The sequence below is a fragment of the Histomonas meleagridis genome (assembly GCF_020186115.1).
Source record: "Histomonas meleagridis strain 2922-C6/04-10x chromosome Unknown contig_56, whole genome shotgun sequence".
NCBI lineage: Eukaryota > Parabasalia > Tritrichomonadida > Dientamoebidae > Histomonas > Histomonas meleagridis.
In genome coordinates, this window is record NW_027150899.1 from 28,119 (window position 1) to 100,207 (window position 72,089).

Here is a 72,089-nt window from a genome sequence, read left to right on the forward strand (position 1 = left end):
TTTTAAATATTTACTTTTGTAAAGCAAGACACTCTGGTAGGTATATAATGCGGTCGGGACAAATCACAGGGATTCTAGGGGTCCCTGATCGCATTATATACCTACCCACTCTTTTTTACAAGCGTCACTTTTTTGCCAATTACTTTTGTGAAGCAAGAAAATTTTTTTGATAGAATAGACATTTTTTTGTAAGGCATTTGTGAACTTCTCAATTTTACATGATGCTCAATTTTATGACATATATATTTTTAAAACTAGCCAAACAAATAGCAAACAGCTGTAGTAATAGAATTATTAATTTATCATTTTTAATGGAAATATTTCAAACAGAAAATCACTTTTGTATTAAATATCGTACGTCAAATTTTTTTGAATGTGTCGTTTTTATTTACGGTTTTTTCACGTAAGAATTGAATACACATTCAATAATTCAATACAACTTAATTTTTTTGGAAAATATCACCATTTTTTCCCATGAATACAAGATATTTTAATCCAAAAAAACATTATAGATATATGTTTGTGAATGTGTAGATTCGATTAATGCTATTGGAATTTTAGGTAGGTATATAATGCGGTCGGGACTGATCCCGACCATTTCTTTTAACCGAGGGGGCTGAAAGCTCTTCAGCATCCGGGGGACTCGAAGGAAACCCCGGATGCTGATAAGCTTTCAGTCCCCTAGATTGGCTCGCTCCGCTCGCTACAAAAATCAAAATAATTTTTGTGAGCCATACAATTCATCTGGAAATTTGAATGAGCATGTAATTTTAAGTAAACGCGGAACTTTTTGAGAGAAAGGATAGCACTTTTATGACACTTTTCGCATAAACCTATCAAAAACCTTGTATAACCAGCACAAATTGTCCCGGTTATGTTTGGTCGGACATTCATTCTATTCAATTTATCTTTGGTCGGAGGTTAGTAGTCAAAAAAGCGACGGTTATTGTTTGGTCTAATGGCAAACTATATTTTTCATAAATGCTTAAACCTGTAACTAAAACGTATTTTTGTACTTCACAAGAAGAAAACCGTTTTCCGCCTGAATTTGTGGATTCTCAAAATCCTAGATATATAGTAGTACAACAATGTAAGTGTAAATTTAAGGAATATTTAGTATCTGATGTTTCAATGCATGCTGATTTCATTGAACGTGATCATTATGAAGATTATTTTTGTATTTATACGAATGAAAATAGAACTAAATATAAGAAATATGAATATAACAGTAGAAAACCAAATTTTAAAATATGGTTTATAGAAATGAATGGTAAAGAAATTGAACCAGAATATTTTATGTTAGAATTATTATCAATTTATTAAATAAAAATCATTTTTTATCAATGTTTAGTATTGAGAATGCTACGCAAGGAATAAAAACTAATGTTGTTGCTGCTCCTGAAATTATTGACCAAGATGACTTACAAAAAGTTTTAGCAAATTATCCAACAAATGACCAAATAACAGAAAAACTTAATACTATAACTTCGATTACATTACCTCAATTATACTATAATAAATCACAATCAGATGAAAAATATTCTACCAAAAGTCATACTCATAATACAATAAATAATGATTTAACAGTGAATGGGAATGTACAAGTTACTTCATTAAATGGTTTTCAATTGTCAACAGCAGAAGGTGGTAAATGGGATACAAAATTATATGTGCCATCTATTATTACATTAAAAGAAGATGGTGTTGTAGAAGTTGGTCAATATATTGATATGCATAATAATGCAGATTATGATAAAGATAATACATGGAGAATAACTGCTAATACTAATTCATTAGATTTTAAATCAAAAACTGGTTCATTATTAAGTTTTGGTAGTAATGGTAATATTCAATGTGCATCTATTAATAATTTAGATACATCTAAGATATCTTTAAATGATCATAATCATGATGAAATTTATGCTAAAAAAGATCATGAACATACAAATTATGCTTCATCGAAACATACACATAGTTATAATGATTCGAATGATAAACCTGCAACATTTCCACCTTCAGTTCATACTCATAGTTATAACGATTTAAATGATAAACCTGAAACATTTCCGCTTCAATAAATAATGTTATTAGAAGATCAAAATCGAAATTTTACAAGATACTTTTGATTTCGCTACACATGGTGAGTTTTATTTTATAGTAAATAATACTACAGATTATGAAATTGGTGATGTAGTATTATTTGATGGTAATAAATTATCAGATGATTTAGTAATAACTACTAAAATATTAAATTTAATAGTTGGTAAAGTAACAGGTAAAATAGATGAACATTTATTAAGTGTATTTCAAGAATAAACAGAAATATTTTATATCATTTATATTTTATTAGAATGGAAGAACGTGAACCAAAAAAAGAACCTATTAACAATAAATCTCCATTAGATGAAGTACGACGTTTAGCCTTACTTAATGATGAAGAACCTGAAAAACAGCCTTCTTTTTACGAATTTTTAATGCGAAATTTAAGAGTGATTTATCGTAATCTGAAATTTGATTTATCATTAAATAATTTTTTAAAACTAATGGATGGTGCAACAAAATCTGTTAGAAATGGGGTTCCAATATCACCAACATATAAAATTCAATTTAAGTCTATGATAGAATATTATCAAATCATTATTAATAGTTTTATTATAAATTTTTAAAAAAAAACTCAAATTAATACAAAATTAGATTTTGATGAATTCAAAAAATTAATTAATGATATTATTAAAAAATATAATATAGATTATATTGATGGACATATAGGTTTATATACATTAAATGAATATTATAACTATTATAAATCTATTCTTCTACAATATACACCTTTAAGAATATTACTTCATAAAATATTTGCAAAAGAAGTAGAAAATGATTTTAAAAATGGGAAACCTAAAACTATACAAGAATTTATTAATTTCTTAATTACAGAATTAAGTAACTCAAATATAACAGAAAATATTCCATTAGATTATGCTTATTCATTATATCTTTTATATTATTTTTATCATTTTAGATATGTAACTCCAAATGAATTTTACAATATTTATGAAGATAAACAAAATATTAATACAGGTTTTAAAACTTTAAATAAAAATAAATATTTATTTAAAAAATTAAATATACCTTATAGTATTAATTACACAAATATAGGTAAAATAAAACCGAATATAAATTATTTTCCTTTCAAATTAAATAAAAAATATCAATTAAAATATATTGGAGGTAATGGAGAATATCAAATGGATTTATTTTTTTCACATAGTGATGAATTTAATTATGATTATTGTTATTTATTAGCTGTAGAAGTACAAACTAGATATTTATTTGGTACTTTTACTAATATTAAAATAAACGATAAACATAGTAAAAAATCAATCGAAAGCTTTATTTGAACTTAATGGTACAGGTTTATTTAATCCTAAAATTATTCATTGTGATTCAGAAACAACATTTTTATCAAAACCTTTACAATATATTTCAAATCATTTAATTGGTACTAAAATAATTCCTGTTAAAAGAATAATAATTAAAAATAAATCTTATCCTATACATTCATCTTTAGCTATAATTAATAGAATTTGTAGAACTATTAGAGATATGGCTGATAATATGGGTTTAGAGTGTATTGAACCTCATGATATGAATAAAATTATACATAATTATAATTATACTTATCATAAAACATTATCTAAATTGAATCATAAAAAAATATCACCATATGAAGCTAAAATAAAACAAAAATCTTTTGGTTTACCTTTACATGAATTAAATTATAATATTATGAAACAAAAAGGATTTTATTTACCCCTGGTACAACAGTAACAGTTTATAACACAGATCAATTATAAAAGAGATCAAAAATGTTACCAGATATTTATATAGTAGATAATTTTGAAAAAGGTAAATTTAATATTCATAATGATAAAGGAATAAAAATGTCAGTACCAAGATATATATTAAATCCTGTTTCAAATGCAATTATTATACCTTCAAAAGAAATAGATCCAATGATGTTTTATTAATAAATAAATACTTTTTCTAATGAAATATTGAATTCATCCATTAATGTGTTATATTCTTTATTATATTGAGAACTAAAATCATAACCATTAATCTTAATTGAGTTAACTTTTTTAATTGGATTTACATGTTTTAAACATCCAGGTTCAGGATCTTCATAACTTAATCTAACTTGATTAAAATCAATTTCTAAAATTAAACTTATAGCTTGTATTAAATCATTAGCATTAATAATAATTTTACCACTATTATCAATTAAATTTGCTATTAATTTCATATTATTTGTTTTTAATATCGCACTAAATGTTAAAGCTATATGTTTATATAAAGCACTAGCATTATCAGTATTAAGTTCAGTTTCTCTTGTAATTATTTTTGGTGTTTCTTCATTAACTTCAGGATAATGTGCTGGTGTTTCACTATTGTTATTATTAATAATAACTTTACAATTAGCACTAGAACTATTATGTTCAGTATTATTCTTCCCTACATGGGGTGAGAAATCACTTATTTTGATCATAAAAAATAATGATTTTAAAAATTTTTTGTTTAATAACTTACGAATCTGCTAATCCATTAGGTGTACCAATTATACTTACTACATATTTTTTAACCCTCATCCCAATAATAACCTTGTACTAGTTTGAATTGTATATTTTGGTAAACTATAAGATCTTCCAAGGCTATATTGTCGACGACCATAGTGACGGGATTTTCTTCACTAATGTTATTGTCGTCATTTAGGTTTAAACCATTAATCTTTTGAACTATAAGAGGGAAGGGATAATGTTTGTTGACTTTTGTAATTTTAATTTCAACAACATAAGCATTTGTATTTGCATTTAAGTAATTTAAATTTAATTGATCTTCTTGAATAACTTTCGGTGGACCGTTAATAACACTTATACGAGCCATAGCGGAGGGATATAATGATACGGCGTCAAAGTCACATAATTCTTCTTTGACATGCCACTTTTTGTTGTATGCAGTCATGCATCTACCTCCATAAACTGCTCTTGATAAAAAGTGCCTAACGTGACCACCTACTTGAAATAAATTTTGATTAATTGAATAAACTTTGTTTGTAAATACATCATTGGCTAATGAAGAAATAGATAAATAATTAAAAGGTGAAATATTAAATGATTCTTGAAAACCAATGCAGAATCTGTTAAACCCTTCCCGTAATATAGTAACGTCTTGACGACAATAAAATATCGCATATTCCCACATGTTAAAAGTGGCTTCATCTATGCGACAATTAGGGATGTTATTGATATTCGTAAAGAATTCAACATATTTGTTTTCATCCCAAGGTTTGTCTTCATAAATACCTGCTTCATCGATTAACCCTACCCCAGATTTTAAACGTTCTAAGGTGTAATAACGGTAGGGGAATAATTCTTTTTTGATTCCTTCAATACCAAACATTGAAGGTAATAATTTAAGTTTGCAGGTAAGAATAGGTAATGTGTCTCTGAAGTAAATTAATTTATCATTGAATTTAACGTCCATTGATAATACTTTTGTACCCTTAATTGTGGATTTTATTATACCAAATTTAGCAATAAATTTAGAATCATAAGCTAAATTATGGAAATAACAAGTTGAGTTATTTGGTAAATAATTTAATAATTTAAATCCACAATCAGGGCCTTTGAATATTTGTTCATCACTGGCATCATATTTTTGAACTATACATAGATAAGGTTGATGTATATCGCCAGTAATATCTGTTTCAAAATCTGCATAATAAATTAAATTTGTAATAATTGGACGTTCTTTTTTCTTCTTACTAATAAATCTTCTGACACAAGTACCTTTATTATAATCTAAAGAATAATTCATCCCATTGTAAACCTGATCTGAAAAATGAGTTTTTAATAATGGGAAATAAGAATAAGTAATTGGTGTAAATAAATTTTTTCTGAATAATAATAAAATTAATTGTAAAGAATCACACTTCTTCTTCTCTTTTGAATTAATTGAATTTGGATTATCGAAATTTTGAATGGAATTGATTGTAAAAGGTGTAACCTCTTTGATAAAATAATGTTCTTCGAATAAATATAAATGAACTTTGTAAAGAGCATCCTCTTGTTTACACCCAATATAATTAAATGTTTGACCTTGTTTTTGATAAACAATAGGTCTAATTCTGATTTTACCATCTTCATCGATGGATTTATATACTTTGTGGATTTGGGCATAAATTGAATGCTCTTTACAAACGAAATCAAGTTTTGAAGCAACTTGATATTTAACTAAAATCTCACAACGGATTTTATCGAGCACTTTTTCTGGGATACCTGACTGTTTTAAGACATAAATAAAACAACAGTCATTCAATTCTTCCCTTTGTTTATTTTCACTATTTAATAGTGAATCGAAGATTTGTAATCTTCGTAAATATTGTTTGATAACATACGGAATATTTTCTGAAACTAAATAAGGGAAGAATTGTGCCCCATTTTGAGCTACATTTTGTGCTCTTTCTATACCAAACCCCTCTAAATGGATCCAATAAAATAATGTTGTCCAATCCTAACCCCACCTATATGATTATGAATATGATTCAATATTATATTATAAAATGCACGTCTATCTATATTACCAAACCCCTGGAATAATATTGTAAAATTGTCAGGATTATTATTAAAAAATTGTGAAAAATTAATAAAATTATTATTGAAATCCTGACGTCTGATTGTATAAGTGGGATGTTGGGGTGGCTGGCCTCTAGGCGGTGGTATTGGGGGATTAGGTGGCATACGATTCGGACTGGATACCGATTTCTAGGTTGTCGTGGTTGTGGTGGAGGTGGTGGTCGTGCTGGTAGAGGTTCTGGGGGCGGTATATCTTCAGACTCATTAACAACAGGTTGTGATTGTTGTAATGGTCTTCTTTGGGGTTGAGGAGGGGGGATATATACTTCAGTGTCAACACCCACGTCATTATAACTTTGAGGTAGAGGATCTATACCGATATCGGTATAACGAGGTGGAATGTCTATTTGAGTTTCGGTGTCTTCGTGTTTTTTTGATGATTGTGGAGGAATGGGTGTTACATAGACATTAATAAAAGAATCAATATCATCTAAGTTCATTATTGTAGGATATTGATCGAAGACACTACCTTGTTGATCTATTTCCTCCTCTTCTAATTTATCCCCTCCTTTATTATCTTCTATTGAAGAACTTACGATTAAATTAGGGATATTTTCCCAAGTATCAATTGGTTTATTACCAAAGGTTAATTTAACTTCATTATTAATTAGGAATATTTTATTAAAATATTTTTTTTCTGGTCCTTGATGTAATTCAAATAAATGTCTAATAGTTAAAAATATATTTAATAATCTATAAAATACTGTTGTTACATCGAATTTTGAATGTGAATGATATAGATTATTAAGTTTTTCTGGTGAATTTAATTCTTCTGTAAAGAATTGGACCCAATATTGATATAATAATATTAATTTATTTTTATCATCTTGAATTAAATTTTTAAAGAAATTAATAAAGAATATGGCATTTTCCCATGACATAGATATGCCATTAAATATTAATTTTAAATGTTCTGGGATATTTTTTGATAGCCATTTATTAATTTCTTTATCATTTTCCGAATACTCTTTATTCATTTCAAATGAACTTTGAATATCATAATCTTCAATATTAATCATAAAATATCTTTCATTATATCCTTCTAATAATTGAGGACTAAATTCTGGAATAATTTCTAAATAATTTGAATAAATAGTATTTGTTAATAAATTTTGAATATAATAATTTTTATCATTCGTGTTATATAAAACAAATTTTAAATTATATTGAATCTTTGTATATTTATTTCTAGTAATAATTATTTTAGGCATTACTGAAGGTTGTTTAATAATTATTTCATTTTTATTTGGATCATAATAATAATCTTTATTAATTTTAAATAATTTAGAATCAATTTTTTGTTCTGCTTCAATTGTACATTACTAATATAAAAATAAAAAAATTTCAAGAATATGGACAAATAATGCGTCTGTATCATAATATAATTCTTTTAATTCATCAGGAATATCTTCATCATCTTCAGGATATTCTTCTTGTTTATTTTTATCAAAATTTGAAATTATTTTAATTGAAGGTTCTTCTTTCATATACCATAAGTAATAATTAAACCAATCTTGAAAAAATGAAATTAAATAATTCTTATCATACTTATTTAAAGTTTTAAGGTAAAAATTCAAATAAAACAAAGTCAATCTATAATCATATGTTATATTATTAAATATATCAAAAATATAAAATGGATAATTTTTTTTGAGATCAGCGAAATTTAAATTAAGTAATCCATTAATTTCATTATTATTATTTTGAATAAAATCTAAATAATCATAGACTTTTTCTTTATTTTTCTTATAAATATTAAAACCTATAAATAATCTTTCATTTTCAGGTATTATTAATTTGTTTTGATCAGGTAAATATTGTTTTTTTAACATTTCTTGGTCAGTTAAATAACCAATATATTTTGAATCTTCTAATGATTCTTTTAATTTGAGCATAGAATCTTTGTTTTCATAATCGATATTTGTTATACCTTCTTCTATATCTCCATTATCATATGTTCTAACATACTTATAATTAATTAGATTATATTTAAATATTGTAATCTATTTTTTTATTTCATTATTTTTTCCATTATTATTTTTTTTATTTTTTCGCTCTTTTATATTTATGAACATTTGTAAATGTTTATTTGTTTTATATATTTTTTTATCATAATTTTTCATAATATTACGATTTGGGATTATTGTTATTTTGTAATATACTTCAGGATAATCGTGTTTTAATATTCCTGTATGTATTTCCATTGCGTTTAATAAATCATATTGATTTTCATCTTCTGGATTGAAATAAATTTGTTTATTAGCTAAAAATATTACAGATGAATAACAATCCAATACTGTTAAAAATACAATTTTTAGAAGGAGTATCGTTAAATATTATTTTCTTATCAATGTAATGTCTACTCCATTCAATTAAAATATTAATCAAATATATTTTATCTTTATCTAATAATTCATCAAAATAATTAACAATAAATAAAGCAATTCTAAAATCTTTCCCAATCCCATTAACAATATTATAAATATAATTGGGATAATAATTTTTTACATTATTAATTAATAATTGTTGATGAAATAAAATTTGGTAAAGTTTTTTCAATAATTGATTTATATCAATTTGGAATTGTAATATGATATTTGTACTATTAGATTGACGTTCTAAGGAAGGGAAATATTTATTATTTGTTTCTTAATTTATAATTTTTCCATTATGAGAATTTTTAAAAATAAATGTTTTTTCTTTTTCGAATGAAATATCAGAAATATGAATATCATATGAATTATTATTATCTTCATTTAAATAAAAAATTAAATCGCAATAAGTTTGTTGGTCATTTGTGGAATACTTTGTCTCTTTTCTTGAGACCTTACCGTATTTTATTTTTGAGGGTTCTTTGTACCCTGTTTTAGATTTGAAGTCAGTCTCCATTTATAAAATGAAGTGAAAAAATAACTGTTCAACATTATATCAAAATATTCTGTGAAAAATGTTTAAGTCAATTTTGATAATATTTTAAGGATTAAATTATATCAAATAAGTTTGTCATAGAGGTTATAGTCAAAATTTGATAATATTTTATAAATATAAATGTTTATTTAATAACCGTCTGGTGTACCATTAGCATGGTATTTCAAACCATTGTGTAAATCTAATGTAAAATAAGTATCACGACAAATGAATAATTGTGGTGGTGGTGGATGATTTCCAGCATCATCAACATTATAATAAGTATCGTTAGCTTGAGTATATATAGGTTGCCCCTTAATTTGTATTGGTATATTTTGACCGTTAGAATCTAAACCATCAAATACGTAACCACCACGTGAACGTTCACATTGTATATTAAGCATAAAAGAAGTAGCATCACTTAATGTATTATTATATCTTGTACCATTTGAAGCATTCCTATCCATAGTTAAAGAATCTTCAAATTCTTTAGTACATTGTATACCACCATCTAAATCAGAAGCAACTAATTGATATTGTAAAAATCTTGCACCTAAAGTAGAAATAGGTTCATCAGGATAATTTTGACCTGCAATAGTTAATTGTACATTATTATAAATAGGATTATCGAAACAAGTAAAATCATTAGCATGTTTTGGAAATACAACTGTAATAGTTGTAACATTGAATAAAGGCATATTAATAGTAGATTGAATACCAGATTCAGTAGCAGCTAATGCAAATGCATTATAATCTAATTGTTGTGAAGGAATTAATAAACTTCCAGGTTGTTGAAGTATTTGAGCTATTTGATTTAAAGTTTCTTCTTTAACTCCAAAACCATACATATTAGATTTACATGAAAGTACAGTTAAACCTGTACAATATAAAGAAACATTCTCAGATGCAGTATCAATAGTATGATTAGTTTCAGTATCACATTTAAATGTAGTAGTTATATTAGCAGAATTACCTATTTGAGTAAAACCATGAGTAAATAAAGGTAAATTATTAAATGTAACATTAATAGAAAAATCTTCTAAAAATTCTTTAACTTCTTTAATTTTACGTGGATCTACTTGACACCATACTAAACCATTTTGTTTAACATAAAACTTTAATTCAATATCACCAACTAATCTATTTGGATATAAATCAAATGCTTGTAAAGCTAATATATCTTCAAATGGAAGATTCATTTCAAATTCGATATCATGTTTATTTCCATCTGCAATTGTATTTAAATCAACATAAGTACCACAAACAGATTGAGAATATTCTGAAACATTTTCATATAAAGAATGTGTATATTTCCTAGTTTTTTTTTCAGCATAGGGTTTAATTGTAGAATAACAATAACCTTCACGACAACATTCATTTTGTTGATAACCAGTAGAAATATTATTAGACATAATTTGTAATTGATCTAATAATTGATTAGAACTCTTAAAACCTATAAATATTTTAGCTAAATTCTCAGGATCTGTCAAATTACTAGAATTAATAGCTTTTGATAATTGAATAGTTATTCTAAGTTTAAAATTAATAAAACCTTCAGTTATTTGTGAAATCATATGATCACCATGAGTAATTCTTAATCTAGTTTCTTGTGATTGATTAAAAGGTGCATTTTGATCATGACAATCTTCAGTTCTTAAAATAAAAGAACGAGTACCATCATTTTTAGTAATTATATCTTTAATAAGATCAAAATAAACTCCAACATTACCTTGATCATTTTGTTCATTTTTTAGATTGCGTATTATTATAATACATTAATAAAAATGAAAAATATTTTTCATAATTTTTAATGGCGTGGGGTTTGTGGAACAAATTTAAATCAGGTAAAAAAAAAAAGGACCTTTACTTAAAAAAGTGAAAGAAGGATTCACAAAAATTAGTCCTCATATTGCGAAAGGTTATGAATTTGCAAAACAACATAAAGAAGATATTAAAAAGATAGGACCTTTAAAGAAATTACCTGTAGATAAAATATTTGAAGTAGGGGATAGAATAGCTCCTATATTTAAACCAGTAGGTATGGAAGCAAATGATAAGATCCTGTCTAATTTACATCCTGCATTTTATAAATAAAGGAATAATTATTTATTTTTATTATTATTTATGGCGTGGGGTTTTTGGAACAAAATTAAAAACGGATTTAAAAAAGCTGGTGCTTGGATTAAAAATAAAATTATTAAACCAGTCGGTAGATTTATTGGAAATGTTTGGAATAAAGTAGCTAAACCTGTTGTAAATACAGTAGGTAAAATACCTGGAATTGAAAATTTACCTGGTCATGCAGGTGCTATTGCAAAAGGAATTAAAATAGCAGATAAATTCTCACCTGTGATAGATGGTGTAGCTAATGCACTAGTTGGACAAAAGAAATAATAAAATATTATTTATATATATATATTGTTTTTTGAATTTTTGAAACTAAAATATACCAAATCCCAGGCGTCCTTAAAGGACGCCTGCGTCCAATTTGGTATATTTTAGTTTCAAAAATTCAAAGTAATTTTGTTAAAATTTAAATCATTTTTATAAATGTCGAATTATAAACCTGAGGTTATAGAAACCTATCACAATAAAAATTGGTTAGATATTCCTGAAATTACAAATTTAAAAGGTATAGAAAAACAGAGAAGGGTGTCATTTACGAATGCAATTATATTTGAGAAACCAATACCATTTACAGCTTTAAGACAAAATAGTGAAATATATGTTATACCTTATGAAAAAGAAAATAAATAAAATAAACATTATTTATTTGTCTATTTAATTCTTTAGCACTTTGTTCTACTGACCATAATGAAGAAAAAACATTAGTAACATAAATTGACTTTTTCGTATTGTTTTGAGCAATGTCATTAGGTGAAGTGATAAAATTATTAAAATAATCATCATAGAAATCAAATGTAAAAAGAAATTCATCCTCAGACAGAAAAAAAATGATGATTATTGTTTTTTATTCAAACTAGAGCTATAAAACTATCGGGATAGATAGAATTCATATCAAATACTGATTTGAATTCATGATTATCAGGTATTTTATGTGATATAAGTATATTATTAACTTCATCGTTCTTTGATTCATACAGAAATGCTTGATACCATCTTCCGAAATTACTTTCTAATTGAATTAAATGAATCTCTAAATAATGAATATTATTAGTAAGTGGTGGCTTTTTGTTATCAGTTATTGGTATTGATACTTTGATAATTTTTTGATTGAAGAATTCGATCAACTCTCTGTGAACAAAATAAAATCACAAGCCGAAATACTGGTTGAATTTTGACTATTGAACGATCATAACGCTATGAAAAAGTTTCAGTATTTTTTAGCGATTACCCAAATTTTTTTTTTCAAAAATCCTCTAGAGGATCTGGAGGAAAAATTGTCCACTTTTTTGGCAAAAATTTTTGATCGTCATTTTTATTTTTTCGGTCGAAACCGATCAAGCTGAAACACAATTTGACAATACTAATAAATGTTACATTTATCTTTTTTAATGCCATTTTGTTTGCGAAGCAATTGTACTATTTCTTTATTATGATTTTTATGCGCGATCTTATGTGCCGTTTGAAATAATTTAGATAATTTCCAAATATTATTTTGAAACATTAAATTATTAAAACAAATATTAATTAAAACGAATAAATATTTTTAGCATTAATATAAATTCCTTCTTGTTCAAGAAGTAATTTAACCATTTCTGTATGACCATTTCTAGATGCACAAATAAGTGCTGTATCAAATAATTTTAAGAATTTCCAAATATTATTTTAAAATATCTAATTAATAAAATAAATTCTAAATTAAACAAATAAATATCTTTAGCATTAATGTCAATTCCTTCTTGTTCAAGAAGTAATTTAACCATTTCTGTATGACCATTTCTAGATGCACAAATAAGTGCTGTATCAAATAATTTTAAGAATTTCCAAATATTATTTTAAAATATCTAATTAATAAAATAAATTCTAAATTAAACAAATAAATATCTTTAGCATTAATATCAATTCCTTCTTGTTTAAGAAGTAATTTAACCATTTCTGTATGACCATTTTCAGATGCATTAATAAGTGCTGTTCTAAATAATTCAAATTATTTCCAAATATTATTTTAAAATATCTAATTAATAAAATAAATTCTAAATTAAACAAATAAATATCTTTAGCATTAATGTCAATTCCTTCTTGTTTAAGAAGTAATTTAACCATTTCTGTATGACCTTTTTGTGATGCCCAAATAAGTGCTGTTTTAAATGATTTCGATTAAATCCGAATATCATTAAAACACATCAAATTTTAGAAAGATATTTTATACAAAACTAAAAAACATTTCTCGCGCTAACATTAATTCCTTCTTGTTCGAGAAGAAATTTAACTGAGCCACAATTCTCATATTCTGATGCAACTATAAGTGCTGTATCAAACAATACCAATGAAAATTAAATATTTTAAAGAAATCCATTTTCCACGTAATTAACATTAAATAGAAATATTGAATATCTTTAACATTTACATTGATTTTCTTTTGTGTTATAAGATATTTAACTAATTCTAAATTACCTGATTTTGAAGATGATACTAAAGCATCATTTGGTATTTAAACTTCTTCATTAAAATATTGAACAAGAAATATATTTCCATTCTTTGCTGCTTCATTAATAAAAGTATCATCAATTTCCATTCCTTCATCTTTGAAATATGTGAAAAGTTCATAGTTATTATGATAAATACATTGTCTCCCAAATTCGGCTATATATCTTATGTCTAAAATTTCGTTTTCATGAACATATTGCATAATATCAATTCGATGGAATTCAATTGCTGCTGAATATGCGCCTTCAAATGATGAATGATTTTGTTCACATAAATGAATTATCTCTAAGTTTCCGCCTGCAATTGCATATTTACCTGTATTTTTAACATTTGCACCATTCATAAGTAAATATTTAAAACATTTTATAGCAGAAAAAAATGATGCGTAATCAATTAATGTAACATTTTCTTTGTTAATGAATGAACATCTTTCATAAAGTGATGGTTCAATTGTTTGATTAAAATTAAAATTATTTTGTGATGATATTTCTTGAAGTTTTTCTATTTCATCATTTCGAATTATTTTCGCAATTTCACTTGGATTATGTCCTTCTTTAATATACTTCTTATGAAGTTTCCAATCATTCTTTGAAAATTCTTCATAATTATCTAAAAATTGTTCTGAAAAAGGTTCATATATGTCATTTTTGAGTTCATCTAAAGTTTTGTATTGTGCAAAATAAAATGACTTTTTGCGATTAAGAATTTCATCATTAATGATATTTTTTTCATAAAGCTTTTCTAAAAGATAATCTGATTCTTGCGTTGTTTTGATAAGAAGAATATATGAAAAAATATCAAAAATATTGAAATCATTTTTAAATAATTCTTTTTCTTTTGCTTCAACTGCCTGTAAAAATTCAAAATAAATGTTGAAATCTTTCATTCTAGAAACAAAAGATGAATATACTGAATGACAAAGAACAAAATTAAAAGAAAATGGAAAATTAATATTAAAAAAATCTAAAGCTATTTGAACATCACTCAACTTACTTCTTTCGTTCATGTTTAATGTGATATTTTGGAGAGTTTTTAACATATGTAAAGATTCTTTTTCTTGGCTTTCCATTAAGGGTCGCATCCGATTGTAAAATACCTGTACGTTAAGGGGTTCTCAATTTTCTGAAGTTTATTGGGCGTAGATTTTTTATTTCGACTTTATCTTAATATACATAGTGCTTTAAAAAAATTGAAAAAATTTCCCCATATCCTCATATAAAGAACTATTATGTGGTATATATGAAATTCTTCATTATATTATACAGCGTAAAAAAGAGCGGATATTTTATTAATTTTACACCATAATCACTAAAATCGTCTAATAAAAAAATTGATCTGAAGCGAAACCGTAAGGGGTACCTATAAATATTCTGTGTGAGCGTGTGTCAGTAACATTTTAATTTAATTCTTAAAATATTATAATATACTCTTCCTTGTTTCTATAAAACCTTGAATATGAGGCCATTTCCTGGAACATAACAATAATTATATTATGCAAATTCTTGTTCTTCACGATAGAATATGAGGCTTACTGGAGCCTTCTTGCAGATCATTTCACTTCATTTTACAAAAAAAGCGCCATTTTCGACCGTTTATTCTGGCGTGAATTCACTTATTTTCCATTTTTAATGAATGTAGTTGATAGATGTGGAAGTCTTATTAAAAAACTAAATACTAACAACAATTCCATTAGAGATATTAAGAGTAAAGCACAAGAGATTGAATATTTTTGTGAACCATTTTCAAATCATGGTGATTTTTTAAGGAATTTTTCACATTCACAATATGTAGCTCAGGTAACTACTGCAATTCTTGATTTTGCTGAAAGTTGTAATTCAAAGTCAAATTTACCACCAATTGTTCAATCAACAATTCAAAAATATTTTCGAATACTTTCACGATTTAATATTCCCTTATGTGATGAAGAGAAAGACATAGCAGGTTTTAAGAATTCTGTTATACATATAATTGCATTAATAATTCCCACATCAGATAAATGGGATTTTTGGGTACAAATTTTTGCCGACATCTTTGAAATCCCCACCTTTTATAATGTTTTTAATTCTGAAACTGAAGTTGATTCCTTATATAAATTATTAAATCATTTATTAAAATTATCTAAGTTATCTGAACAAACGCCACAACTTATATCACATGTGCTAACTCTTTTTAGTCGTTTTCTTAAACATTCACCATATCCACCAACACCAAATATAATTGATCAATTTTTCACATGTTCCAAAACACTTGTTAGTGACTCAATACCAGACAAATACTTTGCAGTTTTACTTTCTATCCTTAATTCCTTAATCCCATTATCTCCAATTTCATTTTTAATTTCATCACCTTCAAATCCACCATTTGATGAGAAAATATTTGAAGAATTACGATCGCGATGGACACGTTCAGTTCAAAAGATGCCAAGTTTAAGGCAATCAGCATCAACATTTTTGTATATATTTATCACATTACGACGATCAATGAATATTCCAATTCAACAAGATTTTATTGACCGTTGGACTTCAAAAATTGTTGAAGTTTGGGACACTGAACAAAACAAATCCATTTTGTCCAGGTCATTAAAAGATATTCCATATTTACGCTCGGATGTTGAATTCTTAAAGTTATCTAATGATGAAACGATTTCGGAATGTTTAGTCAAAGCCTTTTTATTCCAAAACTCGATTAATATATCAGGAAGTCAAGTTATGTTATTTATAGCCATCGGGAAATATTCTCCAGAAATTATTAGTAAAGAAGATTGGATTAAAATAATGGAACGAATTACGACAATTGATATCAAACAATTAGCGTTACTTAATAGTTCAGTATATTTAAATGTATTTTATTTAATATCAACTATGATTGATATTATCAATGAACATAAACATTGGAATAACATATATATATATTTAGCAAAGATTCAAAATAATTCTGGTGAAAACATTCGACAATTTTATCAATTAATTACATTAATATTAAGTAAACAAAAAATAGATACAACTACAGCACATCGTTATCAAGATATATTATTTAATAATGGACATGCAACACAAATCGATTATCCATTAGAACGATTAATCTTTATGCATACATTTATATATTATTATGGGTTTTCTAATGAACAAATTCGTAGTGATTGTTTTAATACAATGATAACTTTATTAGATACTTTAGATAATGTTGATTGTATCTATATAAAACAATTATCTTTAGTCATATGTTCAATCATATTACCTCATGCACCACCATTATTCCTAAAACAATCATTAATATCTGAAAATGATATAACTAATTATGACTTTGAAGAAGCAACAAATATAATGAATAAGATTTTAACTGTTACTCCTAAATCGATTCCTTCACCATTACAAAATGATCAAAATTTCTTATTTTCTCCTCAAAGTACTCAAGTCGAAACAGAAGATATTGATTGGTTTGAACCACCTGATTTAGAAATACCGACATATGATGGAGAAGAAAATCAGAAAAATTATTCACAAACGAAATTCGCTTTATGTAATTTCTTAGATTGTGATGTCCAAAATTCATATTGTGAAATCATTAGTGAGAAAATCATATTAAATATGAAATATGAATTATTATGGAAATTATTTATACATTTTAATGCACCTGAATTATTCTCTAATCCATTATATTATGACTTTTTATCAAATGAATTCTTAAGTAAAGGAAATGTTATAACATTTCCAGATTTTGTTGAAATATTATTAAATGTTACAAAAGAATCAAATCCGGAAAGTTTCCAACCATTTTTTGAAGAGATACAAATGGTTTTCTTAAATGTGATGACTGATTATTTAAACAATTGTAAAGATGATATTAATAAATTTATTAATAAATATAAGAATTGGGATGAATTACAAAACATTACAATTCATAAGTTGTATAAGAATTTACCGAATTTAATACATTTCATTGAGAAATGTTCAAATTTAGTACCTGATTTTGCATATCAATTTTGGGAGAAATTTGAAGAGTTTTTAGATATATCAAAGTTAATACCAATATTACATTTAAAGATATGTAAATATTTATTAAAAATATCATTTGATGAACCACAAATTAATATTATAATTGAATCATTACAATCATTAGTTATTAAAGTATTAAATATTAAAATAGTACCATATAAAGAACGTGAATTATTTATATCAGAATTATTTAATATAATAAAACCAAAGTTAAATGATAATGAAATATTTATCGAATTATTTAAAACAATTTCTGATAATTATTTAACACCTAAAATGAAATCATTAATATTAAGTTTAATTCAAACACATTTTAAAAATGCTCCTTCATTATTCGATTGTTTTTGGAATTTAGGTAGTGAATATTCAGATCCTTTTTTCTTATTAGATCAATATCCTCAAATATGTTTACAATCAGTAGAATCTATTTTAAGTATATTAAAATTTAAAGATATTAAAAATGAGAAACTTGATAAATATGGATTCTTTAATGAATTAATATATCCTTCATTAGAAGTAACATTTCAATCACCTAAAGAATATTTACAACATACTTATACAGGGTTAAAATTAATTGTTGAAATAGCTTCAAATATACCCGAATTAACATTAAAATGTTTATCGATTTTATTACGATTTTTCTCAGAAAATGATTTAAATTTATTTTCTCATATATCATTAAATATATTATTATGTTCATTATCGAATAGAGTCCATTTCTCAGTATTTTTAAGACAATTTATTCCTTTATTAATTAAACAAATATTAAGTATTGGTACATCACCAAAAAAGTTTCCATATAAGTTATTCTTTTTTGAAGAAAATATTCCAATTGTTAAACAAGTTTCACGATTCTTTGATAAAGCAGGACCATATTTAATATCATATTCATTATCTACTAAAGAACATCAATTATTTAATGAATATAAAGAATTATTACATAAGAATCATCAAGAATTATTAAAAGAATATTCATTATCTATAGCTTCATTTTTATTAATATCACGAATAGAAAATAATGATAATGAAGAACTTAAAGATTATTATTTAAAGAGTTATGAGAAAGTAGTCACATATTTACCAGAAGGTAATGAATTCGAATCACCATTACCTTTATTATCATTTATAATATTTACTAATGAACAAGTTATTATTAATTCATATCAAAAAATCTTAAGTACAAATCATTCGAAATCATTTATAGATATTCGATTAAATTTATATATATTATATTCAAAAATATTTTCTTCACATCATGAATTAGTACAAACACATTATTTACATCAATTTATTTTATATACAAATATATTATTTAAATTCCATAAAAATGATTTCGAAGAAAACGTTACATTATATGTTGATTTATTAGCACATGTTAATAATTTATTAGATTTTATACCTGGAAGTGAAGCCGTCAAATTATTAAATATAATATCATTAAATATACCAGAAAAATTAACATTAAAATATATCGGATTAATTAAATATATTGAAGATATTTGTCAAAAGAATTATTATCAACAAATTACTGAATTCTCTGTACGTTTTCCTGATTTAATTAATAAAATGTTATTAATGAATTTCATAATAAATGAACAACTTAAAACTAGAACACCAAAATTAGAATTTAAACGAATATATAAAACAAAACGAATTAATACAAATTCTATTGAATATTTATTAAAAGAATTTATGACTCCAAATAATCCACGAATTAATGAAATTAATGATTTATCCGTTGATATAATTCGGAATGTATTAAATCAAATTTATGAATTTTCATTAAATAATCCAAAAACTTTAGCATTACAATTATATTCTGAAATGTATTTAAAGTTTCAATCGATTCATCCTTCACCATTAATATGTAAAATCGATATAAAACCAGAGAAAAATTTATATAAAACATTAATCGAATTAACACGTCATAAAGATCCACATATCTCTAAAGCTGTTTTAACGACATTATCATTAATATTATCAAATACTGAAAAACAATTTATATCACAAATATTTATACAACAAAACAAAGAATTATATTCACAATTAATACAATATAAAACATGGAACAAACAAAAAAAATCAACAAAACAAGTCGAATCAAACTCACCATGGATTTGTAAATTTGTATGTAGTTTAATCAGCAAATTATTTCCAGATTCATTTTCATTTTATTTCCATAATATTTGTTCTTATTTACCCGATTTTTCACAACAAATATTTCCATTTGTATTAAATGACTCATTAAATATTACACAACATTATGAATATATAATGAAAACTATTGAAACGTTTTCAGATGATCCTAAACTTTATATTGAAGAATGTCGTTATTTCATACAAGCTTTTTTACAGTTTAAAATTAATTGGTTTGATGAGAATCAAAAACATCGTGAAACATCATGGCATTTGAAATGGAAAGAAAAAGAAACTCCATTCCATCAATTAATGCGTATTAGTTTATTAATTGGTGATCCTTATTCAGCATATCAATTTGCAGAGTTTTCTTTAGAAAAAAATCCGAATTCATTTGATTCACAATTCTTTAAACAAATGTTTTCTTTATTAGATGTTCATGATTTACAATATGGTTTACCTGTCGATTTATCTAATCCTTCCGATGTAGCAAAACTTCATATCTTAGAAAATCGTATGAGTCGTGCATTAGTATTATTTGATAATGCAAATAACACTGATTTATTATGTAACACATTAAAGTCATTACATTTATATAATTTCTTAGATAAGATATCAATCGAAAATGTTGATTCTTTATGGAGATTACAAAAATGGAATGTGTCATCACAATTAATTCGTGAAATGTCAAATGATTCATATTCATCGAACTTATTTCAATTAATGCAATCGATAGCTACACATAATGAATTAGCTATACATCAAAAGTTAAATGATTATATGGAATCATTTAAATTCGAATTAAATTCAACTGTTTCTAATCAATTAAGTAAGTTATTAGATGCTTCTTCATTACAATGGTTTGAAACATTAATTTTTAATAATTCTAATTCATCGAAATTATTTAATTTATTTCCAACTGACACATTATTAAATTATCAAAATAATATTAATGAATTAATTAATTTATCAAAACGTTCTTTTCATATTACTGAAAGTTCATTAGCTTTAAATGGAATTTTTTATTGTATTTCTAAGAAATATAGAAATGTAATGATACCTAAATCATTTCCAATAACTTTCTTCTCTGATGTTATTACATCTGCTCGAGATAATCATAATATTGAAGCCGCACAATATTTTGTAAATTTATTACGTCAATATGAAGATTCACCACAATATTCTAATTTCGAACAAATCCAATTATTATATACAGATGATCCTATTAATGCTATTAATATAATGAATCATAAAATCCAAACGTTATTTTTACAAGAGAAAGATACGAACACAACAAATAAAAGAATTAAATCATTTAATTTAAAGGTTAAATTAGCATTTGCTTCATGGTCAGCTAAAACACATTATTTACAAAGTGAAACAATCATTAATTTATTAGATGAAATAATTCAAGAAGCAAATAATATTAATAGTATTAATATTGAAGCTAATGCACATTATAATTTAGCAAAGTTTTATCATTCTTCATTTAAAGAGATTTGTGATTATTTTCGTTCGACTGAATATAATACTATAATTACATTTATCAATTCTTCTTCTGATATTTTAGCTAAACAAAAACATACAACACATGAAATACGTAAGTTACGACGTGATATTGAAAACTATGAATATATTATTAAAACATCGAAAACAAATTTCTCAAATTATATCACGTTAGCAATCTCAAATTATTTATATACATTAAAATTAACAGATAAATATGATACTGAATCATTATTCTCATTAATTGGATTATGGTTTACATATTCATATACTAAATTTAATACATTTGTACAAGAAGTACCAAATTTATTACAAACTATAAAAGAAATGTTTGTTGATATTAATCCAATAAAGTTTTTACCATTATTTTATCAATTATCTGCACGTATTACTGAAGAAAATGAATTAAGTTCTACACAAGGTGAAAATTATAATTCGGAATTCCAATCGACATTACGTTTAATGGTTTATACCATTTGTAAATCATCGCCTATACAATGTTTTCCAGTATTATTTGCATTATTAAAGAATAATGATACTCCAAATCAATACACTCCAAACACGAAGAAAGTTGAAGCCATTGAAGAATTCATTGATGATTATATTAATCAAGATGATATGTTATTTGATAAATGGAATATAATGAGTCAATTCTTAAATCATTATTTGTTAATAAGTAAAAAGACAACAACTTCTAGTAAAAAGCCGGAAACTTCTACTACATTCGATAAAACTGATCCAAACTTTTTAGAATTTATACATTCGAATATTAATAATGAATTACCGATTATTACAGAGAACAATGAAATAAATTTAATTGATTTTGATAACAAAATAAATTATTTAGGTGGTCTTAATCGTCCAATGTTATTAAAGGTAAAAGGTTATGATGGACATATTTATCGACAAATCCTTAAAGGTAATAAAGATGACTTACGACAAGACTCTGTTATGCAACAATTATTTGTCTTATCATCAAAATTATTATCGAAACAAGATCCAAATTTATATATTCGTTCATATAAAGTTATACCAATATCACCTGTTTGTGGGATAATACAATTCGTAGAAGGTTCTTTATCGATACAAGATTATTTAGCCGAAGAATTTAAAAATAATGATAGATTATTCATCCGTGGAGCTCTTATTAGATATAACATTGGAGAAATGAAATACGTAGACGCATATAAAACTTTTAGAAAGGCTTCGAAATCTTTCCATGAAACAAAAAAGGAAAATGAAAAGGTAAAACTGTTAAAAACTTTCCGCCAAATTAGAGAGAAGCTGAAGCCGGTGTTCAGGTTCTTCTTCATAGAGCACTTTAAGAATCAAGCTGATTGGTTCTTGAGTCGGATTAGATATTGTCGGCATACTGCGACAAATTCAATGGTCGGACATGTTTTGGGTATTGGCGATCGGCATTTGAATAATATATTAATCGATGTGAAGACTGGAGAAGTTATTCATATCGACTTGGGTATCGCTTTCGAACAAGGAAAGGCTCTGCCTGTCCCTGAACTGATCCCGTTCAGACTGACAGGAGAAATAATAGATGGAATGGGATGGAAAGGCGTTGACGGAGTATTTCGAAAATCTTGCGAAAAAACAATGAAAGTGTTGAGACAAAACGTGGGTTACTTCTTGACTGTGTTGGAGGTGTTCATTAATGACCCGTTGTATAGTTGGAAGATGCCAAACAAACCCAAAAATTCTTCACACACATTCAATGATACGGGTGAATCATCAAATACAAAGGCTGCGGAATCAGTTATCTTACAGTGTAGAAGAAAATTGGAAGGTCATGAAACAGGTGAAGAATTATCGGTGGAAGGACAAGTGGCAAAACTAATCACTGATGCAACTAACGATATGAATTTGTGCACTTTATATTACGGTTGGAAGCCGTTTTTGTAGAACGTTTAAATGTTTTAACGGTCCTCGGAAAATTCAATTGTAAATAGATCTATTCTTCAAGATTAAAGTTGTTAGGAAATAACATTTGTATTATGTAGCTCAGTGTAAGATGATATATATGTGGAATTCTTAAAGATATATTTTCATTTTTTGTGGTATCAAATGTGAATCGTTGACATTGTTAAGTTTGAAATGTTTGAGGATTTTTAGGACTTTCGAGTTACGCAGTAGTGATGACGTACTTAGACTAAAGAACAAATGTTTGGTATTATGGGACTGAAAATAATAAGGTGCACCTCAATAGACTTCATTAAACGTTGAGAGTAAAAAATACTATGAATAGTATATAATTTCTTGGTGTTATTAAATGAATAAAATGCGGTAATGCATTTTTCATTATAATTTTTTTCACGAAAATTATCAGCAAATTATATAATTTTCATTAAATCATGTAATGAAATATGATATAAAATCCATAAGTAAAAATTGAATGAATTATTTAATCTATCGTCATTATTTTCACCGGTTTATATCGTGTTTCAGGGGGGTCGAAATGGAAGGAAAAAAAGTTTCTTACTCAAGCTCTTGCTGCAAAAGATTATAAGGACAGAGAGTGCTTTGATAACGACCGTTAGAATCAATCCAAAGCAAAACATTTTTATCTTTTGCTCTAAAAATTCTTCCAAAGTACTTTCTAGCTCGCTCTTTTTGCCCTTGGCCTCTCCAGCATCCTTACAGAATGTCGAGCAACCTTTTGAAAAATTTATTTCAACTTTCCTGCTTTTTAAGTCAAATGATATGGAAACTAATAATTTATGCAATTCCTGCCATTTGCACATTAAGGTCTTTCATTACAAACAGCACAACAAGCAAAAAATTCAATCATTTCTCATTTTTAAAAATTTCTGAAAGCAAAACAAAAAATATTTTAAACAACCTCAGCTGCAGTGCCTGCTTGCATGGTAATATTGAGTTTTTTGTTCAATATATTTTTCAACTTTCTAATGTATTCAATCTTTTTTATTCTCCCTCAGCAATAACTTTTACGCATATGACACACCCAAGGCCTCATAGCCTTCAACTCCAGTCGAGTTATTTTGATATATCTTCACTAAATCATCTTATATCATTTTCTAACATAAACAAAGATTCGTTGCATGGTTACTTTGCAAGCGCAGAGCTATTCCATATCCTTTTCATCCTCAGCAAATTCATTTTAATACTTTTTTTTGTAATATTTTTTAAAAGATATTTTTTAAATGTCAAATTTTGTTTAAAAAATGTTGAAACAAATTTTTTTATATTTATTTTTGTCTTGTTTTTTGCTGACACATTCCAAAATTATATCGAAGGTAACAATACACTTATAATATACAATGAAAATGAATTTACAGAAGAATTTTCTAATTCAACTGAAAGTGTTATCATACTTGGAAATGTTTCCTCAATTACAAGTGGCGAATTCAGTGAATGGACTCAGCTAAACTATGCATACATCGGCAGCTCAGTTACGTCAATTGGAGGTTCTGCTTTTTCCAGTTGCAGTAATTTGGAAAGTGTTATAATTGGTGAAAATGTAAAAGAAATTGGAGATTCTGCATTTTCAAATTGCACGAAGCTACCAAATATAACAATTCCACATTCAGTTACGTCAATTGGAGGTTCTGTTTTTTCCAGTTGCAGTAATTTGGAAAGTGTTGTAATTGGTGAAAATGTAAAAGACATTGGAGATTCTGCATTTTCAAATTGCACGAAGCTAAAATGCATATATTATTATGGAACAAAAGAGCCAAACATTGGATCAAGCGCTTTCACAAATGTTTCTGCAGTTATGGTATTGGAGAAGTATGTTGAAGAAACTTTTGGAGAATTAGATATAACTAAAGGCACAGTTGAAGGCTGCGCACCAATGCCAACGCTTGCATTCACGCAATCGAACACATTCTCTAATTCTAACACATTCACTGCGTCACTTCGCAGTGATTTATCACAAACGTTTTCGTTTATTTTAACTGTTTCATTATCTATTTCATATTCTATGACGTGTTCTGCGATTGACACGCAAACGATTTCATATTATTTGAGTAATTCGGAGTTATCTTATGTTGAAACGAATTTCATATATTACAATTACACAGTTATTATATATTCGACATATTATAGCTATTATTCGAATTTCTTCGCATACGTGTATCTGAGTCCAAATGATAATACATCGAACGGAATGACAACTGCGGCGCTGATCGGAATAATCTGCGGCGCGGTCGCATTCGTTTTGATTGTTATCGCAGCTGTTACGTTTTTGGTAAAAAGTAATCACAAAAAGGAAAAGTCGAGCGTGAAGCTGCAGTTTAAGGAGACAACAACGTCAACTACAAAACAATATGATGATGTCGATAGTATAATTGAAGAACTTGCAAAAGAAGACGAAGATAATTGGATATGATGAAATTGTTCAGTAAAAATATTTTTAATTTTATTTTCTATTTTGTATAAAAGTAAAAGTTTTAAATGAATGAAATGCAAACTCAAAAATGAAAAAATTGTTCAAAAAGTTTTATTGTATATAGTGAATTTAAGCAATATGAATGGACATACAGTTTTGCAGCAATGAAGTGTCTAGCCGATAGGGAAATTGAATAGTGAATACGATTGTTTTCTACTCAATTACCAGACTTTTGACTTTAGCAGAATAGGATGGCACTTTTATGTATCGTTCGGTGAACTAAATTTCCCAACCAAAAAATGATCCAAAAGTTCGGGCTGATTTTCAAACGCCATACCAACACAGGCTCAGAACTTCAAGTTGGGGATCAGCAATTAGTGGGTATGTTTTTAAAAAACATAGAAGCAATTGAAAAATTATCAGATGATCCAATTTGCAGTTCATTATTCTCAGACTTAGTCAATCAGTTCAACCCAACTTTTCAAGGAATTAAATCAGAACAATTAAATGAGATTAAATTTATTTTTGAAAGATTTGTAAAATTATGTGTAAAACATGGTACAATTCTCTTAGAAAATAATTCAAATTGTTCAACTCTTATGTTTTCTTCTTTAATTTTCATAGATAAAATATTTGGAAGCATTCCAAATGTTCAATTATTTTATCCAATGTTTTATTCCATCTGTTCTATTCTTAAAACAAATCCAAGTTTTATAAATAGTTCGAAAGAATTTCTTATTTTACTATTTAAAACACAATTATTTTTCAATGAGTTTATTTCACAAAATGGTTTTACAATGATATTTTCCTCATTTTTTATATCTTATAACAACAATTCTTTACAAGAATTTTTCCTTAATTTAATATTTAAAGTTGTACCTATTGATTTTTATAAGTTTCCAAACAAATCAATTTTAACCAATTTAAAGTCATTTTTAAATCAACTTTCTCTACAAATTGATTCCAACATCTCATCGTCTAATTCATGTTTATTTATTACATATTATTTAATTGTGTTTTTACCATCAAATCCAACGATCATTCAGCAGTTTTCGGTTATTGGCGGTTTTTGCATTTTGAACTCACTTTTCGTAAACAATTCAAATGAATCAGCACAAGCATGTTATGAATTATTAATAATAAAATCAAATGTAGATAAATATGTTGTTAGTGGTATCTTTGATTTATTTCAAGATCCAAAAACAGATGTACAATTACGATCTAAATTAATATTAATATTAAATATTCATACTAATAATATGAACGAAACTTTAACCAAAATATCGAATGTTTCACCAATAACTTCATATATTATTAGGCCGCCATTTTTAAACAAAGAAGGATTAAACAATTTAGAAATTTTAATCGAAAGTTTTTTACAACAAAAAATCATTAAAATCGAAAATATTTTGGTTCCAATTATGAAATTAATTTCGCCTCCTTATGATAATGAAATTCCAGTTTTATTATATGTAAAAATATTTTCTCATTATTATGAAACAGGAGAAATTAATAACGAGATATTAATCCAAAACAATTTTTTCGATTATTTCATATTAAATCCTTCGCCAGAAGAAATCGGAGAATATTATAATAATTATTATAAATTACTTGAAATTATACAAAACGTTTTCATGTCCAATAATGCAAATGATTATCGATTTCAAATAATCCAAAAATTTATTGTTTCATCGAAATATTTTAATGATATTAAATATATTAAAAAGTTTCTTTCATATTTAATCAGTATAAATTTCAATTTTCAAGTGTTTAAATTGTTACTTTCATGGATATCTAAGCCTTTTATATTATCAATTCTGATAAAAGAATCAAAAAAATCGGAAAAATCAATAAGTTATTTTCTGAAATCAAATGGATTTGTATATTTGAACAAATTCTTAATAAATTTTCCTGAATTAACAAATCAAATTTTATTATTCATTAAAAGTTTAACTAATTTTATGCCAAATCGAAGCATTGATAATTGGATTAATTCATTTCCAATTAATTCGACGATTTATCACTTGACAAATGAATTTTATAAAGAAGTCCTTAAACAAAATGATTATTTAATACATATTCCATCACTTTTTTATTATGCAAATGAAGTTGATATTACTTCTCAATTAAATTTATATTTAGTCGGTAAATATGGAATTTCAAATTATATCAAAAACGGAGTTAATATAATTGATATTCCATATATATCATTAATATCTAATCGTTATATTGATGTGAATTATATCAATGAATTATTTAAATCAAATCCTTTAAAATTATTAAATTTCGTAGACTTAAAACAACCGAATTTTCCAATTTATGAATTTTCTTCATTACATAATTCGACATTTTTACAATTTAAGTTAACAAAACTTTTAACAATTTCATTTTGGTTTAATATACCGAAAATATCGAAAGAGAAATTTTGTTTAATGAAATGTGGGAATTTAATAATTTCTGTTCAAGAAGAAAGTATTATATTTTCTACACAATCGACACAAATTGCTTTTTTGTTATCAATTAATCAATGGCATCATATTATAATATCATTTATATATAAACAACGAACTTTATTAAAACAAATTGACATTGAATTCGATAATGAATATAAAGGCTATTTGACAATTGATCAAAAATCAGATATAATAATATTTGGAGAAATAGAAAAATCATTACCAATACCAATACAAATATCAAAGTCAATTGTTATAAGTGATAATTTATTTAATGAAACACAAAAAATGATTTTAAATAATAATAAATATACACAAATATTTTATAATAATAAAATAAATAAAATGAAAAGTAAATACGTTTTTGATATCCCTTATTTAGGATTTGCTTCATACTTTAAGAAATCAACTCAATTACATAAAATGTTTAACTTTCTTGAAAGTATGAATACTTTTGAAGAATTTAATTCGATTTTATTATTGTTGATTAACTTACAAAAGCTTCATCAATATAAATTATTAAAGTTTTGGAAAAATTTGTTAATTATATTTAAAAGGAAATTAGAAATTATCATAAAAAAGTTTAATTATTTTTGTTGTGATATATTATTTAAAGAATATTCATCAAATATTTCCACAAAAATTTTATGTTTATTCCTTGAAGATTTAGAATTTTATTTCATATTTTCGGATGAAATTATAATTAATTGGTATAATCATATCTTAGAATTAACTGAAATTAATTATAATTTGTTTGAAAAACAAGATTTAATAACAACTTTGTTTACTATAATTCGATCTGGTTTAAATCAAAACAAATATTTTGTTATAATAAAAATGATTTCTAAAATTATTTCATTACAATTAACTAAAGAAAAGTTATTAAAAATATTTAACTCGATTTTATCAATTTCTGATTGGGATATTATCAATAAAAATGATTTAATACATTCGAAAATTAATTCATCGAAATTACAAAATCAACTTTTAAATATATTTGTTGAGACAATAAAAATTAATTATCAAATCGAATTATTTTCACAACAACAAATTGTTAATTTTATGTTACACTTTCTTGATGAAAGATCAATTTTATTAGCCGAATTACTTCCAATATATTCATATCATAATCCAAAATATATTAATTCGACGAGCATTGACTTTTATGTTTTTGGATATTTTTCGAATAATAAAAAGATTTGGAATATTTCTTTGTCGATATTAAGTGGACAATTATTTGAATCAAATCAAATCAAAAACATTCAAATATTACGTCCTTCATTTTTGCCAGTAATCATTGAGATGTTAAATGAATTAGCATTAAAATGTTCATATGATTCAATTAATGAAATAAAATCGGAAAATTTGAATTTGTTTTCTTATATAATTTCAATATTTTGTAATCTTGATCAAAAACAATATACTTATTTTAATAATTCGAATATATTACCATTATTAAATAATTTGATTAATCTTGGAATGTTACCAAATAGTTATTCACCTGATTATAGTGATAAAAGAATAGAAAATGTTAACATACAATTTACACAACAATTTCCTAATAAAACTGAAATTAATAATATTTTGAACTTATTAAATAATAATATTTTCGATTATAATGTTCCTGAAAGTCAATATTATGAATCAAATTTGAATAATTCGTTTATATATTTACCAAATGATTTAGAAGATTGTAAATGTTTAATAGAAATAATCGAAAAGACAAATTTATTAAAGTTTTTTGTTAATATAATTTTCACAATTCCAATTTCACAATTTTCGACTTTTTTATTTGATTTAATTTTAGGTAATTCATTAATGTATCAAAAATATTGGAATTATATAGCACAAAAAATCATTTTGTTATCATTAGAATATATTCAAACGAATAAAGAATTCATTATAACATATTCTAAACAATTGTTTTTTGTTGTTCATAAATGTATTATTCATTCATTGTTTAATATTTCATTTATGGAAGTATTAAATAATTTATTTATTATGTTAATGAATGTTGATCAAATAAAATTATTTCAATCATTTTTACAAGATGAAAAATTCATTAAATTATATCGTGAAATACTTTTATCTTCTTTTTCTTATATTGCAGAAGATAAAACTAATGAATTCTATAAGATGTTATTTAAATATAAAAACTTAATCTTTAATAAAAATATATTTAATGATCGAATTTTTGCTAAATATTGGTTACATTTATTTCGTCAATTAGATGGGAATTCACCTGAACGAATTAAATGTTTATCATTATTTATGGAATTTATTGGTAATAACTCCATGAAAAATTATGACTTGATCGAAGTACAAACAGAATGGTTACAATATCGTTCGCAATTTATTAAATATCATTTCGACAATAAAGATTATCAAAATCGAATAAATAAAATGAATCAAATCATTGAATTTAAACAAAAGAAATATTCAAATGCCGCAAAAAATGAATTATTAATGAAAATTTATCGATCGATTAATTATGAAATTGAAATGAATAATGTTTATTATAACATTAATTTGAAATATCGAAAATATGAAATTAATTTGAATGAATTTTCTTTATTATCAAAAAGATCTCAAATTAATAATAATTCTATTAAAACTTATCATTTATCACCTTTATCATTTCCTTATATGCAATCAAGAGTTTTATCTCCTTCACCATTTTCAGTTAAATCGCCTAAAATCGATGAAAAAATTAATAAAAATTATTTTGAGTTAGAATTCCATCAAAAAGAGCCACGAATTAAATTAATGAAAGAAAAAGGTAATTTTAGATGTTCTCCTCAATGGTGTCATATGCATATTGAAGGAGATAATTTTATTTCTCCGTTTGATTATTCATATTATATATCACAAAGTGATAAAATATTATTTAATTTATTTGTTAATATATTTCGATTAACAAAAACACAATTTTCATATTTTTCAATTTCGATATTATATTCAATACAAACAATTCCTTGTATATTATTTATAACAGAAAACTCATTAATTATTTTGATTTTAGCAAATTTAACTAATGATAATGGAATTGATTTAATTAATGAGCCACAATTTCCAATTTCATTTTTACCATTCACTGAATCAATTACATTAGGCGAATTTTCGGAATATTCATTATTTTGTGGACATATAGTTTTGATAATAAAGAACAACAAATTAATAAAAGTTAAACATCATTTATATGTTCATCAAAACATTAGTTTATCATTATATTTCTTAGGTTTAACAAACATTATCATAATATTTAATACAATTTCTGATTTATTAAACGTCGATAAATTACTTAATCAAAAGATTCAATTACCTAAAACATTTCCAACAAATAAATTTTTCATTAATATTAATTCGATTGATTTAGCTACTAATTTATGGAATAATAATAAAATTAATAATTTCGAATATTTGTTAATACTTAATGAATTTGGAGGACGTTCATTTTCTGATTTATCACAATACCCAATAATTCCATGGGTAATATCACCAACTTTAAAGCAACGAGATTTATCTAAACCTATGGGACAACTTAATGAATCACGTGCTAAACATTATGATCAAACATATGAAATGAGTGTCCCAAAATATTATTATGGATTTCATTATTCTTTACCGAGTAGTGTTTTTTGGTTATTAATTCGTATTTTACCATTCACTTATTTCGAATGGGAACTTAATAAAGGTTGGGATGCATCGCAACGAATGTTTTATTCGATTCAAGATGCTTATACATCATCTGCGATAAATAATCCGTCTGATTTAAAGGAACTGATTACTGAGTATTATACTATACCTGAGTTATTAATTAATATTAATAATTTGGAATTTGATACTTCAATTAATAATGGTAATGTAATATTACCTGATTGGAGTAATAATAATCCATTTTACTTTGTTGAAATGAATTATAAATATTTAAATGAAGCTCAAAACTTAAACGAATGGATCGATTTAATATTCGGATATAAACAAAATGGAGAAAATGCAATAAAATATAAAAATTTGTTTTTGCCGTCTTCTTATCATAATTGTACTAAAGAAGATATCGGAATGAATGAAGAAGCATTTAAGTCACAAGTTATAAACTTCGGCCAATGTCCAATCCAATTATTTAATAAAGAACATCCGAAGAAGTTTAACATCTGTTATATCCAATTAAATGAATTTGAGAAATTTATGGAATCGAAAAAAGTTAACATTAATAATATACAAAACATTAAATATTCATTTAATATTGTGTTATTTAATAATGAAATTTATTCGATACAAAAGCCTTCGATAATACTTAAAGAATTAAGTTATTATATGTATGTTAATAATGAACTTGACTCAATAATATGTTCCGAAATTTCAACCGGAAAAATAATTTTTATGAAATATATAAATAATTGTTATTACATTACGAATTTATCAATAAGTGAAAATAATTTTTTGGTTTCGATTACTTATTCATATGGTAACATCGAAATATATCAAATTGTTTATGATCATGGAGTTCCTTATAATATATATTATTTAAGTTCGTTAACATTATTAAAAAATTGTTCGATTTCAACATTGTTATCAACAGATTATATATGCGCAACTTCATTTAACGACGAAATAATTTTATGGAATTTCGCTACACAACTTCAACATCGAAATATACAAATGAACGAAACATTAATTACAATGTTTTTTGATGAGTTAAACGCAAATTTAACAATTGTTTTAAAGCATAAAATTTTGCAATATAATATTAACGGTTATTTATTACATGAAATTATTATAAATAATGAAATTACAACTGCGGAGTTGTTGGAAATGAAACCTTCGTTCGACGGAAGATTAATTGTTGTCGGACATATTAATGGATTCGTTTCCGTTTTGGCAGTGGATCAAAAAGATTATAAACTCAAAATTATCGTAGAAAAACAAATTCATAATTTCGCTATTTCCCAAATTTTCGTCGATTTGATCAAAATGAAAATTGTTACGTTGGATGAGAAAAATGTTTGCTACTTGACTTCATTTAAAATTCATGAAGGAATGGAAATACAGAAATGCGAATTTTGCGATAATTTATCAACAGGTGAATGCAGACAATGCCAAAGACCAATTTGCGATAAATGTAAATTCGGTGATACTGAGTTATGTCCAAACTGTGTGAATGAATTGGAAAATCAAGACTTTTCGAACTTTTTGTAAATGTTTTTTATATCGAATTTTTGTATGTTTTACATAAAAATTGAATTGTTTACATTCAAACGGTCGTTTTTTGCAAATATTTTTTTTCTTGCAAAAAGAGTTACAAAATTAAAATGATAATAGGATTTTGTTTACGTACTAGAAATTTTAGTCCAAATATTCGTCACGATCTGCTTTCAGTGTATTCTCTGATGAAATAATCTCATCGAAAGTGATTTTCCCATCACCATTTTCATCATAAAATTCATATTCTTCGTCAAAGTCCTTTGATGAACGATGGTGAACATTTGCCATCTTTGTAAACTTCAAAAACTCAGATTTAGTGAGGTATCCTTTATGTCCTACATCGCATTCATCAAAAAGAAGCATAGCAAATGTTGTTATATTTCCTAACTCACGATTATACAATGAAACAAATAACATCCAAAATTCATCAAAAGTAATCTTATGATTTTTGTCAACATCAACAGCATCAAAAAGAAGCATTGCAGTATTTTCATCTCCGTAACCCATTTGTACATAAAAATCACAAAATTCTTTTTGGTTCAAAAACCCATTGTTATTTTTATCACTTTTATTGAACGCTGTTTGTGCCAATGAAAAGACTTGATCTGCATTAAGTTCAGGCCCTTCAACATTTTTTTTCAAATAAAGCATCGTTCTGGTAAGTGAACCATAAAACGTTCAACCTAATTTTCAACAGTTTACATATCAATTCCCATTCAAATAAAAACTGTTTTGTATTCAATTATCTGCGGTGATTAAAATGTTCTGACAGACATAGTTTGTATGACCATTCATTTTTCAATATGATCGTCGATGATTTCTGGGGTGCACCCCATTTAAGTCATGCGGTTGAGGTTATTTTAAAATGAGAATGTTTGTTCGAATACAGCTAGTAAATTATTCTAAATTGAGTTTCTGTTCTGACTTAACCCACCATCATGATGTTTTTGCATAAATTATTGTTCTTTATATATATGAATCATTGAGTTTGGGTGTCTTGGAAATCTTCACTTTACTGAGTTAAATTTCATTTTTCACATACTTAAAGAAAATTAGATACTTATGAGAATTAAATACATATTAAATACTTTTAAATCACTCATTAACAAGTCATGCTGAAGAGAGGAATCCATTATACAACTGATGTTTTTACCACATATCAAGAAAATTATAATTTTGTCTTCTTTCAAAATAAAATAAAAATTTATTATATTTATATTCTTTATTATCACACAAAACTACTCAATAATCCGCCTATAAAACAAAACGTACGGACACGAAGACATCACCGCGTCATCGTTTAGCCGATACACTGTTGTATCGTCTGCCTTAAACCATTCACCGCTTGCATCTTTCACATATGCAACGAAATGGCCGTGGCTGATTAGCCTTCCGTCATGAAGAATCATCGCGTAGAGTTCATAATGCAGATCGCCATTTATTGTTAGTTCTTTTTGGAAGCTGAAAAAGTCTTCAATCTTCTTACACGAGCTATCAAAGCGAAGCTGCGTAATAATTAAAATTAAAGGAAAATTTTCAAAATTGGTCGTTTTTGATATATTAACAATTCGATGACAATGTTCACATTCACAACATATGGTCGATGGCTCCGATGAAGCAATCGATTGAAGAGCTGTGGAAAGATCTGGATATTCACTTATCGGAATTTGAATATCATGAAATTTTGTAGAACGAATAATTTTGTTGCCACAATCATGGCAAACAATCTCTGTCTTTAATTCGCCTGAAAAAAAGTGTGAAATAATACTGTTTTCATGAGGATCTTGTAATGAATTTGAACACTCATTTTCAAAAACATCAATCATCCATAGAAGATATTCATGAGCATCTTGTTGAATTGGTTTTTTGAAAGTTTCACTAAGGAGACCTGAATCGGTTAAAAACCAAGTTGGTGATATTGATCTATTCTCAGAAAGTTGAGTATAAATTCGAGCAAAAGAATCAAGAAAAAAAGCGGATGTACTGTTGTTTTGATATATTACATTTGGCATTGATAAACAAAATTGAGGGAATCCTGGTGTATAAGCAAGACATTGAATAACTACGTTTATGTAACAATTATAACCAACATTAATAAGTCCTCCCAATTGATGAGGCGGTCCTCCTTGTGAGTAATAAAAGAGGGTTTTTTCAAATGTGAAATAATTTTTTGGAAGTTTCTGACGAAAAGTAAATATAGTGCCGGACTTTGAAGGGTCATCAGTAATGTTGATTTGGAAAGGTTCATAAATTTCGCATTCTGCCATTTTAGCAATCTTTTACAAGGCAATTTTATTCGGCCAAGAAATAACCTCCAAAACATATTGAAAAACAGAGTTTAATCATTCAAATGTTCATTACAATAACGGTAAAATTGTGTTGAAATCAACCGCTGGACACGTTTTGACGGAACGCTAAAATGTAAACGAACATGAATGTTAGGGTGCCCCAAAAACTACGGATTTTCTTCTTGAGAAGGAACCGTTAAAAAAATTCGAAAAAAATTGCTTCAACAAGAATTTTTTTTAAATGAAGATAGATCCATTAATTCTTGAAGCAATTTCTAATATTATCAAACAAGCGAAACAAAAAATCATCGAAAATGGAAGATTATGTAGTTTGAATCGTAATAATTTTAATACTTTTTCATTGAATTTATGGCTAGAAACACCTTTCCAAAAATGGATTCGAGATATACAATGTATTTCTTCCGTTAAAGACAATACAGGATTAAAAGTTTTAGTAACAAATATTGTAGATATTTTAAATAAGTTCAATCCAGAGAATTTAGAAGAAATTATTCTTTTCCAGTTTCTTTGTAGAGTTGTTTCTTCCATTTCAATAAAATCACAAAAAAACAAAATCTCTGATGATTTTAGTCAAATTATTGATAAAGCTTTTTCGCCGATTAATAATCCACTTATCTCAGAGTATTTTCAAGAATTAATTCTTGGTTTAACAAGATCTGGTGAAAATTATATGCCAAAGTTAATTATTGAATCTTTACAATCAAATCGTCCATTTAATGTTAAAAGTTTTTTCAATATAATCAAATCTACAGTTTCTAATACATCTACTTTTCGTTGTTTTGTAGGAGGAATATATCATATTTTTCGACATACAACAACTGATCAAAAGCTTTTTATACAAGAGCTTCAAAGCTTTTTATCAGTATTTTTTATGCGTCATCCGAAGATCTTTTTAAAATCATTAGATTTTCCCAATTCCAAATTTATGCAATTATTATTTGATTTTATTTATAAACTCCAAAATCCAAAAGAACTTGAAGACATTCAAATTCTTTGTATTTTGTTACCATATTGTAATTTTTTACCTATGGCAGAAGATTCAGAAAAAGTAATTTTCGATTACATCAAAAATTTTAATGACAAAAAAAGAAAAAACAAAGAGCCAGCAATACGTGGCTATTTAGAACTATTACAAACAATACAAATATGTCCAAAACGATTTTCACATATTAATTCATTGATTAAAGCAGTTAAATCTGAAATTGATGAATATTTTGTTAATAATCTTTTTAAGAAACAATATCGATCGATTGTACCAAAATATATTTCATTATCCATAAGTAATAATAAAACACAAGAATTAAATTCATCATTATTGTCACTATTTAATGATGATATACAAAACCAAATTTTCTTTTGTGAATCCATAAATTATTTAATCCAAAATTATCCTAAAGACAATTTAATTAATTTTGATATAATCAACATACTTTTCGATAAAGTTATGAAAAACTTGAACCTAATTGTAAAGAACCCAAAAGAAATCGATAGTTCAATCATTGAATTTTTAAGGTTATTTTGTAATACTGTAATAGGTAATTTTAAACTAGATAAAAAAATAGATTTTTTAAAAATAATTGCAAAAGAAGTATCAAGTGTAATAAAACTCTTTTCAATTGTAAGTTTATTAATACGAACTTCAATTTATATAAATGATCCTGAAACACAAAATATTTTTTTAAGTTTTTCTGATGAAATTTTTAAATGTCAATCAATTTGGATGGCGACATTAACATCAATTAATTTAAAACATTTACAGCCAATTCTTTTTATGATACGAAAATCATTTTCGAAAGTATTTAAAGCAAATGCTTTTAATAGTGGATTTTTCATATGGAATTTAGAGAATGTATTTTATCATTATTTAAAATTTATAAAAGAAATTATTGTAGTGATTACAGATTCGGCTGAAACTAGTCAAGAATTCATTAATAAAATTACTATAATATATATAAAAATGAAAGTAATAACAAATCATCCACAAGTAAACAAATGTGGAAAAATATTACAAAATATTATTAAGTTTTGGAACTTACAGCCAAAAATTCAATGGGAAAACATTGATATTGTTGATGAATCAATTATTAAAGGATCAATATCATTCTTGTTTAAATGTTGGGTTAATTTGTTATGTAAAACTTCTGGTGAACCATTAAATATAATAAATGTTCCATTAATCGAAACATTAGAAGTTCCACTTGAGCCTATATTAATACATATAACAAGATTTTTATGTATGTTTTGTGATAATTTTAATACAGATCCAGAAGGCTCTAATTTATATCAAATCTTTTCTGATTTTTCTATTTCTTATATACTATCTAAACCGAAATATATTGAGGAATTTATTAATGAGTTTCAAAATATCCCTGTGATAGCTGTTGTGCCTTTTTTATCAATAGTATATGAAAAAATTAATAAAATCGATATATCGAAAGAAAAACATTTAATTTTATTACTAATAAAATTAGCATCACATGAAAATTTAAAAATTTCAGGATTTAATTATTTTGAAGAAAGTTTATTATTAATGGTACAAAAGTTAGCATTTAATGAAAATATTTTTTTGGAAAATGAATATATTTTATTAGTATTAAAGTTTATTCATGTTTTATATTCTGGCAAAACTATATGTAAAGTGTTTAATCGAATTATAATACTTTCGACTATATTAGAACTTTCTTTTGTAGCACATAAATCACATGATATTATATTTTTTGATTTCATTAAAATATTACCATCAATTTTTAATGAGTTTAAATATACTTTTAAAACTATTTCTAAAGGAATTTCGAATTTTGATGATGAAAATTATTCGAAAAAACGTCTTTATTCGATATTAAAAATGTTAATTAAGTTATATGAAATATCTTTTGATTTTGATGAGAAAATTAATTTTTCTTTTGATTATAAAGAAATGAACATTAAAAAATATTTTTTAAAATCATTTCAAAATATATTAAAAAATAATTTTGATATAATTCGTGGAATTTATATTTGGTTATATACCAAAAGTTCGAATCCAAAAATTAAAAAAATGATAATAAAATCATTGATTTATGTATTAAGTTGTAAAGATAATCAAATCACTAATAAATCGAAATCAAGAATATTAAGTGATGATGACTTTTTATTATTAAGAAATAAAAATAATGATTCATTACCATTTTATCATTCTTCAATTTCGATAATATCTGCACAAGGTGAAAGTAAATTATTATTTAAATCGATGTGTAAACATTTTGATGAAGTTCATCCGAATTTTTTCATTGCATTTTTTAGATATGCAGTTTTAAAGCAAAAATCTTTTTTGGAAAAATTTTCTTCAAATTATTTAAGAGGTAATTTACAAAAAACAATTGAAAGTTTTAAGCCTCATATTTCATTTTTATATTATTTAAAATTGTTTTCTAAAATCACAAAGAAGAAAATCCAATTTCCTTTGGAAATGTATTTTTTAAGGCCTTTATATGATAATCCTTTATTATATCAAATCGAAATGAAAAAATTCAACTTTAAAATTGATCCGTTTTTATTACAATTATATAAAGATCCAAAAATTGAATTATATTTCTCAAATATAATGAACACGAAAATTGATTTTTTCGATATATCACCAAATGTTACAATAGAAAATATTAAAATCGTTTCACATTATATCGATCAAATGCCTTCTTTATATGATTATATTAATATTCCAAATGAAAATCCATATCAAAAACAATTAGAAGAGTTATTAAGTTATCAATTTTTCTTTAACATTGATAAAGATGATAAACTAAAAGAAAATTGGTTATTAATAATGGATAAAATTCCTGAAAAAGTCATTGAGAAGAAACAAAATTTATTAATTTTGTTTTTAAATCTTCATTTCAAGAAGAACACGAAAATTAATTTATTTGTTAATTTACAAAACAGTCAAAATCATCAAATACTTAATTTGATAACAAATAAATTAATTAAAATTCTTAATAATGTTTATTTGTTATTTGTTCCATTTGGATACCTTTCGATAATAACAAAAACTTTTACACAAGAACAATTAAAATTAATATCTGTTCCTTCAACTTTAATCATGTTTTCTAATTTAATTTTTAATTTTTATATCGAAAGTTTTCCTTTTGAGATATTATATAAATATAAAGATCGTGATTCATATTTTGGTGTATTTGATGATTATTTTTCATTTAATACATTAGTCCAATTTAATGGTAAAAATTGTCTTGAACAAGTGATATTTAATGTTAATGATATTAAACAATATTCATTAACAGAAAATGATTTCATAATCGAAACAAAAAATCGAATAAAACTTACAATACATAATGTTGATCCACAAAGTCAAATATATCATTGTATTAAACAACGTAAAACTTATTTAAATTATGTAGAAACACCTTTAATGTTTGATGAGAATGATCCTTTTTTATCTATCATTAGTATATCTTTATTAAATTTCACATATAATCGGAATTTAATGTATTCGATGTTATGGAATTCATTACAACGAATTGATAAAAGTTCATATTTTCCATTTGACTTTGATTTAAGTGATAATTATTCATTACATTTTAATGGAATATCAAAATATTTGATAAGTAAAAACATATTCCCAAAAATATTTTCGATAATGACAACTTTGACATTAATTGATCCTAAAAACACATTACATAATTTGTTTTTATTAACAAATGAATTTCTTTCACTTGATTTAAGTAAATATATATTTGCAAATGTATCGAAAAGATTATTAAACATTTATAAGGCAGTACCTGAATTTAATGATTATATGCATTTATATATCTTTAGAAATTATGAAAATAAAAGATTTACTGAGGCAATTCTTCCATTAATTTTCACTTTGATTGATAATGTCGATGAACAATTTAAAATTATCGAAAGTATTTCAACTAAAAATTCAAAAATAGTTAAAGAATTATTAGTAGATAGATTCCTTTATAATGATTTGATTAGAAGACCTTTATATCATCAAATTATTCCAAAAGAATTTTATCCAAAATTGGAATTAATGAATTTCTTGTTCGATGAAACGTTTTTCTTCATTATGTTCCTATCGTCCGTCTCACAACAGAAGTATTCAAAAAGTTTCATTGCAGCTTTGGTATCGTTTTTGAAATTCCATAAAATTGAATCCAATGAAAAAGTTTCCGAAATGAAAGGATTCGAAATCATTGAATTCGGTAAGAAAATAATTGAAACGAAATTTAATAAAGAACAAAAAGAAAAAATTGATAAACTCTTCAAAGATTTGGATTATAAATTAACACCTAATGTATGGTATATGAAGAATATAATTAGTTATCAAGAACTTATAATTGTTATAACGAATTCAATACTTCCGAAAATGAATACTTTACGCGTCGACTTTTGTTTTACGAAAATAATAGAAAAAGTCAAAAGTGACACCAGTAATGAAATTTATTCATCGATCATATATTGGGTATCTATACCTTTTATCATATTTGATTATGATGAATCAACAATTGAGAACACTAATGTTATAAATAATTCGTTGGAATTAATGAAATCTGTTATCACATATTCACGGAAACAATTAAACATTAATTCACTTAAGTTCTTTTGCGATATGATATTTTTAAGTAAAAACTTAAAGAAATCGATTGAACAATTTGGTGAAGAACTTCATTTAGACTTCATTGATAATATTTATTGTTCTTTATCATCGATTTTAGTTCGATTTTTAACAGACAATGGAATAAAAGAAAACGCAATGAATTTAATAAAAGAAATTATCTTTTTAACAGAAGAAAAAGATAACATTATATATTTTTTGATACTCTTAATCACATTTAGTGATGACGATCTTAAACTTATAATAAATCGAATTTATGACGAGAAAATTTCTTCGAATGAAAAAGCGGAAGAAAAATATTTCGAAATTTTGGAATTAACATTCTCCAAAATGAGCGAAGATAACCAAATTTGGATAATTCGCTTCTTGATTTGGAGTTTGGAGGAGAAAACGGCGCAAAGAAGATTCCTTTTAAACGCAAATTCTTTGTTGCGAATTCTCGAAATTAACAAAAATTTGATTTGTGTCTTTAAAGAAGACATTTTCAAAAAGGTTTTCGCGTTGTTAAATAATTCATTGGATAAAAATGATATTAAAGTCTTGTCGAAGATTTCGGCACTGATATTTTGTTGTAACGATGTTGAAAAAAAGGAAAAAATCGAAATGCCGTTCCCAAAGAAAATTGATAAGTTGAAATTCTTCTCGTTTTGTACACAGATTTTCGAAAGCGTAATTGACGCGATGAAAAATGTTTTCGTTATTTAGTAAAAATTTAATTGTGGAAAATCTCATTAATTTATTGATGTGAATTTTCTTTGAAACTATTGGATAATATGATTTTACAAAATCTTTCGTTTTTGTGTATTGTTATAAAGATTATTCACTTTCCTTTTTCTAATTTGCAAGAGGAAGTCAAGCTGTCCTATCTAGTGTTCCCGAATTATTAATAATTACTTGTTTCATTGACAATTAATATTGGAAATAAAAAAGGAAAAAAATGATAATATTTCAGAACAAAGTGAAAAAGAAAATATTAACACATTTAAGGCACTAATATCTATTTTACACATTGAAGAAGATCCTTTTGCAGAAGATTTCAAATTTATTGTAAACAAAAATTTATCCTTTTTAAATCAGATTTAAAAAATAAATCAGTAAATAAATTTCTTATTCATTATATGAATTCAACTAAAACATAATGCCTAAAAATTATTTGAATACAATACTTTATAAAATATTAATTTTTACTTAAAAAGAAAATTATTAGGAACAAAACTATAATACAGCAAATTATGGATGAGTAAAAAATGGGGGATTTTTGCTCAAGTAAGAGTTTAACTATGTGTATATAACCATTTCCAGATGCAATCATAAGTGCTGTTTTAAATAATTTAAATAATTTCCAAATATTATTTCAATACATTAAATTAAAAAATTAAATATTAAATAAAACAAATAAATATCTTTAGCATTAATATCAATTCCTTTTTGTTCAAGAAGTAATTTGGCGATTTCTGTATAACCATTCCTAGATGCCCAAATAAGTGCTGTTTCAAATATTTTGAATAATTGCCAAATATTATTTTGAAATCCAAAATTATTAAAATAAAATATAAATAAAACATATAAATATCTTCTGCATTTACATCGATATCCTTACATTTCATAAGTAATTTAACAATTTCTGTGTAACCTTATTTAGATGCATTTATGAGAGGTTTCGAAAGTAATTTTAATAATACCCAAAAACAAATTTAAACTATAAAACTTTTTAATTAAATTTTATCTTCAGAATTGGCATTAATTCCTTTTTGCTTAAGCAAAAATTCAACTAATTTAATGTTATTATTTTGAATTGCTTTATAAAGTGCATCAATAAATAATTATAATAATTCCCATTTTTGAATATAAAATTTCAAAATTTTATAATAATTCTTATAAAAAGAAAAAAAATCTTTTATATTAATATCGATTATTTCATGTTTTGTTATGAACTTATATAGATCAGTACACTTTTCCTTTAGCCATACGATTAGTTCCAATCGAAATATTAAGAAAAAACATCAAATAAATTTTTGAAACATAAAATTATATTAATGTGAACAAGATGCATAATAAGTAATTTTTTTGATTGTTAATATTGATCAATTTTTTATAGTATAAATATTTAAAAAGTTCTTTATTTCTCGATATAATAGATGAATTCAAAATTTTTTTAGGAAATTCAGTTCTTTCTGCAAAATATTCGACAAGAAAAATATTTCCAGTTCTTATTGATTTTCTTATAAACCTTTTATCAATATGCATTCCTTCTTTTATTAAAAATGCTAAAATTTCAAAGTTATAAAATGTAATACACGTTTTTCCTAATTTACTTATATCAATAACTTTATTGTTTTTATTTTCGTAAAGATAATAAAAGATATCATTTCGATGAAATTCAATAGCTGTTTCATATGCATGTTTAAATGATGAATGATTTTTCTCACATAAATGAATTATCTCTAAATTTCCACCTGCAACAGCATATTCAGCTGCATTTTTAATTTTAGATCCATTCATAAGTAAAAATTTAAAGCATTTAATTGATCTATAAAATGCTGCATAATTAATTAATGAAACCACACTTTCATAAAGATATTCAAACCTTTCATAAGGTGATGGCTTAATTATTTGATTAAAATTAAAATTTATTTGCGATGATATTATTTGAAGTTTTTCGACATCATCATTTCGAATGATTGTTGGAATTTCATTTGGGTTATTTCCTTCATGAATGAATTTCTTATGAAGTTCAAAATCATTTTTTGAAAGATCTTCATAATGTTTCATGAAAAAATTATTGAATGGATAGAAATCATCATTATCATCAAAGTAATAATCATCCTCTTCTTCTTCAAAATCATCATTATCATCATTATAATCATTATCATCATTATAATCATTATCATAGCCACTATCCTCATATTCATCAGATTTATCTTGTTGCGAATAGTTTTCAAAACATTTAATATCTTCCTTTGATTTATAATGAGCAAAATAAAGTGATTTCTTATTTCTAATTGTTTCTTGATCAATTAAATTATTTTCATACATTTTTTGAAGAAGATAATCTGATTCCTGTGTATCAAGGTAAAATAAAAAACTTGAAAAAATTTCAACGACTTTATATATCTTTGTTTTGCTACCTTTAAAATATATTTCTTCTTTTGTTTGAAGTAATTCCAAGTAGTCAAAACATGTTTTTTTATAAAAAATTGGCCATCAGATTTTAAAAGATACTCTAAATATAGATTAAAGACATTGAATAAATTGAAAATATTTTGAAAAAATTGAACATTGTGTCGGGACGCCATTTGGTATTTTTGCTTGTTCAATAAAGCAATTTTATATCTTCATAACTACACATTCCCATTGGGTGTGACTAAGCTCACCATATCCTCTTCCGAAATATATGGCAAATAGTATAATTTTTATGTTAAAATTGAGCGAAATCATGATTTTTTTAAAAATAAATTCCGATAATTTAAATTTATTATCTTTACCGTATAGAGATTATTTTTTATTGAGAATTTCGAAAACTATTTTTTTGACAAGATATTTTCATTTTTTTGTGAGTACACCTATATCTTATTAAATGAGTTTTGCATGATTTTTTATTAACAAGTTTATTAATGCAATTTCTTTCTTTTTTGATTCTTTTCATCATTAGCCTTGGCCGATGACTGTATTCCTAAAGAATACATATTCCATATTGAAAATTCGATATAATAAAATTTTTATTACGCAGCACGAAAACCTTCTTCTTCATAGGCATCATCTTCACTAGGGAATATCGCATTTCTTGTCTTCCTATAAATAAATCCTGTAACGAGGTAACCAATAAAAAGGCCGGCAAGGACATCATCTGTATGATGTCTATAGTCGCGAATTCTTGTTGCACCGATAATTAATGAAATTAAAATCAGAACGAATCCAATAAAAGATGCAATGCCATGACATCTCTTACATATATCTTGAACAAATAAGGCCAAAAAGTAAAAAGTTGACATTGATGTTGATGAATGCCCAGATGGCCAGGATTTAAATTGATCATCTTGAGTACTCTTTTTGACATTTGTGCAATCCTCGTATTGTGTGTTATTACCACATACTGCATAAACATCAGGACGAGGACGTCCAGCATATCTTTTGAGAATCTCTGTAGCTGATAGTGTATTCATAAGACATATTACAAATACCCAAACAAGTGAAAATCCTCTAAAGTCAGCAAAATACTGTGGGAAAAATTTTTGCAAAAAAAACGCGCCAACGAAAATAACAATTGTAAAAATACCAATTAACAAACAAAGAAGCCACTCAGGAACACGATTAGTTTCCATGTGAGGAAACATTGAGAGAGAATCATTTTCGGGAACAAATAAAGGTTGCATTTTAAGTGTAAACATAAGAATACCCAGTACTATTATGGATACAATTGCAACAATAAGATTTGGGACATCAATTCTATTGCAAATATTCTTTTTTACTGTAGTTTCCATCCAAATGATTTGACTTCTATAACGATCCCATCGAATGAACCGAAAAAATAGCTAAACATAGAAATAAATATATATAAATATTCTTAAATAACAAGCGTTGCTAGTGTAGTGGTTATCATGCTAGCCTTCCAAGCTTGTGATCCGGGTTCGATTCCCGGGCAACGCATTTTTATTTTTTAAACCCAACCCCCAAAGAATCAAATAAAAATGCCACCATAAAAAAGGATACAAAAAATTGTCAAAAAATGGAAAAGAAGCCGAGCGAAGAACTCTCAGTATTTATCCAATGGTTAGTCCAACAAGGGATATTTAGTGTAAATAAAAAATATGTTTATTTCAAATGTTTAAAGTTTTTTCCTTTAATTTAGATTTCATCAAAATATTTTGAAACAGTACTTCAATGGGCATCACGCGAAGGTCGTGTTGAAATTGTAAAGGCTATTCTTAGGCGAGAAGTTTTTGACATTAATGATAAAGATATTCGTTTGTTTTATTTGATTTTTATTTTAATAATTTAAGATTTCAAAGAAATATTTGGAAATTTTTTAAATTTTTTTATACAGCACTTATGTATGCATCTATAAAAGGTCATTCAGAAATCGTTAAATTACTTCTTGAACAAAAAGGAATTGATATTAATGCCAAAGATATTTATTTGTTTTATTTAGTATTTATTTTAATAATTTAATACTTCAAAACAAGATATGGAAATTATTCAAATTATTTCTTACAGCACTTATATTAGCATGTGCAAATGGGCGTACAGAAATAGTTAAATTACTTCTTGAACAAAAAGGAATTAATATTAATGCCAAAGATATTTATTTGTTTTATTTATATTTTATTTTAATAATTTTGGATTTCAAAATAATATTTGGCAATTATTCAAAATATTTGAAACAGCACTTATTTGGGCATCTAGGAATGGTTATACAGAAATCGCCAAATTACTTCTTGAACAAAAAGGAATTGATATTAATGCTAAAGATATTTATTTGTTTTATTTAATATTTAATTTTTTAATTTAATGTATTGAAATAATATTTGGAAATTATTTAAATTATTTAAAACAGCACTTATTAAAGCATCTTTTAAAGGTTATTCAGAAATCGTTAAATTGCTTCTTGTACAAAAAGGAATTGATGTTAATGTGAAAGATATTTATGTTTTTCATATAAAATTTATTAAAAAAAATTTGGTATTTCAAAATAATATTTGGAAATTATTTAGATTATTTTATACAGCACTTATTTTGGCATCTTTAAATGGTCATACAGAAATAGTTAAATTACTTCTCGAACAAAAAGGAATTGATATTAATGCTAAAGATATTTATTTGTTTTATTTAATATTTAATTTTTTAATTTAATGTATTGAAATAATATTTGGAAATCATTCAAATTATTTAATACAGCGCTTGTTTGGGCATCTAAAGGTAATCATTATGATATCGTAGAAATAATTGTAAAGAAATGTCAGATATCAAAGATATCAGACTGTACAAACATAATAATTATAAACTCATAAATAATTCATTTAATTTTGTTTTTATTTTCGACAGAACCACAATCTTTAGTTATGACGATACTTGTTCCAAGACGTCGACCAAAGTGTTGATATGATTTTGGTTACTGTAGCCAAAAATCTAGGTGAGCAGCAATATTTAAGTGACTTATAATACCAGATGAATAGACATTAATCGTACATTACGTTATGAATATTTGAATTCATCGTTTTTGAATAAATATCATTACATGGTTTTTGCGAAAAACATTGATGTTATAATCATTATCGTTTTCAAATAATTACCCTTTATTGCATTTTTGATTATTTCATTTTTTTGTTTAATATAATTTTGATTATTATTCAATTTAGCATCAATAATAGTGATTAACGAATGTAAGAAACATATTAATATCAAAAATATTATTAGATATTTAGAAATAAAAACCAAAAATTTTATTCAAACAAACCATTTCAATTTTTTCTGGCATTTTTGGGGCGTTCCAACAACCGTCACTTTACCCATTAATTTGACTAGGTTCATCAGGCTAAATATGTACAATTCTCAAAATGTTTTTCATCAATTTTCTAATTTTTGCCCATTCTATTCATGTAGGAATTGATGTAGGATCATCTTTTACAAAATCGGCTTTTTCATCATTGAGTGAAACACCTGAAATAGGATATAACTATGATTCAAAAAGAACTACACCCTCATATATTGCTTTCCGCGCTCCTTCTAATTTTACTGTTTCTAAAGAAAATCCATTAACTAATGAAGAAGCAGCACAATTAATACCATCTTTTGGTGATAAAGCCTTATCAATCATTGAAATACGTCCTCACCTTGGCTCTGGACACATGCAACTTTTTATAGATTTAAATGAATCTGAGACAGAAAGACTAAGTCAAGAATTATTAATTAATTCCACTGCTGCCAAATTTTCATTTTCTGATCTTTTAACACTTTATTTCAAACTCTATATTGAATGTATTTCCCATGGAAAGAAAGTCACATCAGTAACATTATCTGTACCTTCACATTTCACTCTTCCTCAAAGGCGTATCTTAGAATCAGCAGTAAATAGAGCAGGCTTTATTTGTTTACCACCAATTGATGATGTTGATTCTATTGCACATGTTTACTCATTTGAAAAAACGAACAAATTCACTTCACAACCGAAAACTGTTCTTTTTATTGATGTTGGAGCTACAACTTTAACTTCATTTGCAATCAAATTCGAGATTCAAAAGGACAAGAACAAATCGCAAGGAAAAGCAATTGCACATAAACTTTCATATGAAATCCAACGAGAAAACGGAGGTTCATTTCTTACAATTTCACTTGCGAATTACATCAAAAACAAATTGAATTTGGTAAACCTTTCAATTTCAGAAAACCGTCGCTTGATGTCTGTTGCCGAAAAGCTTAAAATTCAACTTACAATACTTAAGTCAGCTTCATCTGTTGTTGAAGATATCCAAGGTGAAGACAAAGAAATAACAGTCACACGTGAAGAACTTGAAGAATTATCAAAACCATTAATTAATGATCTTATTCAAGTAGCTAAAAAAGCATCAGAAGGAATCGAATTTGATGAGATTGAACTTCTTGGAGGTTCATCACGATTACCAATTGTTATCTCATCACTTAAAGAAGCATTTAATGTTACATTTATTGGCCATTCATTAAATGCTGATGAATCCTTTGCGATTGGATCAGTTTATTATTCACAAACGTATAATAATGTTTCCAGGTTTTCACCATTAGAAATCGATTCCAATTATTCATTCTATACAATATATGGAACATATGGAAATGAAACATATGAACTCTGTCGAAAGAACAACAAATGTATCAATGAACTTAAACTTAACATCATACCAAACACTACTTTTATAATTCGATATGAAAATGATTCATATATTGATACACTTGAAACCAAACAATATGAATACAAATTCGAAATACCAATAAACACAACAACGACTACACTTCTAATTACATTTAAAGATTCTCCATTTGATATCAAACAAGTCAAATTATGTAACGAAAGTAATAATAATTGTCAACCAATAAAATTCACACCAACACAACAAATATTCGCAGCGACGCCAATGTATTATTCATTAATTAACTCCGAAACGCATCGAAAACGAATTGGTGAATTACGAAGTAAACTCGAACAATTTACACATCGAATTTTAGACGAAGTTGAAAACAATAAAACAATTTCAACATTTACAAATTCGGAACAACGATTCCAAATCAAAAGTGTTGCAGAGAAAGTCAAAAATTGGATTTATGAATATTCGGATGTAACAAATGATGAAAAGAATTACACAATACAATTCGGGGAACTTCGTAATGTCATAAATCCAGTGTACAGTCGAATCCAATTAAATCGGACGTACACAATAACATTCGAAATTATGTTTAAGACATTACAAATGTGTCGTTACGCATTGTACATCGAAATACCAAAGAACAGAAGTTATATCAACAAAACTGATATCGATAGCTTCAAAAAAATGTTCACAGAAGTCGAAAATTATTTCATCGATATCGTAAATAAAACAAAAGATATACCGATGTGGGAAGAAAAGAAAATACCGGTGAAGGAGTTGAGCGAAAAGGGATCGAAACTCTACAAAGAGTATTTGAGGGTGATGTCAATAAAGCCGCCAACAATCACAGAAAAGATACAAAAGAATTCAAAGAATTTCTTCCAAAGAATCACAGAGAGATTCAGAGCACTGTTTAAGAAAAATTCGGTACAAAAGCCAAATGTGACACCGCCACCAGAGCAGAATAAGGAAACGTCAAAAGAACTATAACTATAATAAACATCATAAAGTATTGAATTTTGCTTTGAGAATATCAACAAGTGGAAGCAAATGTACATTACACTACGCAAAGGAGGCCAACAGCGAATGCGTAAAACGGTGTTCAGCCTATGGATTGGTTCAGGATACCGCTGATATTTAAAATGTGTAATGTGATATGAAACAATATAACGTTGTAAATAACTTTTTAAATGTTTTACACGGAATAAAAAAGCAAAAAGCGTTCTTTCCATTTAAGAAAACTATTGAGATTAAAATAAATTTGCCTGCAAATACATTGTTATGGTGAACACGTGATTTTTAAGTGTTTAAATAAAAGTTCAAAATTCTTGATGAATTTGTTCAGAATAAAAAAAATAAAAAATTTTGCTTCACCCAGGAGTCGAACCTGGATCAATAGCGTGTAAAGCTACTGTTCTAACCGTTAGACTAGTGAAGCAACTCGATTTCTTTTCTGGAAAAATGCATAACATAATTAATTAACCTTTCAGCATCAATTTGAAGGAGAATTTGATTTATATAAAGTAAACAATTTTTTGATTCCTTTTTGATGTTGTTTGACGCATTTTGTTTTTTGGATGACAGAGCACGGGAGTGAAATGGATAACGAAAATGCTGAAGCCCTTGTTCAGAAGTCATTTTCTGAATGGCAAAATGTATTTTCTGATTTGATCAATTCAATTGAACATCTTGGAGAAAGTATTAACAAAGCTGTAAACTGTATTTTTAATTTCTAACTTCAGCTCATGGAAAAGGATATATGGCTTTAGTGCAAACTGAAGATTGGCTCAATAATATTTATGAAGAGACATATCAAAAAGGTTCCGAAGTTAAAGATGTACTTCATGAAGTGCAGCAAGTGCTTCTTTGCTAAAAAATATTGACAGCTTTTTCTTGAATCATTAAGTCATTAAATGATTTCAAACAATTGAAAATTATTTTTTGTTAATTTTTTTATTCTTCTTTTTTAAAAATTTTCATCAAAATTACTAAAACATAATAATTATTGCAAAAATGAAAACATGTTGTTGTTCGCAAAACCGTTTAATGCAACACCTGAAAGATCTTATTAAAACTCATGATTTAAGACTTTTTATTATTTATTCTTTAGATATTGCGTTAAAATACCAATATAACATGAGATAAAACCAATAATTATTAGTAATAAAATTTTATTTACTTTATTCTATATTTCTATTTTACAATGTATTTCATTAAGTATCTTTAACTTTGCGGCTTTTTTCTCCATATAAATAAATTCCAAATTATTTTTTGGGAATTACTTAATATAAAAACAAATTTATTTCATTACCAATATCCAATGGTACATCAGGCGATTCATCGATCATTATCTTAACCAAATCCTTTAATTTAAATTTATAAGACGCTTGTTCTTCAATCAGCCATAACGGCACTATTACTCTTCGATTATTTTGTTCTGTTTCATCAAGTGGATAAAAATCTTCATGAATAATTTCACCATCATTATCAACAGACAAAATCGAGCCATTATTATTACACCCACAATAATCACAATTACTAAAAACTGTACAACAAATTTTGCTTTGAAACGGGAAGTCAATTCCCTTTTCACACATTTCATGTGACCTGATTAAAATTTTCAATGAGTTCTCACTCAAAAATTTCTGAAGAACATCTTCACCAAAAAAAGAACCTGTTCCACGCGTGTTAGGTAAGAAACCATTGGTCGATGAATTAGGATCACTCCAAAGTAAATCGCTTATTATTTTATCTTTTTCAATATTTTCGATTTTTGATTTTTTTGAAAGATCAGTTAATGAATGTAAATCTTCTGATATACCTCCATGAACACAAAAAATGGTTTCGTTAACAACTGCAGCAATTGGGATATATTGAAATGTGTCAATAAATTCATGATAAAGAATTCCGTTGTATTTTGAGCAACATTCTTTAAAAAATCCATAAAATTTTGGTAATATTGTGGTTTCATGATTCCCTCGAAGAAGGAAAATGTCATTAGGATACTTTGCTTTAAGGGAGTATAGTAATATTAAAACTTCAACTCCAAATTTTCCTCGATCAATGTAATCACCCAAAAATAAATACTTTGTATATGGTGGATACCCTGATTTCTCAAATATACGAAGAAGATCATCAATGTTTCCATGAATATCACCAACAATTTTAAGATTGGCGGTAATATTTAAAATGATTGGTTCATCTTTTAAAATTGGTTTAACATAGGAAATTAAATCTATAATTTTATCATAACTAATTAGCTTGCTTATAGGTTTGCAACTTCCTGTTCTCGATTGAAGAATTTGGCAAATTAAATCATTCACTTTGTTGTCCATCATATTTCTGATTTCAGAAATGAGAAACACTTTATTTGAATTTTCTGAAGCAAAGAATTATTTTCTGAACAAACATCGTTGTTTTCTTCGTGTTTTCCAGAAAACCTTGGCCAAATAACCGTCACGGGTTCTTTGACATAAAATCAAAAAAACTTTCAGTAATTGGAATATAATTTTGTTTTTGAGTCAAAAATGTAACATAGAAATGATATTATTGGAGGAGAATATCTTTGTGTGTTAGGTTTATTGAGTAAATTTTTCAACATGCAAATTTCGAATTTTTTAGCATTATTCTATAAAACACTTTCCCTCATGCCTATCATAGTCGATTGATCTTCACACATAGAAAAAAACATTGGGAATCTTGAATTTTTTCTAATTTACATGTATGCATTAAACAATTATTATTTCATTATTTATTTCTAATAAAATTCCTTAGATAAAATTAAGAGCATGATTTGTTTTTGAAAAACACATATTTTACTTTGAAATAACTAAGCTTAATTGATCAAAAATTTTTTTAACTTATATAAAATTGTATTTTTTAATGAGAGTTAGTCATTTATTAATACAACTTCAATTTATAATAAGTTTCTAAAAATATTTAAAGTTTTCTCAGAAAATGCACAGTTCTAAATCAATCATCCAAACAACCTGAAATTATTTTGCTTAAGATATTCAGATGGTCAAATATTTTATGGTTTTTAATAATCCGATAAATTCTTTTCTCTCATATTTGATTTTAAAGTTTAAAGTTTGTTTTATATCTTCACAATATCAAATGCAATTTCAATTAACATTATAATAGTGTTGATATAATTATATTTCAATTCCATTAGAATCATCATTATGTTATGTATACATCTTATAACTTGAAAGTAACATAATATTTATCAAATAATTATCTATTTCATCAACTAATACTTTTATATGATATGTACACTTCTTATTTGAGTATAGATCTTTTTTTAATATACATGTAAAGGAACAGTATTGAAATATATAACTCTATTTTATTGTTTATGTTTCAAACAAAACTATGTTTTCGTGGAAAAAAAAATTGTTTGTTTTTTTATGAATTAAGTTAGTAATAGCATAACATTCCAATGAGCGATGAAATCTTACTACTTGAAAGACAAGAATATCCATTGATTCATGTTTTACTCACCACAGGAAAACGCATTGACTTCCAACCAAATCAAAACTCGAAAGTAAGTGACATCATTTCTATGATCCAAAATGATGAAACAATCAAGAAACCAAAAAACCGAACAATATGTTTAATTTACAGGGGAAGAATACTTGATAAAGATGAACAGATTACAAAAATAGAAACATTAGATGAGTTTACTCTTCATGCTTTTTTCAGAGGAAATCAACAAAAAATAAGACAAGAACCAATGGAACCAGAGTTAAAAGGTTTCGATCGCCTTTCTAGGATGAATTATAGTAGAGAAGAAATTGCAGAAATTCGAAATAATTTTCATCGGTTGCAGGGAACAATGAATGCAACAAATGAAGAAAGAATGAGCGCAGAAGAAGAGTGGTTTCCTGTCATTTTTAACCATGAAAACCCATTAGAAGATATTCAATTACAAATTTCCAGAATGAACAGACACGTTTTGATAAATGGCATGGACCAAAACAGAGAAGATGAAGGATATTGCTATGTTAGTCAGGTATTAAAGTTTGTATTTGGATTCATGGCAGGAACTATGTTTGGAATTGGAGCGATTTTATTTATTTTGATTCAAAATGATATGCCTTTATTTTTAGGTATATTTTCAGGTATAACTTTTCACTATGCTTTGAAATATGTATTTGGAACAGATTTTTAAGATCAATTTAAAAAATAGTTTTGGAAGTTTAGTTTTAGGTGAAATAAATGCAATAAATAACCACGAATATAATTTTAAAAAGATTCATCTTTGCTAAATGTGATATACAATTTACTTATACTTAAATAAAGCTATCTGGTTGACGTTAGTCTTTTGAATAAGTTTTTTGTTTTTAATTAAAGTGAATTAAGTGTTTGCGCACGACGACTCTTTGTCTTCATTGTTAAGTGGGGCGCCCCAATAAAACCAAAATGGCGGCAAATTTCATATGAGCAAAAAAACTATAAATTTCCTTAATGAACTCAGAACAAAGCTTCATCAAAAAGGTGTTACGCGTAGAGCTCAATGGATTTCATTTAGCAATAACCAAAATTTGACAACAGTACAATTTGCAAGGCGAGCAAATGCTATAGGAATTGGAATTTCAAATAAAGAAGCCAGTGCAATTTGGAAGCTAGTTGGAATCAATTCAGATGTAATGCGTTTTGAAGATTTTAATCGTTTACTTGATCAGCCTATCCAACCAGATTTACCAATAGAGAAGAAACATCAAAAGCCAACAATTCCTAAAAAGCCAAAGCCAAACACAGACCATCATATTGACCCTAATCTTAATGAAAATCCATCACTAATCTCAATTTTTGAGAGCAACAAAAGAGCTCTTCTTATGAAATTCATTGAATATGATCCAGCAATCACAGGTGATATTACTCCTAAGATGTTTGAAGAAATTTGTTTTTGGTTTTTACCCAATGCTTCAATCGATGAAATAGATTCAATTATTCCAAAATATGAATTAACTCCAGAACGCTTTGACTACCTTATCTTTATGTCTGATATTGCACATCTTTATACGCCTAGTCAGCACCAAAATTATGAAGCCAACATTCCTAAACCACCATTAAATACAAATGAAATGGAAGAAGAGGAACTTATAGAAAAGCCTCTTTATGTCAAACGTGAGAAAAACACTAGTGGCATTGATGATGATTTATTAGATGCTGCTACATATTCACCAGAAAGTGATGAACGTTATCCAAAACGCTTCACAAATCAAAAATATAGTCAAACACATTCACCTAGGCGTCAAGTACCACCACGTAGTCCCGAAACAACCTATAGTTATCGTTCAAACACACGACCAAATTCTGATTATTCTTCACGACTATGCGCAGATGATATTACAGATGCCAAAAGAATCGAAAATCTTTCACCCGAAGATTTAATGGTTGAAATTTCGAATCATGTTTTCAAGTCATCGATGGGAAGTAAATATTATTATCAAAAGTGGAGAGATGTACAGAAAAATGCTTTAGATACAGAAGATTTTAGAGATGGATTAGCACGTGATTGTAAAATTATTGTTCCGTATGATGAATTAGATTACTTAATAGAAAGATATGGTGGCCCAATGTCATTAAGTTCTTTTGTACGATTTCTTTCTGATGGTAAAAAGTACGAAGAAGATGAAATGATAAAAACAGGTGAATTAGAAATGACAGAGGATGATGCATCTATTAATGAAATAGCTAAGAAAATTAAGGGAAAGGATTGGGAAAGAATAGTATATCATTCTTCATCAGTTGATGAAATTTTGGAGGAATTTGAAAATCAAGGAATTTTCATCACTCCTGATGTGGTTGGAAAGTTGTTATCAAAATTGGGAAGATCGGGACTAATAAGTGCAATAAAGAAGAAGATGAAGAATTATAAATAAATATTTTCAATATTAAATACATTCAGCATCTTATGTTATGAACTGTGTTTAATTTCATCTGAATTAGAGTTTTTTTTATTTGAAGCTAATCAGGATTAAATTCTTAGTTTTTAGATGCGTTTTAAGTAACATAAAGATCTTGGAACTAATAAATTTCTTCTTGTGATAACTTATTAAAAAAAAATAATCAAATAGATTTTTATATATTAACAAAATGATCTTCTTTGAAATCTTCAACAAATGGATCTTCTGCAATGTTCGACATTTGATCAAGAACTGAAAATCTTTCTGTCGTATTATTGTCATTCGTTTCAACACTTATCGCGTCTTCTTCATTTTTAGTTTTGTTTCGTTGATGATTAAGAAATATAACAACAATTATTACAATTAGAATAATAACTATTATTACACAAACAATAATGATAATAATAACAGTGTTCGTTTGTTTATCATCATTACCATTATCATTTCCTTCATTTTGTTTGAAAATAGTAAAGAAATTTGAATAATAACTGAAATATGTCGAATATTGAATAATCGTATAATTATAATATAAATATTCTGTGATGAAATATGTAATAGATGAAGATAACATTGAAATGATATATGTATTTGATAAAAATGAATAATTTGAAATTGTCTCTATAAATGATATCATATATTTTAATGTTAATGAATATGAATATGTTGTGAAATATTCAAATGAATTCTCTATTATAAATGAATTAGATTTACTAAATGTATTTGATTGTGTATATGTATTTGATTTAGTAAATGTATTTGATTTAGTAAATGTATTTGATTGTGTATATGTATTTGATTTAGTAAATGTATTTGATTTAGAAAATGTATTTGATTGTGAATATGTATTTGATTGAGAAAATGTATTTGACTTAGAATATGTATTTGATTGTGAATATGTATTTGATTTAGAAAATGTATTTGATTGTGAATATGTATTTGATTTAGAAAATGTATTTGATTGTGAATATGTATTTGATTGTGTAAATGAATTTGATTCAGTGAATGTATATGTCGGAAAGCACTCTGGAACTGTTTCATATGTCACGCCAAATATGCCAAATGTTTTACTTTGATATGTGCTTAACACCATGACTTCAATTTCAACTGTAACATAATTAAAAGATTCTGCTTCAAATGTAGGTTCATTTTCACCATAAAAGTAAACACATTTAAGGCTATTACAAGAACTAAATCCGTATATTTCGATTGCATTTACATTTTTTCCAATGGAAACAGTGGTCAGACGAGTAAATGATGAGAATAAACCTTGTGATATTTTTGTGAGCTTGTCTGTAATGGTAAATAATTTGAGTTTTTCACAATAACAAAATGTATAATTACCGTAATTTTCAATGTTATCACAATTCGTAATCTCTTCTAAATTAGAAAAATAAAATGAATGAAATCGAAGAGAAGTAACTGTTGATGGGACTTCATATGTATTTCCTTCTTTTGCTGCTGGATAATAGTAAATAGTTTTAACATTTTTATCATAAAGAACACCATCATCATTTAAATTACAAAAATACGGATTGTTTTCAGACACTTTATAAAACTTAACACTATAACAATACCTAAAAACAGCATAACCAAATGAACTTACTGATGCTGGGAAAGTGATGTTCTGTAATTGCTCACAATTGTCAAACGCACGATCTCCAAATGATTGAACACTTTCTCCAATTATAACTGATTCTAAATTTGAACAATTAGAAAATACACGATCTTCAATTGATGTGACATTATTGCCAATTATAACTGATTTTATATTTGAACAATAACGAAATGCTCTTGATCCAATCGATGTTACAGAATCACCAATTATAACTGAAAGTAAAGAAGTCCATTGGTAAAAAGCATAACTTGATATTGTTGTAACACCACTTTCAATTATAAGATGTAACGTTGTATCTTTGTAATTAGATCTTTCATCAAATTCACTTGAACTAGTGATTGTAAGTGTTGATGTTTCTGTAGAAAATGTTTCTGTTGAATGAATGAAAAAAATAATGAATATTAAAGGAAGAAATTTGTTTTTCATTATTTTATTAGATTTTATTAACTTATTAAATAAATTTATTGATATGTGTTTCATTTTGTTGAAAAATAATTTAGTGACAAAAAAAGTGAGGAAAATTATTAAAAAATTATGTAGTAACATACAAGAGTTTAAATAGTATGTAGTTGAAGACCATAATGCTTTTTTAGTATTAATAAGAATTGAATATTTTGTTGAAAATTGTTTGTCATTTGAAGTATTTCTTGGATGAGGAATGGAGTTCGTCAGTGACAAATCACTCACATCTAAAATACTGCACGAGCGAAAGTCAAGAAGCATTTCAGCAAGGCTACACCTGATTTGTATAGTTTACATATCTAACCATCACAAATCAGCTATTCTGTAATAAACCAATGATTCAAAAACTTTTAAATTAGTTACTATTCAAAATTTGAAATACCTGCCCACTTTTATTTCAAATTTTTTTGATACCGTATCAATTTTTCTGGGCTAAGGCAACGTTCCGGGAACTGTGGTGATATCTATTCATAAATTTTGTGATCACTTTTTTAGTATGCACACTTAAAATATCTAAAAACATATTAAAAGTTTCAATAAGTTCTGATTGAGCACTATTTTGTTTATAGAAAAACCCTGTCTAAACTGCATTTCATTCAAATTTTGACAGAAAATTAATCTTATATCATTAGTAAAAATTTTAATAATTTTTGGATTGTAGTGAAATATGGATCTTTAGGATCGTTTTTCTTGTTTTCTTCTTCAGTTTTATAATGTGAATGATAATTGGTATTAAAGTTTTCGAAAATATTTATATTAATTCATTCGTTTTCGATCAGGCTTGGGCAATGTTGAAAATGTAATTGGCCAATTTGAATAATCGCATTGAAAAAAGTGACGGAACCCAAATTCGAAATTTACGGTTAAGAAAATTAATCTGGCACTTTTTTCAACATTGGTCAATCCTGTTTTCAATTAAGCTGGGAAAACTCAAGCTTTGCGAAAAATATTTTTACTCGTTTTGAACAAACTAACACCACATTATGTTAATAAGATTTTCATCAATTTAAATAAAATTCAAAAAAAAAATTCCGCAATATTACAATTTCGTTATTGATGAAATAAAATATACAAAAATTCAAAAACATGATTGAAATCAATTTTTCTATCATTCAAATTTTTCTTAGGCTTTTGAAATATTTCATTATTTATTTTGAATTTTTCATTGAATATAGCTTGAATATAGTTACTCGTTTTCATAGTTTTGCTTATGCCTAGCATAAGTTGATAAATAGTTGAATATATTATTTTTTTCGCCATATCAGAATCAAATTTTTCATGGAGAAATTTGAAAAAATCATCAACAATTTCTTTTTTCATTGTTTTAAAATATTCGATGTACTGATCTTGATAAATTGAGCTTCGATTGAAATTGTTTGATTCCCAAATTGCAATTGCTAAATGAAATGGGGAAAATGAAAAAAGTATATTTGGAATAATTGAATGAGTGTTTGATTATTTAATTTTTTATCTTTGATATCAATTTTAAGAATACTAAAGTCACAGAAAAACTCCCGTTTAAAATTACGGTTAAAGAGTTTGAATGACTTTTAATTCTCAAATAAAAATTGACTATAACCTTTCAGTTTTTCAATTGATTGTTTATTTTCGATGATGAATGCTGGAAAAAAGTCTCAATTGAAAGCCACATGGAACAGCTGATGTTTATCCGGAGATGGTAAAGAGCCGTGCAATAGGCAATTTCTCGAACGGTTATCTTGAAACCCATGAGTGGTCAAATGCAAAATCAGAAAGGAAGCAGTTTCTATTTGCTTATGAATCTTGCAGAGAAAATGGTTTTTCAGTGAGCCAATATGAACTTGCGAGGTTCTTCGGAATCGAAAGAACCACTGTCCAATATCATATTGAGCATCCTTTCTCTAATTTCGAGAATATCCAAAGGCCAGGTGGTAGACCCGCTATTCTTGATGAGAATGAGAAGCTTCAGTTGATTGATTGGATAGAAGAAACACTCAAGCTCAGATACCCAGCAACTTACCAAAAAATATAAAAGTTTATTGAAGATAAGTTTGGTAAGCACCTATCCATGGACACAATCAGACACATGGTTTACTCTATGGAAGAGTTGAAGGTTGTTACCGGGACTCCAATGGAAAGTGAAAGAATTATCAGTGATCCTGAAAAAATAGATCAGTATTTTGAAGAACTTGAAGCCTCGCTGGAATGCGGTATTCCTCCTGAGTTCATCATCAACATTGATGAATCAGGATACCAAGAATGGGCTGACGCAAGAGATCTCCGGTGCATCGTTACTATTGGTTATCCAAATATAGCTGTGAGAATCCCCGAGGACAGGACATCAAAAAGAGCAACAATGTTAGGTGGGATTTGTGCTGATGGATCTACCATCAAGCCTATGATTGGTCTTTCGCGTGAAACAATCGAAAAGGAACTACTTGATCATGGTTACACTCCAGATAAGGTTCACATTGGGAGATTTGACACAGGCTACATTAATCAAGAATTATTCTTGCAATAAGCCAAGCAATCTTTTATCCAAGAAATGAGAGCGAAAAGAGCATGGTTCCATTACGATGGATTAATTCTTCTTATAATGAATGGTTTCGGTGTACATGATTGTGATCAGTTTCGGGAAATTCTATCAACCGAAAACATTCATCCTCTACTATTTGCACCTCACAGTAGCGATCAGACTCAGTTCCTCGACCTTCTAATCTTTGGCTTGCAAAAGGCAGAAATGCAGCAAATGAGGATCAACAATCAATTTAACTTACAAACCCAGCAAGTCATTAAGATCCTTGATTCGTGGCAGTCAGTAACAATACCAAGGAATGTGATTGCTGCCTTTCGTCGAGGAGGTCTTATTATTCAATGGGATATTGTACAAGGGAGACTCGTTTCCAGGGTTGATAGATCCCATGCAAAATCGGTTCACCACTTCGCTTTTGATTCTGTTGTTGAATCAGCAGACAAAAGACGAATCCGAATCTAAAGTAAGTTATTACATATCCTTTTGATGACTCCTTAAATTAGTTTGCGTTTTTGTTAATGGTGATTCATATCGTGTTGGCGTTTTTGTTAATGTTGGAGTTTGATTTTTGACTTGGTGTTTCTTGAATATAAATTTTCTTCTCTCCAGAAGGGTAAATCCAGGCTTGTATGTCGAAGCCTGGAGGCCGATAGATGTAATCGATCGATGATTAATCACAGGTGCCAGCCAACCTTCGAGGATGCAGTTAGAACCAAAGTTTGTTTCAAACTGCTAAGTCTTCAAAACATTTAAACAAATACATAAATTCAGACCTGAATTCAACAGGTCTCTTAATTTATATTTGCAATCCGAAATTTCAATTGAAATAAATGAATGAAAAGATTATGTTGAATAAATTTTTATTCAGATAAATACATGTTTATGAATAAATTTTTCATAAATTTTTGAGCGATAATTCAATTTTATTATCAAAAAGTTAAAAGAAAGTGGCGATGTAAAAAAAATTTGGTGGACGGAGGGTTTTTCCAGTGACTTTATCAATAGTCTTGCATTAGGGAGTCTATTTTTGTTTTCTAGAATATATTATATTGAATTAAATCTAATTTGGAATTAATATCTAGAAATTTCGTATTTTAAATTTTTATTAGATATGCAATTTTTTTTTTGAAATTATGTATATTCAATAACAATGTATTGTTTTGCCTTTTTAATTTCAGAATTTTGATTTTTAGACTTTGTATTTCAAGATTTGCTCGTTTTATTTCATTCGTGATAAATGGACTTTTTTTCAATAATAAGAATTTGTAGTTTATTAATATTAAATTTTCTTGAAAACTGCTTATTGAAAAAAATTAAAAAGCATATGAATGCATTCGCGTGGATTTACTATATTTGAGTATTATTACTATTATAGGAATTTTTCGCTCAGTATTTAGTTTTTCTTGTTCAAATGTGCTAATAGATTCATGTAAATATCAATTTCTTCACGAAAACGAATGATATTCAGCTATTGCAATATAATACAAAATATATACATAAAATGAGAGATTACAAAAATCCTGGAAAAAAATTTTTTTTGCTTAATTTTGAATATTCAAATTTTATTGAAATTTCTAAAATACCGGATATAAATTTTAGTATGGATAAAGCTATTTTAAGGAATGCTATATTCATAGATCGTATTCAATTATTTTAGCTATTCATTGAGATAAAGCAACACAAACAATAAACGTTCTCCGTATTCAATTTGTTTTCCCAGCTCTTTTTCAATCATTTTTTCAATGATATAATATGTCTATTGTGTATTAAATTCTGATATATAATTAGTAAAAATATCAATAATTTTTGGATTGTTGTAAAGAATTGCTTCTTCTTTAGATTGAATCACTTGCAAATAATTTAAATATGTTTGGATCGATTCTCTCTGAGATTAAAATGCTGAATAAACCAAAACAATTATACAACAATTATATGTAAAAGGAAAATCTTTATCAAATAAATCCATTGTTTTTCCAACACAAATCTCAAAGTTTTTTTTCTGTGATATTAAATATAATTTGTTCTATCGGAATCAACTTTTGTATATATACGATTTGTCTTTTAATTGATGTATTATTTGCTTCATTTTCTGATTCATTGATATGTGTGCTTATGAGTAATGGTCCAAAAAGTCATATCGTATATCTATCGTCATAAGTGGGTAGCCCCGAAAGTTGGGAGTTGTAAGTGCTGAGATCGGTTCTCTATTTAAATACATTAAGTATCCACGAATTAAAATAAATTTTAAAGCCTCTAACCCATTTATATACCTATATGGTTAAAAAATTCCACAGGATTTCCATGATGGAAAAATTAAATTAATCATTTGGTAAATTTATATATAAAACTATAAATATGTATTGATTTATTAACAAAACAATATTTTTTCGGTGGTGATCGTTCACGATAAAACCCATTAATGTATGGGAGAAAATAATTAAAGTAATTTAAAAATAAAACCAAATAATATATGAGGAAAATAATCAAAGTAATTTAAAAACATGACCCATAACTATATGGGTGTTAATAAAATACACCCTTTAGTATTTATTTAATATTAAAGTTCGTACTACAATCTTTGATTAAAAAATTTTTTTTATTAAATTTAATATTTTTTTTGAAGAAATGAGAATTATTGATTATTCACTTGTTTGTTACAAAATATTTCTTTAAAGAAATACAATATAAAACTTCAGTTATAATTTCCAAGATAATTAAACAGTAAAATAACTTTTGGCGTTTCCATTTGATATCAAATAGCATATCTTCAAAGAAGAGAAATGGTGTCTTCCAGATTGCTGCAACAACACTGGTATCTCGTCCATAACTAATTTGCAGTCCAAAATGTTTACCAAAAACATTATCGCTTGTATCTTTCTCTCCATAGGCCTTTCGCTACAAGTAAAATGTCATGTGAATGATGGAAACTGATAAAACTATCATCTAACCCATGTATAATTTTAGAACTGGCGTGAAACACGTCTTCGCTGCTTCTATTGGATCCACTAGAACAGTTCTGTTATTCATCCATCATGAATTTTCAAGATGTGTATACCCATCAAATATAAGAAGCCCAAGTCAATGAATTGTCTCTTATATTTATTCAATGATTTAATCTTATTTACAAAAGAATAACGTAATAATACATTTCCAACAGATTTTATTGTGATGATGAATCTACACCAAACATTAAAACTATATATATGGAAGAATAAATTTCTCAATGACGTATCATGACAAAACTATATATATCTTTGGCGGAACAAATGAATCGGAATATTTTAATGACATTTGGGGATTACTGATGAATATCAACAAATGAAATCGACTAATACACCTGAAGCTCGATCAGGACATACATTAACATATTATAATTCACGATGATATTTAATTGGCGGAATTAATAGGAAAAGTTGGATATTAGATGATGTATGTTTGTTTTGGATTTGGTCAATAATTAAATGAGAAAATTCACCTTCTAGTTGTATATATCATACAGCAAATTCAATTAATGACAAAATTATAATCCATGGATATGAATGGTCGAACTAATTATTGCTTAGATTTTAATATATTTAATACTAATAATAATGAATGGGAAAAGTCAACCATTATTGGTGACAGATCTCCTTCTAGAAGTAATCATTGTTCAATTAAATTAAAACAATTCATTATATACATCGGGGTTCATTTGTTACGAATGAAATTACAAATCCTGGAATTTTGGATACAACTGTAATGAAATATACAAATTGTATAAGTGGTATTAATGATCCAATTTTGGTTAAATCATTTTTCTTTAGATGTAATTAAGTTACAAGATAAAAAATCTTTGTTGGAGTGGGAAAATGATTAAATCTCTTATACCAAGGTATTTAGAAAAAGCAACGGAAGGAAAGAAACCACAAATAAAAAGATCACATCATAAAAAAGAAATCAAATTCATATTGAATTATAATCAAAAAATATTTTGTGACAGACATCTTAGGTTCAAATGTTCGGTCACTACTTAGTTGTGCGGAGGTGCCTCCATTGGCTGACTTGAAAAATGGTTTGCAACATACTCCGAAGGCTGCGAGCGATTGTGAATTTTGGTGATCTAACAGACTTAGTCATGAAATACAAAACTGGAATATGTATATGTGCCTTCAACTTGAGGTGGCACCAAAATTGGGAGTTAATGTCAGTGCTTCATCTAATGCTTAGCAAGATATGTTCTCTATATAATAAAGAAGTCAATTAAAAATATTTTTATATATTAACAAAATGATCTTCTTTGAAATCTTCAACAAATGGATCTTCTGCAATGTTCGACATTTGATCAAGAACTGAAAATCTTTCTGTCGTATTATTGTCATTCGTTTCAACACTTATCGCGTCTTCTTCATTTTTAGTTTTGTTTCGTTGATGATTAAGAAATATAACAACAATTATTACAATTAGAATAATAACTATTATTACACAAACAATAATGATAATAATAACAGTGTTCGTTTGTTTATCATCATTACCATTATCATTTCCTTCATTTTGTTTGAAAATAGTAAAGAAATTTGAATAATAACTGAAATATGTCGAATATTGAATAATCGTATAATTATAATATAAATATTCTGTGATGAAATATGTAATAGATGAAGATAACATTGAAATGATATATGTATTTGATAAAAATGAATAATTTGAAATTGTCTCTATAAATGATATCATATATTTTAATGTTAATGAATATGAATATGTTGTGAAATATTCAAATGAATTCTCTATTATAAATGAATTAGATTTACTAAATGTATTTGATTGTGTATATGTATTTGATTTAGTAAATGTATTTGATTTAGTAAATGCATTTGACTTAGAGAATGTATTACTTTGAGAATATGTATTTGATTGTGTAAATGAATTTGATTCAGTGAATGTATATGTCGGAGAGCACTCTGGAACTGTTTCATATGTCACACCAAATATGCCAAATGTATTACTTTGATATGTGCTTAATACCATGTTATCAATTTCAACTGTAACAGAACTAAAAGCGTTTGCATCAATTATAGGTTCATTTTCACCATAAAAGTAAACACATGTGAGGCTATTGCAAGAATAAAATACTATCCATTCAATTTTATTTACATTTTTTCCAATGGAAACAGTTGTTAGACAGGTACATGAGGAAAATAAACCCTGTGGGATTGTTGTGACTTTGTTTGAGATTGAAAACGATTTAAGTTTTTCACAACGACAAAATGCATATTCTTCTAAGCTTTCAATGTTATCACAATTCGTAATCTCTTCTAAATTAGAAGCAATATAAAATGAATCTTCTCGAATACAAGTAACTGTTGATGGGACTTCATATGTATTTCCTTCTTTTGCTGCTGGATAATAGTAAATAGTTTTAACATTTTTATCATAAAGAACACCATCATCATTTAAATTACAAAAATACGGATTGTTTTCAGACACTTTATAAAACTTAACACTAGGACATAATATAAAAACAGCATAACCAAATGAACTCACTGATGCTGGGAAAGTGATGTTCTGTAATTGCTCACAATTGTTAAATGCACGATCTCCAAATGATTGAACACTTTCTCCAATTATAACTGATTCTAAATTTGAACAATAACGAAATGCTCTTGATCCAATCGATGTTACAGAATCACCAATTATAACTGAAAGTAAAGAAGTCCATTGGTAAAAAGCATAACTTGATATTGTTGTAACACCACTTTCAATTATAAGATGTAACGTTGTATCTTTGTAATTAGATCTTTCATCAAATTCACTTGAACTAGTGATTGTAAGTGTTGATGTTTCTGTAGAAAATGTTTCTGTTGAATGAATGAAAAAAATAATGAATATTAAAGGAAGAAATTTGTTTTTCATTATTTTATTAGATTTTATTAACTTATTAAATAAATTTATTGATATGTGTTTCATTTTGTTGAAAAATAATTTAGTGACAAAAAAAGTGAGGAAAATTATTAAAAAATTATGTAGTAACATACAAGAGTTTAAATAGTATGTAGTTGAAGACCATAATGCTTTTTTAGTATTAATAAGAATTGAATATTTTGTTGAAAATTGTTTGTCATTTGAAGTATTTCTTGGATGGGGAATGGAGTTCGTCAGTGACAAATAACTCACATCTAAAATACTGCACGAGCAAAAGTCAAGAAGCACTTCAACAAAAACAGAACTTTCAATACTGAATTTGTATAGTTTACATATAACCATGTGATTTGAATGCATTACTCTTGTTGGTTTCACTAGTGGGCGATATTTACTAAGTAAAAGATAGTTGTTCTAATTTTACTTTGTCATCAAAAAGTTTAACTGTTCAGTTCTTCGAAATATAAAAAAGAGTAGAATCTTAACATTTATTATGATAATTCTAAAATTTCGCGTGATTTTAAACACAGAGAGTTTCTTTATATCTTAGTAATTCAGTTATCGTTGTTGATTACAATTAAGCATTGTTCAATCCCTAATTACAAGAATTATTAATATTTACAATTATTTTCCTATAATTCTAAAATTTCATTTTGGGTCAATGTCTTTTTATTTGTACAATGATTTTTTACACATACAAAATAAAATATTTGGTTAGTTTAAACCTTTATTTATATTTTATAGTAAAGCTTGTTTAATAGCTTGATTCTTCACTGCTTGTCGTCTCAGTTTCAGTTGATTCACTGCTTGAAGATGTTGAAAGTTCACTAACATAAGATTCTATTGAAGATTCTTCTTTTTCAATTTTCTTTTGATTCTTTTGTTGTTGTTTTGGTTGAACTTTCTGTTGTTGTTTTTCTGGTATTTTTTCTATTACTTTTTCTTTTGTATTGTTTTGTTGTTTCTTATCATCATCCAATTGTCTCTTCACTAATTCATAATAATGACCTTTCTTCTTCAAAAGAGATTCATGATTTCCGATTTCTACAATTTCTCCTGCATCAAAGACATAAATCACATTCGCATTTCTAATTGTACTTAAACGATGTGCAACAACTACAGATGTACGATTAACCATAACTTTATCAAGTGCAGCTTGAACTTTCTTTTCACTTGCAGCATCTAAAGCAGATGTAGCTTCATCTGTAATAAGAATTACTGGATCTTTAATCAAAGCTCTAGCAATAGCAATTCTTTGTCTTTGACCACCACTCACAGTATCACCTTTTTCACCAACGAAATATTTGAATTTTCCTTCAAGTTTTTCAATGAACTTTAAAGCGTTCGCTTGTTCTGCAGCATATCTAACCATTTCATCTGTAGCATCTCTTGCACCATATTTAATATTATCTTCAACTGATAATTGGAATAAAGTTGGTTCTTGTGAAACTAAGCCCATTTTTTGATGTAACCAATGAGGGTCTAATGTTCTAATATCATGACCATCAAGTAAAATTGCACCTTCTATAACATCATAATATCTTTCTAATAATTGTACACATGTAGATTTACCAGAACCTGAATGTCCGACAAGTGCACCCATTTGTCCTGGTTTAATTTCAAATGATACATTCTTTAAAACATATGCATCACGTGTTGGATATTTAAATGAAACATTTTGGAATTCAATATGACCTTTAAAATCTTCGATAATTTCACCGCCATCAAATGGTATTGATGATTCATGTTCAATCATTTCTAAAATTCTTGAACCTGCATGAATCGCTTTTTGTTCACCTTGAAGTGATGTTTGAAGATTAATAATCGAGAATGAACCAAATGTCATATAACCAAAAACAGACATTAAATTTCCTGAATCAAGTTCTCCTTTATCAACTAATGTTGCACCGAAATATAAATTACCTAAAAGAATACACCATAATCCTAACATAACAAGTGAAAACATACAATCAAGAAAGAAACCAAACTTTCGATATTCTCTTGTTGATAAATCTGTTTTTTCCGAAAATCGTTTAACTTCGGAATCTTCTCTATTAAATCCACGAACTGTTCTAATTGTTGATAATGTTTCTTCAGCTATTGTCATTGAATCAGAAACATGAATAAAACGTAAGTTAACATGACGATCTACAAACTTACTAAATATAAAGATAAGAATCACTGCCCATGGAATAATACATGTGATAACTAAACCAAGTTTCCATGCAAAAACATATGTTAAAATAAAACCTGAAAGCATTTGACCTATGTATTGAAATTCATTAGCTTTTGTAATGCCAAAACTATCTTGTACTGCTTGTGTTTCTTCACCAAGTAATGTAAGTATAGTACCAATTGATGTTACATCAAAATAAGTAACTTCGCTTCTCATTAATTTATCAAATAATTTTGCTTTAAGATCTGTTGTGAATTCTGAACCTACTCTGATCCATAAGAAACTATCAAAAAACTTACAGATACCAAGAGCAAAAGCAACACCGACCATACTGTATGCATATATTCTAACTTCTGGAAGAATATCTGCTGTACCATTTGAAATTGAATATTCTGCTAAACAATTAATGATTCTTCCTAAAAATGTAAAAGTAATAATTGGTGCTGCTCCAAATATGAATGATGGAATGATTCCAATTGCTGCTTTAGGATGTTTGAGTAACATTCCATATAATCTGAAACGTGCTTTCATTTCTTTTTTTGGATCTAAATCTCCTGAAGGTTTATTGTAAACAATTGTTGTGTCAATAGAAGTGTACTCAGAGGAATATCCTCTTGCAATATTTGTTCCGTAAATGGACATGATTTTACTATGTGAAGTGATTTTGGTGGCTATATTCAAAAAGTTCGTGGTACCACCGATGATTACGGTTTGCACACAAAATTCAAAGATGTTTTCTTCACAATTTTTTTGGTCGTTATAATACTTCACATTTCATGCCACCAGCCACAATTTTCCGAAGCGTTGTTAGCGAAGAAGATAAAAACCTCAAAAAAGGAGGTGAATTCTTTCGCCTCATTAAGCATTACAATAATAAGCCACTATTTGTTTCATTATATGTAGTCGCAATTATTCAAGGATGCATGCCAATCATTTTAACCATCTTTCTTGGACAGATTGTTAACACATTAACAGGAGAGAATTTTTTCGACAGTTTTGTTCCAGTAATTAAAAGCATGATTTATTATTATGTTGTCTATGAAATTATTACGCCATTTATGATGGAACTTAAATGGTGGACTGCATCAGGACTAATTGCAGATTTGCGAAAAAAAGTTTATACGAAGTTCTTAGATATGGGTATTAATTACTTTGACAAAACGCCAACAGGTATTATGATAGGGAGATTATCACAAGATATAACATTAGTTCATGATATTTATGTTGAAAAGCTTTTCCAAGCTGTTAACATGGGTATTGGATCCATTGCAGGTGTTATTCTTAGTTTTGTTAAATGTTGGAGAGCTACATTACCAGCAGCTGCTTTAGTTATTTTATGTGTTCTTATTTATTTAATTGGAAACAAGCTTATAGATAAGATTTGGGTTAGTTATAATGATAGTTCATCCGCTGCAGCAAATAAAGCTGAAGAAGTTATATCATCATTCCGTACAATTAAATCATTTGATAATGAATTATATGAATCTGATTTATACCACAAAGATTTAATTGAAGTTGATAAAGTTTTTAAGAAGACCAGTATTGCACAAGGTATTAAAGATTTCCTTATTGCAACAATTGCTCATCTTATGCTTGCAATGATTTTATATTATGGATGTTATTTAATTGTAGAAAGACCTTATTATGGTTATGAAAATGGTAGTGTATTTATTATGTTTATGACTATGATTCAAGCTGTTGTTAACCTTACTCTTGCGTTTTCTGTTTCAGAAGATATGAGTAAAGCTGCTGTTTCAGCTGCAAAAATTATTGAAATCTTGGAAGCTGAACCAGACTTTGATCGAAAGAAAGGTAAAGAACTTAAAAATGTTAAAGGAGAAATTGAGTTTAGAGATGTTTGCTTTAAATATGAATCACAAAGTACAAATGCTATTGATCATCTTAGCTTCGTTATTAAGCCAGGTGAAACAGTTGCATTTGTAGGTGAAAGTGGTTGTGGTAAATCAACAACATTACAATTAATCCAAAGATTTTATGATATTCAAAGTGGGCAAATTCTTATTGATGGAAAAGATATCAAAGACTATTCACCAGTTAGTTTAAGATCATTTATTTCATCTGTTCCTCAAAGTCCTGTTTTATATTCAATGACTATCCTTGAAAACATTAAAATCTCAAAAGAAGATGCAACAAAGAAAGAAGTTGTTAGAGCTGCTCAAATAGGTAATGCACATAACTTTATTATGAGTTTTCCAAACCAATATGTTTCAACTGTACATCAAACAAGTTTAAGTGGTGGTCAAAAACAAAGAATTTGTATTTCAAGAGCAATTTTGGCTGATGCACCAATTCTTTTGTTGGATGAAGCGACTGCTGCTTTAGATACGGAAAGTGAAAGATTGGTACAAGAATCACTAGAAAAGTTCAGGCATGGAAAAACTGCTATTATGGTAGCACATAGATTAGCAACTGTGAAAAACGCGGATAGAATCCTTGTTTTCCAAAACGGACATATTTTAGAAGAAGGAACTCATAAACAACTTCTTGCTAAAGGTGGTTTCTATGCCGATTTGGTTAAATACCAATTACAATAAAGATAAAATTATTATTTTGATTTTAAATTGAGAATTGAGTTTAGTCTGTCCTCCCGATGATTTTGTTCACCAAAATTTTCATAAAAATGCCAAAGTCAACATCGGCGGTTTTATTGAAAATATTTTTTTATTTCGACGAGAAGTGTAAATTCCATATTGAAATATCTGATCGTAATTGAATATTAAATAATCAAAATTTTTTACGACAAATGGGCAGTTTGACAAAGTTTTATCGTTTCATATAGAAAAACGGTTTGATCGTTTCGTTTTATGCAACTTCATCTTAACTTCAAATTAAGATATAAAAGACATTTTCTCAACAACGAGTTATGAGGAATAC

General features: G+C 26.4%; 9 protein-coding genes across 9 annotated transcripts; 5 read left to right on the forward strand and 4 right to left on the reverse strand.

Annotated features, from left to right (window-relative positions):
- Positions 1–9,748: 9,748 nt before the first annotated feature.
- GO595_007686 (uncharacterized protein) lies at positions 9,749–10,447 on the reverse strand (the record flags this gene model as incomplete). Its single annotated transcript, XM_067921176.1, has 1 exon — positions 9,749–10,447. The coding sequence occupies one exon, from the start codon at positions 10,445–10,447 to the stop codon at positions 9,749–9,751; it is 699 nt and encodes a 232-aa protein (XP_067772122.1).
- A 12,264-nt stretch (positions 10,448–22,711) lies between these two features.
- Positions 22,712–23,761, forward strand: GO595_007687 (serine-protein kinase ATM; the record flags this gene model as incomplete). The annotated part of the gene is made up of 1 exon (XM_067921177.1): positions 22,712–23,761. The coding sequence occupies one exon, from the start codon at positions 22,712–22,714 to the stop codon at positions 23,759–23,761; it is 1,050 nt and encodes a 349-aa protein (XP_067772123.1).
- Positions 23,762–34,006: 10,245 nt separating this feature from the next.
- GO595_007688 (uncharacterized protein) lies at positions 34,007–34,282 on the reverse strand (the record flags this gene model as incomplete). The annotated part of the gene is made up of 1 exon (XM_067921178.1): positions 34,007–34,282. The coding sequence occupies one exon, from the start codon at positions 34,280–34,282 to the stop codon at positions 34,007–34,009; it is 276 nt and encodes a 91-aa protein (XP_067772124.1).
- An 11,228-nt stretch (positions 34,283–45,510) lies between these two features.
- GO595_007689 (PAP2 superfamily protein) lies at positions 45,511–46,269 on the reverse strand (the record flags this gene model as incomplete). Its single annotated transcript, XM_067921179.1, has 1 exon — positions 45,511–46,269. The coding sequence occupies one exon, from the start codon at positions 46,267–46,269 to the stop codon at positions 45,511–45,513; it is 759 nt and encodes a 252-aa protein (XP_067772125.1).
- A 2,364-nt stretch (positions 46,270–48,633) lies between these two features.
- GO595_007690 (Hypoxia up-regulated protein 1) lies at positions 48,634–50,610 on the forward strand (the record flags this gene model as incomplete). Its single annotated transcript, XM_067921182.1, has 1 exon — positions 48,634–50,610. The coding sequence occupies one exon, from the start codon at positions 48,634–48,636 to the stop codon at positions 50,608–50,610; it is 1,977 nt and encodes a 658-aa protein (XP_067772126.1).
- A 4,451-nt stretch (positions 50,611–55,061) lies between these two features.
- GO595_007691 (uncharacterized protein) lies at positions 55,062–56,510 on the forward strand (the record flags this gene model as incomplete). Its single annotated transcript, XM_067921183.1, has 1 exon — positions 55,062–56,510. The coding sequence occupies one exon, from the start codon at positions 55,062–55,064 to the stop codon at positions 56,508–56,510; it is 1,449 nt and encodes a 482-aa protein (XP_067772127.1).
- Positions 56,511–60,688: 4,178 nt separating this feature from the next.
- GO595_007692 (uncharacterized protein) lies at positions 60,689–61,111 on the forward strand (the record flags this gene model as incomplete). Its single annotated transcript, XM_067921184.1, has 1 exon — positions 60,689–61,111. The coding sequence occupies one exon, from the start codon at positions 60,689–60,691 to the stop codon at positions 61,109–61,111; it is 423 nt and encodes a 140-aa protein (XP_067772128.1).
- Positions 61,112–67,772: 6,661 nt separating this feature from the next.
- On the reverse strand, positions 67,773–69,836 carry GO595_007693 (ABC transporter family protein; the record flags this gene model as incomplete). The annotated part of the gene is made up of 1 exon (XM_067921185.1): positions 67,773–69,836. The coding sequence occupies one exon, from the start codon at positions 69,834–69,836 to the stop codon at positions 67,773–67,775; it is 2,064 nt and encodes a 687-aa protein (XP_067772129.1).
- A 134-nt stretch (positions 69,837–69,970) lies between these two features.
- GO595_007694 (ABC transporter family protein) lies at positions 69,971–71,749 on the forward strand (the record flags this gene model as incomplete). The annotated part of the gene is made up of 1 exon (XM_067921186.1): positions 69,971–71,749. The coding sequence occupies one exon, from the start codon at positions 69,971–69,973 to the stop codon at positions 71,747–71,749; it is 1,779 nt and encodes a 592-aa protein (XP_067772130.1).
- Positions 71,750–72,089: the final 340 nt, after the last annotated feature.